Below are 61,542 nucleotides of genomic sequence, written 5' to 3'. Positions count from 1 at the left end.
GAAATTGTTTTCTTCACATACTCCACATGTCAGGAGGCTGGGGTCAGAGTGCAGGGTCATGATATGGCACCCAAGGAGCAGAGAGGGTTAAGGACCTTGCTCAGTGGGCAGCTGACAGGATTGACCCCCAACTACTGATCAGTAAGCAAGAACATTAACCGCTAAGCCCACCACTGCCCCAGTGGTGGTGGAGTGAGAGGGGTATAGTGTGAGAGATGAGAGAGAAGAGCGCAAGCGAGAGAGCGAGCGAAGAGAGAGAGAGAGAGAGAGTGTGTGTGTGTGTGTGTGTGTGTGTGTGTGTGTTGTGTGTGTGTGTGTGTGTGTGTGTGTGTGTGTGTGTGTGTGGTGTGTGTGTGTGTGTGAGTGAGTGAGTGAGTGAGTGAGTGAGTGAGTGAGTGAGTGAGTGAGTGAGTTTTCATAGCATCTACTACTTCTTACCCACTGTTTTCTAACTACTACAAATATAGACTTCTGAACACCGCCAATAAAAGCTAATAACAGAATACAGCAATTTTTGGGAAATTGCCGTTCCCGAGTTTGGCCACACGAGGGCAGGTCATGTCCCATCCGGCACAACACACGACGCCGGCCTAAAACAGAAGTAGGTTGTAGATATGTACTACTACTACTGATTCTAGTAATGACCTCAATCGAAGTAATTAAATACGTAATGAAGGGTTGTCTATATAGCTGACCTCATTTTCCTACACAGTGAGTTAAAAGGCGCACACCATCAGAATCCCAGTTCATAATTGTGTTTGATTGGCCAAGTAGAATAAAGGTCCGTTTCTTTTTGAGCTTATTGGACATATCACATTGTGTAACTATCCTCATTGGCACTACTTAATTGCTCATAGTTATTTGACGAATGCAACTGCTGTGACATATTTTGCCAATCTTAAATTCAGCTGTTATTCTGGAGGTGCAGTTTTGGTTGATGCATCACATTTAGGTTCAAAACACAGTGCGTATGGGAAAAGAGAAGGCCAGTGATTAGACAGTGTGAAGGCTGACTTTGTATTCCTACTTGTGTTGATGTGTGTTTATGTTAGTTCTCTTGCACAACTGTCGAAGTGCATATGCTTTCCTTGTGAGTGACACTTTTTAAGAATGAGATAAGGGTTTGAGACAATGTAGCTAATTTCAACATTCGAGAGTCTATTATATTGTGCATTGCGAGAGCTGATAAAGCACGGCCTGAGAGTTGTGTTTGCATTCCTTTCTGTGGTGCTTGTAAGTTAGTGAAGTACTTGTGTGGTAGAATGGGACTGGGTTCAAAGTGAACATAGACATTGGTGCTGATCCGCTGAATGCTGGGCCTACTAATAAAGGCTTGTGCTGCTATGTGTGACCTGTAGTTGCAGTGGGTAGGACTGTAGTATATACGGGCCTCGAGTCCAGGACGTGCTCAAAAGGAACGTCTTGTGTTTGAAACAGTAATGTCAATGTTGTACAAACACAGACGGCTTTTCTAACCTCCTTACGCTGATGAGTGTTTTGGCTGTATGCTTTACTATGTATGTTGTACCCAAAGTTCCTGACTATTGTGTTGTACTACTACTACTACTACTTACTGCTACTAATGAAAACATTAATACTGATAATACTAATAATTTTTGCATCTGTGTGTGTATTTAGAGAGAGAGACAGAGGAGAATGGGGAAGAAGAAGACGTTAGCAGGTGAAAAGCAGTGCCTAGTGATTGTTTTCGGAAAAAGAGAGCCATTGTGGTGACTGTTGGTGTAAGGCCCGCCTCCTCGCCTGTTCTCAACTAGGTCCTGTCGAGTGTGGATAATAGGTGGGCGCTGCGCGAGAACTTTTATTGAGTTGACTTGACTTCGAGAGCAGCATCATGTCTGGCAGAGGCAAGGGTGGTAATTAATACTCTCTTTTTGCAAGTGGTACCCTCGTTCGTAATTTGAAACTAAAGACTTTAACGACACAACATCAACAACAAAAACACCTTTAACGAGGTGATAATTATCGCCACCGGGGGTTCGGTATGTCACCCCGTGTGGCCTCCTCGCCGTCGGCGGGGAGGCACTGGGTCAGACTACGTTACAGTGGAGAAGGAGAAGCGCCAGACAGGTCTGAAGTCGGAGTAAACCTTTTAAGGTAGTCAATGGATATCGACTACAGATGTATACTCTTTTATTGCAATGCCTAACAGAAAAGAGTATGAAATATGTTTTACCAAAGAAACAGGCACTTCAAACATTTTCTCAAATTTTAATAATAATACAGGAAGTGAATTCTGGAAAAAACTGGGAGATGACTACATCAGCTCCCAAGACATAAAGAGCCTTGTAGTAAAGTTTTGGACTGGAGAATCGCTGACTCGGATGTAGAACAATACCTCTTAAGGTTTGGTGAGATACTGAACCCTGTTGACAAGCCGCTGGACCAGTTCGGGATATGGTATGGAGTCAGGAGAATATAAAATAAAACTCAAGAAAAACCACGACGAAGTATATTCCAGATACCAAATTCATTTCCATGGGACCATACAATGGAACGATTACATACCCCGGCCAACAAAGCGATGTTTTATATGTAACGATTCCGACCATCAGGCAAAGGACTGTGAGAAAACAAAGTGCTGGAAATGCGGAGCTTTGGCCACAAAGGAAAGAGTTGTAGAAATACACCAAGTATGTAATTTATGTAATGAAACTGGCATATATATTTTCAATGCCCAAAATTCTTACAGCTATAAACTAAGACTGCCGAAAAATCAAAAGACATGACCAGAATGCACACAAAACGCACATAACACAGAAACCAAACAAACGATAAAGAGGATAACAACTGGAAGAAAATAAACTACACACAAGTGAGGACGACTCGACATCTGGGAGTGACTCAAGCAGCACCGATACCAGCGACAGCGAAGACAGCGAGGACTCTGAGAGCAGCGCGAATCTCTGACCCGGAAGGGAGACGGAAGACACGGAGTACCTGCTGGAAGCAGCGGAGCATCTCCGCCCAGTCTTTCGTCTGTGGAGAGACGGCAAGCATCGGAGTTTCCTGCGCTATCAGCTGTAGAAGTCGGCGAGACTCGGAGCGGTCAACCCCGGAGGAGGTCTACAAGCCCCAGAGGAGCCTACGGCTCAGAGGGAGAGACCGGAGCGACCCAGATCACTTTCACCTGCAGGAAGCCTACAGGGCCGAGAGAGTCATCAAATCCAGCTGGTGAAAGTGGAACAACTCAGACAATCGCCGACAACACAGGTGACATGCGGACACTCCCACGCTGGCGAAAGGTAAAAACACTTTAGACTATCCATATAAACGCCAAAGGCGAAAGAGGAATTCTCCTGGAAATGTTGACAATGCAAAAAAGGTTAAGGAATGATGTATATCGCCTACTTTTCTTCCCTTTTTTTGACACAATGTCTTTGATTTTAACTTCAATTCCTATATCATTTAAAAAGAAATGTGATATATGTCTGCAGGAATTAAGGTTAAATGATGGGATAATGTTGAGAAATGTGGACTAATGGACATGCAATAATATCTAGTGGAGAAGATTCTTATCTTAATTCTATGGTTTTTTCAAATTTAACTGTTGCCACATGTAATGTTAGAGGGATTCAGGCAAAAATAATCAAGTAAAAAAGTTAAATATATTGAGTGGTGAACATGTTGATATTTTATGTATACAAGAGACCAGATTAAGCAGTTTGCAGACGTACAGGACGCCTCAAAGTCTATGGATCAAAGGTCCTTCAATCTTTTCAATAGGCGAAAGTAAAGCTGATGGTATTGCGACCTTATTTTATAACAATAAATTAAAAAATTAAGAGTCGTGAAATAATTCCTGTCGATTAATGTTTATAGATGTTTTATTGCACAAAAAAAATTAGAGTAATAAATGTATACACAGCACAGGATACTGTTGGTAAAATCCGGCTTTTTAAAAAGCTTAAAATGCTCCTGTGCGTCGGTTTCTATACCATTGTATGCGGTGATTTTAATACAATCAAGATGATAAATGATAAATTTCTTCCCAAATATGTAAAATTTAGGAGAGAAGGTGGTGTCCTTAAAATCTATAATGAATGAACAGCATTTCACCGACATATTTAGGAAATTATATCAGAGAAAGTGGACTTTACAAGGTTGATAAAACATGTAAAACTAGGATTGACAGGATATATATTAATAATAATTTGAGGCAAAATTTCTACACAACAAAACTCTTGTTGAGTCGACCACTTGACAGTTATATGTGGCATGAGACTTAAAAATGAAGAAAGAAGAAACTATTGGAAATTAAACACACAAATCTGAAAAGTCCTTTATTGATTATAGAATTAAAGGAAGAAATTAATAGGATAAAACTTTAGATATCCTCACGACCAATTATGTGATTTGTGGGAAGTTTTTAAGATCCAGATTAAAAAATTTCTTAAATACAAATGTCTATGTTTTAATAAAAGAAAAAAGAGAAGTACAATACCAATAGACACAATATATAACCTAAAACTGAAAAATACAAGAGATGAAAGTGAGGAAAACAACTTAAAGGATTTGAAAAAAGAGATAGAAACTTTAAATAATGAGTTTTTACTGAACATTCAAGTCCGAGCAGGAATAATTTCGATGAACTTCTAAATCAACAAAAGCAATTTCACTATTTAATACAGGAAAGAAGCCCAATATATCGAAGCCATTAAAACAGCTAATGGAACTATAGTAAAAAATCCTAAAGACGTCAAGATGCTGTCGGATCCTTGTTCAAACATGTAAACTCAATTGAAATAGATAATTAAACTCCTAAAAACCTTTTTGAATGTAAAAATAGTGTTGACGCCTTCCAAGAGCTTAGGTGAGAAATAAAAGAGGCTGAGGTTGTTGATGCCATTAACAATTAATCTAAAAAGTCTCCAGGGAAAGATGGTCTCCCGTCTGATTTTTATCATGCATGCGCCATAGATTTGGCTAAATTATTAACGCAAAAGCTTTAATGATGGGATCGCTAGAGGTTACATGCATGACTCGTTCTATGAAGGCATTTTATCCTTGTTGTATAAAAAGGGTGAAATGTGTGATATCAACAAACTGGAGACATCTCACCCTAATGAATGTCGATTATAAGATTTTTGCAAAGACCATTATGAACAGGATGAGTGACTATTTGGATGTAATAATAGCTACAACAAACATGTGCAATAAAGGGAAGATTATGTGGGACAACTTGAACACATTAAGAGAACTAGTTTTTGATAAAAATGGTGACAGTTTTTACATTGTGGCTTTGGACCAAAGAAAGCATTTGATTATATCTCAAGAGACTATTGTGGGAGATTTTAAACCTGTATCAATTCCCTGAAAATTTCATAAACATGATTAAATGCCTTTATGTTAAATCGACGGTTGAAGTAAATGTTAACGGTTCTTTGACTGAACCATTTGAAGTTATGCGGGGTGTAAAGCAAGGGTGCCCTCTGAGTGCAGCCCTATATATTTTATCTATAAACGCACTTGTACAAAAATCCAAGATGATCATAGACTTAAAGGTCTTAAATAGGAAAGAACAGAGTCGTGATCTCTGCTTATGCTGATGACATAACTGTATTTGTGAAATCTAAACAAGAACTAGACATCATCTTTGAATATTTTAGCGAGTATGAGCAAGTCTCTGGAGCCTCCTTAAATAAAGCTAAAACGGAATGTGTCTGGATTGGAAATGAAAAAAACAAATTTCCCATAGATGTCCAGAAGTTCAGCAATTAAGGTTTTAGGTATATATATAGATAATAATGGCTGTGTCGACCATAACTGGTCAAAAAAAGAAGAAATAATACAAGATGAAATTGATAAATGGAAATCATGTAATCTAAGTTATAAAAACTAGAATAAAATTATTATAAAACTTTCTATTATCAAAAATACTGTTTTTTATCATGCATCTTACCTCCGACAGAAGTTTGGGTAAAAAGACTTCATAAAATATGCTGTAATTTCATATGGGATACGACTCGTGAGGTTACAAAACGTGAGCTCCTTTTTAAGAGAAGGGAACTGGGAGGCTTGGGGCTGTCGATATATCCTTAAAAACTAAAATAGCAGTGTGCAAAATCATCGCGAGTGGTATTGCCAGCAAACCGAATGGATAGGGAACATCTCTAACTGGAAATCTAAAAAGGTCCATCGAGGAAAGGTATTCCGTATTCATAAACTGATGTTTTCGACTTCACTAACAATTTAAAGATCTAAACATCGATTGGGTGAAAGACTCGAGCAAAGAAATATATTTTAATTGTTGATCGAGTTTATAGTAACCCTGTGGCTTTCAGGAATTTGGAGGAAGACCAAAACAAAGAATGTCTCCAAATTTACAGAATAAAATCCTATCTGAACACCTGAGAGATACAACTTGGTTAGTCGCTGTAGAAGGCTCCCAGTAAGAGCGGTTGTAAAATGGAGCTGTTTTGTAAAAACAGTAAATGCCCGATGCCTAATTGTAATGAAGAGGAAACACTCGAACATTTCCTGTTAGAGTGTTATCGCGCTAAAGAAACATGGCTAAATTAAAAATCATTGGTCTCAATATAGAAATAAATATGAACTCAATTTTCTATGGCATTTTTAAAGAAAATTGTAGCAAGACTCAGCATGACTTCATTTGTTCATATATGTTTGACTAAATCTAAACTCTGGAAAACAAGGTCCAGAAGACTATAAATCAAACGTTTATATCCAGTGATGTTGTATTCAAGGACATTCAAAAGAGCTAAGAAGACTTAAAAGCAGCACATCTTGGTTTAAAGACTCTTCAGTGTGGGACAATATTGCGTGTATTGTACTTGACTATGTAAGTTTTTCTCTCCCTTTCTTTCTGAATATGACTTGTGTAAGATTGTAAATTTTGTATAATTTCAATAAAACGCATTAAAAAAAAAAAAAAAAAGCAAGGGTGGTAAAGGACTCGGCAAAGGAGGCGCAAAGCGTCACGTAAGGTGCTTCGCGATAACATCCATGGGATCACCAAGGCCAGCTATTCGCCGTCTGGCTCGCCGTGGTGGTGTAAAGCGTATTTCTGGTCTGATCTATGAAGAGACTCGCGGCGTGCTGAAAGTGTTCCTGGAGAACGTGATCCGCGACGCCGTCACCTACACCGAGCATGCCACGAGAAAGACCGTGACCGCCATGGATGTGGTGTACGCCCTGAAACGCCAGGGACGCACCCTGTACGGCTTCGGCGGTTAAACGCTCTAACACCGAACGACGTGAACACACGCTCTTTAAGAGCCACCCACATGTCTAGAAAAAGAGCTGTTCCGTGTGGGGGGGGAAAGGGCTTTTTCTTTCATGAAACATAAGGTATCAAACGCTGTACAGAGGTAGCGTAAGTGGTAGATCTATTTGTATTTTTGTAATAAAACTATATATATATATATGTGCACAGTATCAATATTATAAACTGTTTGATAATACGATTTAGAAAATGATTTTAGTATAAACTTACTTCTATATCTCTCTCTGTCTCATACACGCGCATACATGCATATATAATATAAAACGATTTTTCTCAAGCCAATTGTTTTTTCATAGGCACGTTGTCCTGAAAGTACAAGGGCGGGAAGGGAAACAAAAGCGTATCGGAGGAAGCATGGGGGAGGGAGAAACAGAGTGCAGTAGGAAGGCGCCATGCAGGAGGAGGTATCGAATTTGTGTCCAATCAAAAAAAAGGTGTGTTGTCTGGGCGTCATTAGCATGTGGGTCTGTAAATAGAGCGGGCGCGAGGCGGGCGCTAGTCATTTACTGTCGTATATGAGGAGCAGCATTATGCCCGATCCAGCCAAGACCGCCGCCCAAGAAGGGATCAAAGAAAGCCGTGACCAAGACGGCCGGCAAAGGAGGCAAGAAGCGCAGAAAGTCAGGAAGGAGAGCTACGCCATCTACGTGTACAAGGTCCTGAAGCAGGTGCATCTACACCGCATCTCATCCAAGGCCATGGGCATCATGAATTCTTTCGTGAATGATATTTTGAGCGCATTGCCGGTGAGTCTTCTCGTCTGGCTCATTATAACAAGCGCTCCACCATTACCTCCAGGGAGATCCAGACCGCCGTGCGCCTGTTGCTCCCGGGGAGCTGGCCAAGCACGCCGTGTCCGAAGGCACAAAGGCCGTGACCAAGTACACCAGCCCAAGTTAAAGCGCGTTAACGCCGTCTTCATCAACCAACGGCTCTTTTAAGAGCCACCACTTTCATTACAAGAGTAATTTCCTCTCTTTCGCTTTCTCTCTCGCTGTGTGTGAAAGAGAGGGGAGGGGGAGTTCTGAAGCGCTGCACTCCCGCGGATGTTCAGGCTTTTGGGTAATTCCAGCAGTCTGCTAAATGCAGAGATGAGTAAATCTAAACGGTTATAGCACGGTTTCGGGGGTTGTATAATCTGAGCAATGCAAAATGGACTTTGTGCTGCTAAAGTTATCGTATTAAGATTGTAGCAACAGGAAGTAGTTGAAAAGGTTTTCTAATAGCACATAATCATTCTAAATCACGGGTGCCAAAACTTTTTCTTGTGAAGGCCAAAAATCAAACTTGATTGAGGGCTGTGGGGCAAAAGTAGTTGCATTATACCAAACTGTATTATATTAAATTAAAGTGCCATGGTTCTCATTTATCATTTCATAATATTTACAAATAAATCAATAATAGAAAACGTTAGTCTGTATCTGCTTCACTAATGCAGTTTTATTTTCAGAGTTCTATAGTTCAATGAAACTTATAGTATAATTAAAATAGAACCAATCCCATTTATAATACATGTTCAATACCTACTGCCTGCAATATCAGTGACCTCTAATGAGACACATGAAGCTGGACCTTATTTTTTCAAAAGTTTTTCCAAATTGGGATGCAGTGGACTTACTGTCAAAGTCAAGATATTATGGAGGTGAGAGTCAGTTACTTTACATCTCAGTTACACTTGTTAGGTCATCAGACTGAAAGTCTGTTCACAGTGGTAGGTACTGCCAAACAGAGACAGCATCACTTGTGCCTGTTTGCACATCTTTGGGAACCTGTTTGCTGGGACACATTTGTAGAAGTCTGTCAAGGGAAGGGACCTGAACTTGTGTTTGAGTTCTGAATCACACTGAAGCTCAATTGGTTCCATCTGAAGATCATCACTGACTGTGTCCACACTGATGGTGAAAGGTTGAACAAACACTCAAAGTCAGATGCAGTGTGTCTGAAGTCCTCAAAGCGACTGTCAAACTCCTGGATAAGGTTGCTGAGAACAGCATCATACTCAGGTACCTTCTCTTTCATCATGCCTGCCTCTCTAAAACAGGAAAAATTGGCTAAATTTCCTGGATGTGGAGATGAGCGAGAGAGGAACAGTGTGAAGAAGGGAGTGAAAGAAGAGAGAGGGAGGCAAATAGAATAAATAACTGACAAAACGAGGAAATTAATCCATGATAATTAAGAGAACTTTGGACACAAAATTTATCAGCTTGATTAACAAAAAAACCAAAGCTGACACCACTGGATATAAATGCTAACTAAATATAAGTATTAATAATAACAATAACTGCACATAAAAATTATGGTGCATATTATAATTGTGAATGTTACCTGCTGAGAGATGTCTTCTGAGCAGCAGTACTTTTTGTTTGTAGGCTCTGAGTGATAAAAAGCTGGGTGATAATCTGGTCTTTCCCTGGAGCTGAACATTTAAAACATTGAGCAGCTCTGTGACGTCCACCAGGAAAGCCAGGTCAGAAAGCCATTTCTTATCCATGGGCTCTTGAATACTACCAATCTTGTTTCCTGAAAAGCTCCGATCTCATCACGCAGATCAAAAAATCTCTGAAAACTTTTCCTCTGCTCAGCCATCTAACCTCCTGGTGGTACAACACATCACCATATTGTGCATCCATCTCATCCAACAGTACCTTGAACTGCAGGTGAGAGAGCACCTTGGAGCGTATATCATTCACAATTTTGACGACGTCACGCATCACATCCACAAGCCCGATGGATTGGGCACATAGCTGTTCTTGATGTAAAATACAGGAAATCTGATAGCTGGCCCGTGTGGCACTTTCTTGAGCTGATGAAGGACGTAGCAGTGCGCTCTGCTCAGATCGAAGTTTAGCAAGCAGCTCGTTAGCCTCCTGTTTTATGCCTCGCCACTGTCCTTTGAGAAAGCTGAAGAAGGTTTGTTTCATAATGACGGATTTGTGTACTCTTTCAAAACAGCAACTGACTGCTTGCAAACTAGACACAGTGCCTTTGAGTTGATTTCAGTAAATAAAAAGTCAACTTGCCAAATCTTTTAAATTTCCTCTGTCTGTGTGCCAGTGCCTGGATCTCTCCATTATTACCTGTTTGTTGACTGTCGCAATGAACGCTGGCCTTGAAGATGCATATACATTAAATAAAATTCTAATTCTTATTCTCTACATTTAATTTCAATTTACATTTTTTGTAGCTCAAAAATAATAATAAAAAAATGTTAAATTAGAAATGAAGATCAGCATCAATTAACCCCCCCCCCTTCTCACACATGGCATGGCGGGCAAATCAAGTCACCACGGGCCAACTTTGGCCCACAGCCCGTAGTTTGGGCATCTCTGTTCTAACTGTTGTAGTAGCACATAGTCATTTGAACTAATGTGACATTAGCACAAAGTCATTCAAAAGAGTGTTCTAGTAGCACAATAGACATTGAAAAGAATGTTCTAGCAGCATGGAATACAACACACACACACACACACACACACACACACACACACGGCTATAGCGGAGCTATAGTCACGCGCGCTGTGCTTTACACGGCCCCAAACGCGCTCTGCTTCGATACTACACACACCATCGACAGCTGCAAAGACATCAGGCTCGTTCCCAAGGCTCCTCTTTAACTCGGCCCAGAACGCATACGACGGCCGTGCCTACTTTTCGCCGGTTTTACAACCACATCGCACCAAATGCGCAGCCCGCCGGCTTGAGTACAACGCGCGCCGCGCCTTTTCATGTGCGCTGCGCGAGACTGTTGCTCTCTAGCCGGCCAGGCCGGGCCAGGGGGAAACGAGAAAGCCCGTCCTCGCTCAGCGTGTGCTTCAACGTTTTGAATCTCGTCTTGCGAGTGGGATTTTCACCGAGAAATGCCACGAGAAAACACATCTGAGCGCGCGCGCGTCCGTGCATTCATTCAGCGGCGCCCCGAGTTGAGTCTACAACGCTCTCATATCTGTTTTAAGACCAGCCCCCGGCCCCGGGAGGAGGATCATCTGTGTTACACACTAACGTACAGCGTACGACTCGTGTATTCTACGCAGTTACAAGAGAGATGGCAGAAGTCGCACCCGCTCCCGCCGCCGCGCCGGCCAAAGCGCCCAAGAAGAAAGCAGCTTCGAGAGCAAAAAAAGCCGGCCCTAGCGTCGGCGAACTGATCGTCAAAAGCCGTTTCCTCGTCTAAGGAGAGGAGCGGCGTGTCTCTCGCTGCGCTGAAGAAAGCGCTGGCTGCTGGCGGATACGATGTGGAGAAGAACAACGGCTCTTTTAAGAGCCACCCATATTTTCCTTTAAAGAGCAACATTTTCAGTCAAGCTTTATGTAATCAAAGCAATACACGTTAGAAACATACAATAGTATGGATACGCATATCTACTACATATCATGTACACATAGCCACACGCTGATACTGATTAGAGTACAGTAGAATAGAATCCTGATCGTGATTCCTAAACGTCATTCCTGATCTCCAAAACGATCACAGAATATTGTAGGATAACGTATTGATACATAATAAATGTTAATGATAAGAATAAATAAATTCAGTATATAGTTGTTAGTTCGTGCTTTTGTATGAATATTCCTCTTCATTCGCGAGCGCGAATTTCATTCGCGCTCTCTCTCTCTCACACACACAACACACACACACACCAACACACACAAACAAACAGGGTTGGGAGGGGTGACGCTGGAATTCGACGGCCTGTTTTTGATTGGCTAATCTGCTATTGCGTTCTTAGCGAATAAGAGAGTGGCCGTTTGTCTATATCACGGAGAGCTCGGGTGTAACGTTTATTTCGGAGTTGTTAGAACAGATTTGAGTATCAAGATGAGTGGCAGAGGAAAAACCGGCGGAAAGGCTAGAGCTAAGGCCAAGACTCGTTCATCCAGGGCTGGACTTCAGTTTCCCGTGGGACGTGTGCACAGGCTTCTGCGTAAAGGCAAACTATGCCGAGCGCGTCGGTGCCGCGCTCCGGTCTACCTAGCCGCAGTGTGGAGTATCTGACCGCTGAGATCCTGGAGTTGGCTGGTAAACGCCGCCCGTGACAACAAGAAGACCCGTATCATTCCCGCCACTTGCAGCTCGCCGTGCGTAACGACGAGGAGCTGAACAAAACTGCTCGGCGGAGTGACCATCGCTCAGGGTGGTGTGCTGCCCAATATTCAGGCTGTGCTTCTGCCTAAAAAGACCGAGAAGGCCGTCAAGACTAAGTAAACTCGTCCACTGCTGCTTTGTCAGTACCAAAGGCTCTTTAAGAGCCACCATCTCTGCTTCAAAAGTGCAATTTTACACCCGTTTTTCTACTGAAAGTGTGCACTAGAAAGTCAGCACGTTTGAAATGAAAACAGATGCGTTACACTTTGCTAATAATTATGTGATAACGTTAAGTAGTAGTAGTAATAATAGTGGTAGTTAGCGTGTTGTCTAAATGAAATCTGAGGAGTGAAATTGTGCACTTTTAAGACAGCATATTTATAAATAAAAGGACGATAATTTGTAGTCATGATTTAATACCATATTTAAGTAATGACTATGAGAAACAATAGCAGTTAGCGTGCTGTGTTAAATGAGTCTGAGGAGTGAAAATGTTTGGACGGCGTTGTGTGTGTTTCTAATGAACAAAGCATTTGTATTAGAGAGCGCGCCAATAGAATAGAATAGTGGCGGACGTCTTGGTTTCGAACGGGGCAGAGAAGACGGTCCAATAGTCAACAGGTGACGTAAAACGTTCTATCGAATAGCAGACGAGCGCGTTCGAGACGCCCAATCAGCGCAGGGCGGCGTTATGGCTTAAAAAGGCCGCGTTCGCGTGCGCAGTTTATTCTGTTTTTCTATCCGCGAAGTGCAGAGTTTGACGCTATGGCAAGAACCAAGCAGACCGCCCGTAAGTCCACCGGTGGCAAGGCGCCAAGGAAGCAGCTCGCTACTAAGGCTGCCCGCAAGAGCGCGCCGGCTACCGGCGGCGTGAAGAAGCCTCACCGTTACAGCCGGCACCGTGGCTCTGAGGGAGATCCGCCGTTATCAGAAGTCTACTGAGCTGCTCATCCGCAAGCTGCCCTTCCAGCGCCTGGTGAGAGAAATCGCTCAGGACTTCAAGACCGACTTGCGTTTCCAGAGCTCGGCCGTCATGGCCCTGCAGGAAGCGAGCGAGGCATACCTGGTCGGTCTGTTCGAGGACACCAACCTGTGCGCTATCCACGCCAAGAGAGTGACCATCATGCCAAGGATATTCAGCTGGCCCGCCGTATTCGCGGAGAACGCGCTTAAACCACAACTCCGTCTAATAAACACAAAGGCTCTTTTAAGAGCCACTTCCTCGTCTCAGAAAACAGAAATTTTTCTTTCTTCGGCAGTTTCATTATTAGAACGTGGTACAGAGATAAAATGACACTTTTTTTTAAATATATATATATATATATATGCATGTTTGTGTATATATATGTTTAAATTGTTTAAATAAAATCAAGGTTTATAAAAACAAGGTTTTATATTAAATATAGTGCTATGAATATAATGTTTGTTTATATAGATGAGCCGTTAATTGTGGTTATGTCCGAACAACACAATGCACAGTAATGAGCTGTGTCTGTAAAATAGCCCAAACCTACCTTCAGTTTCAGGCGGCGTTGTGTATTGCGCTAGATGGAGCTTGACTGCCCTCGTGTGGCCAAACTCGGGAACGGCGATTTTCTAGAAGCGGATTTCTGGGCAAGAAATATTACATGATATTATTATTAATCTCTCTCTTCCCTTTTGTCCCGTCCATGATAATTATTGTTGTTATTTAACATGTAGGACATGAGCTCATGTTAAAATGAATAAATAGGGAATAAAATGGTAATAACCTTATATATTCTCGAGCGAAATAGACGAGGCACCTAGGGAACACATGAAGTACGTAGGAGCAGTGATGAGAATGAAATGACTAATAATATTAAGAAAGACACTTAATAATGTTAATATTAGCAATTAATTTGTGTAATTTATTATGATAACTATACTGCTATGTACATGATATAATGTTAATGTGTTAATATGTTTAAATGTGTGTTGTCCTTATACCGTGTCTAGGTCAGTCTCCCCGGCGCGCGCGCACAGACATATGTAGTCAAATCGGAGGAGCGAGCATAAGATCTGTTATGACGTCACGTTCAGAGTTCTGTAAGTTTCCTGATGGTATGCTTGACGGTTGTTCCCTTTATGACGCCGCGAATGTCGAGGTTTTTAAACGTTGTGGTATCTGAGCAGGCGTCTGTATTCATTTGAACGGAGTAGTATTTAATCATTGGTCTATCTAACCTTTTCATGTGCTTAGTTTCTTTGTTTGTTCATCTGTCGTGTTTAAGAATGACATTGAAATAATATATCCAGATATCTGTACAGCTGCTTTGTGACAATGTAAACTTAAAAAAAAAAAAAAAAACATTTCCATGTCTAGAGAATAGGGTATGTTCTTTAAAAAAATAAATCATAATGATGATGCTGTTAACATTTCAGAAGCTCCGTGTATTGTCCTTGATACGTGAAAACTAGACAATGCACAGTAATCACACTGATGAGCTGCGTCAGTGTAAAATAGCCAAAGCTACCTTCTGTTTCAGGCGGCGTTGTGCTGGATGGAGCTTGACTGCCCTCGTGTGTCCAAACTCAGGAACGGCAGTTTCCCTCAAGGGGTATTCTGTTCCAAGTTTGTGGTAGTTAGCCAAGAAATATTACGATTACTATTACTCTCTCTCTCCCCTTTTTAAACCCGTTCATGATAATTATTGTATACATTACCTTTATTTTTGTAATGTTCTTCCCTATTTGTGGATATTCTCGAGTGAAATAGACGAGGCCATGTAGTTACCTAGGAGCAGAGTCTAAAATATCTCTTTTGAAGAACCTCAAACTATTATCATTTGCTATACTATTGATCATTACGTTACATACATCTTATTCGTATATGGAAAGTACTTAATGAAGATAATATACTTTAGATTTTTTTATGTAACCATTCAAGTATTTGTTGAAATGCTTTTGTTACTGATAAATACATGTACATTTAAATTGATTTTGTTCTGTCTGTGATTTTGTAGATCTGGATGTTCAGCTGGTCTCAGATCAAGCATCCTCTGTACTGACTCCACTATCCCCAGCTTCATCCTATTCATTAGATTCCACAATTGTCCTGGAGTCCACACGAAAGAGTAGGAACCCAACAGGGTTAATGGAGCAGAATGAAGCAAGACAGGTAAGCTTTGAATAAATGCATTTAAAATCCTCAATACGTAATTGTTTATTATTGATACTTATCTGTAGAAGTGTTTTGTAAATGTATTCTCGACATAAAGGAAAGGCATTAAAAATCCTCTTAAATTTCCATGAGCATGTCATAACGATGTAAGATGTTTTGACAGAAAGTTGATTGTGTTCTGAGGGCAATCCAAAGGGTGAGGAAATCTTCAAGGAGTATGAAAAGACCAAAACACTAACATGTCTGCAACCAGGACGTTCACCATCTGTTTACGTGTGGCATATGTTAGAGCTACATGGGTAAGAATTGGAGGTCACTTCCCTCCCTTTATCATCACAACAGATTCATGTGGCACAGATAAAGAATGCTATTCTGTGTTGCTATAAAAGGAGAATTTATCCTTTAACTTCTTGCAAAACATACACACTTGCAAAGTAAATTGATTTATTTTGAAAGGATGATTCCATGGTCAAGTGTGAAGACCAATTATGCACTGGGAATTGTGACACTTTTTCCATACCTCCAAGATCCTTTCTCCAAACATGGATATGTAAGTTTTGTCTGAAAACCCAAACAGTGTGTTTTTATATTTTTCCCTTTTATAGTTTAAAGTTAAAATGATCTTGTTTTAGATGAGTGTTTATAGGTTGCTCAGCTTTGTATTTTCCACTTGTTTTTGTAATTTTATATAGTCATTGTGTGAACTTATTGTGTTGAGTAATTCATTCTTGAAGCCAAGAACGAGATGCCTCTGTTTGGGTCTTTTTTAAACAGGAACACTACTATGATCCTTTAGGGTAATACTGGCTTCATTGCATGCAGGATCAAGACAGTTCAAAACTAACACCTGTGCTGGCTCCGGTGTTATTCCAAGACTGTTCTTCAGGATGGTCCAAAAAACAGACAAGAATCTCTCTTAACTTGTCAACAGCGATTTGGTGAGGAGTGCAGGAGGCGATATCTACAATACGACATTTCACTGATGAGAAGATGAGCGACTTTCCAGTATTGACCGAAGATGGTCGGTGAGGATGCATCATCTTCAGTCCTGGATTTGTTCACTCGTTTCCTTGCTGTATCCGGATTGGTAAGAAAATATTTAGCTTTGGAAATAGTTTTGAAAAGGAAATGACCTTCTCTGTAGTTATTAAAGGAGTTCACTGGTACAGTTGAGAAAGGAGTTGTTCAGTGATCACCATAACAACAACAGGCCGGTGCAAACTGAGAAATTCAACGTTCTAATCTTTTATATCCCAATGTATGCATAAATAACACAGCAGATCTTAATTTTAGTATTTGACCTTTTATCCATTTATGTCCGTTATGTTTAAACCTGTATAAACCTTATTTAAAGATCGACCACTATTTCTCCATGATGTTTGGTGACGAAGTGTCCAAGAAGTTCCTGGCAAAGTGGTCAATATTCTTCAAGCCAAAACATCATTGCAGACTGCAAGACTCTTAAGAATATGGGCGAGCTGCTGTCAGGAACTGAACCTGAATCTGAGGACTACAATGGTCAGTATAAACTATTTGTGTATTTTTAAAATGTTCCAGTCTTTAAAAAAATAATTAAAGAGAGATCATTTAATTATTTTATGATGTCTTTACGATGGGACAGCGACATGTCCTCAATCCTTTTGCAGCTGCATCTGCTCCCTCTAACCTCAAGAGGCCAGAAAAAAAATATCCAAGATCAGTTCAGCTCAAGCAACCAGCCATCTTGTGAGCTTGTCTTAAGGTATGCAAAAGTAATATTTAAACATCAGATCTTAATTTTAAGGAGCTCTTGAGGTGTAGGTTATTCTGAGACCTGCATCTCATTTTGCTTACACCACCTGCAAACAAGATGTGACGGTGCTAGTGATAATGTAAAAAACATGCAAAGAGTTTTATTTTCATATTTATTTTATGTCCCTTTGCTGACCTTCAGGAAGGAGCCAGTGTGAATACCTTCATTGAGAGTGCTGACACAAGACAACCATTTCTCCTCTGCATCGGTGAGCGAAAGAAGGATATCCCAAAGTTCTACGTTATTATCGACCAAAAGGCGATCCCATGTAAGGCGCACACATCAGTGGCAGCTTTTGATGAACTGTTCAAAGCTCACTATGTCTTCAGTTTCTGATATGATGAAGCTCTTTGTGATTTCTACACATTTATCCAAACCACTATATATAACATCGATGTCGGAAGAGCAATGGAGAGCCTGCGTGTTAAAGAACTTCGAGCATGATTGCTGCAGCGAGATTAACCGCCTTGAAGATGTTCACATGTTTTGTATGTAAAGCACACCTTAGAACTTGTTTGGTTCTTCGTCAACATTTAAATTTTCAACATGGTTTATATCCTAAAAGTTACATTAAAATGTGGAGAGCCAGGTCGCCTGTTATCATTTTGTACTTATAGTGGCTTCCGAAAACACCTCAGCAAGGTACATAGTCACACTATGGATCAGGAGATTGATACTAATCAGGATCTTTCCACTCAGGGAGAATATAGGCGGAATGTTCAAATGATCGCCCAAGTTTACAAAGTTGGAGTTTACAAAGACATTAATGATGGGTCGTGTTTCCAAACCATGCACTGTTCCTCCCTATGGAGTTCGTCTAGTTTGGGCAGAAATTATAAGGCTTGTAATGTTCCTTTGGTGAAGGCTTAACTTTCAAAACTCACTTCTGCGTTGGCCGGTAATTGAACCCAGGGTCTCCCGTGTGGCAGGCAAGAATTCTACCACTGAACCACCAATGCTTAGTTTAAATAACTAAAGACAGAGTAAGCTGTTCAGGTAAGTATTGTGCTGCTTCAGCAATTTGGTTTCAGATTTGAAAAGGAGAATCCTAAGTCTCTTCCTTATTTCAGCAGCAGTCACACACTATATTTCCAGATACTGTATAATATTATAATATCTCCTCTCTGCTCAACACGCATGTAATACAGTCTACATACCGTAGAGAAGTGTTTTCAACCACTGTGCCGTGGCACACTAGTGTGTCGCGAGAGATCGTCAGGCGGTGCCGTGAGAAATTGTCCAATTTCACTTAGTCTTAAAATTTTATTTATTAATTATTATCTGCAAATAATAAGCCATGGTTGAGTGTCTGTGCTGTAATATAGTGACTGGCAGAGTAATATAATATTCGTCTAGGTGGCAGTAGGTAATTGCCTCCTACCTTCTTAGAGACAAGAGAATTAGTGACGCATGCGACAGGTGGTGGTGGCACTGATGGAGAAGTTTTTAAAAAGGAAAAATGCAAACTCCGAACTGGGCCCTGGACAAGACTGTGACCCAGGTGAAGGGCCTAGTATGAGTGGTGGTAAAAAGAAAGCAAAGATGGTGAGCTCGAGGCAATACAGCGAAAGCTATCTTTCGTTAATATTTACTTTCACCAGCGATGAGATGACCCCGACTCCATTATGCTGGGTGTGTGGCGAGAAGCTGTCCAATAGCGCCATGGTGCCAAGCAAGCTTAAACGCTATCTCCAAGTGAAACACCCGTCGCTTCAAAACAAGCCGATGGACTATTTTGTTTGCCTGCGTGAAACACCGAAACAGGCAACATTAATGAGAAAAACCACAAAGGTAAATTAGAAAGCCCTCAAAGCTAGTTGCTGAACTTGTAGCTAAATGAAAAAAGTCCCACACTGTGGCAGAGACGTTAATACTACCTGCCCGCAAAGACACTGTCAACGAGATGCTCGGCCCTGACGCGGTTAAAGACATATCTAAACTCCCGCTCTCAGATAACACAATCGCCAGACGTACTGATGACATGTCTACAGACATCGAAAGCCATGTTTTGGAAAAGATATGCATCAGTAGTAAATTTGTGTTGCAACTTGATGAGTCTACGGATATTCTCAGCTCTTGGCCAATGTGCGTTTTGTGGATGGAGATGCCATTAGAGAAAACTTCCTATTTTGTAAGGCACTGCCAGAAAAAACAACAGGAGAGGAAATTTTTTGGGTCAAATTGGAATATCTTGACCAGGGAGGACTTACGTGGGAAAATTGCACAAGTGTTTGCACTGATGAGCTGCAGCCCATGGTCGGGCACACCTAAGCAGAGTGAAGGAAAGAAACACAGATCTTATTGTTACACACTGTTTTCTGCACCGTGAGGCCTTAGTTGCAAAGACTATACCAGCAGAACTAGTTCCTGTGGTGGATGATGTTGTGCGCATAGGGAACTTTGTAAAGACACGACCAATTGAAAAGGTATATTTGCATCTTTGCGTGAGGAAATGTGAGCGGAGCATAAAGCCTTATTGCTCCATACGGAGGTCCGATGGTTGTAGCGTGACAAGTTGCTGGCCCTGTGTGTATGAGCTGCGGGAGGAACTTAAAGTGTTTCTGACAAATGAGAGGTCTGATTACTCAAATCTGTTTGCAAGTGATGAGTGGTGTGCAAAGCTGGCATACCTGCAGATATATTTCATCATCTGAATGAACCGAACACACGATTGCAAGGCCGAAATGAGAACCTGCTTACAACCATGGATAAAATAAATGGATTCCATTTAAAGGTGCACCTCTGGCAACAACATGTGCAAAGTGCCAACCTTGAGATGTTCCCACTCACAGAGGAACGGCAAGATCACCCTGCTGCACTGTGCGAGGTAATAGGTAAACATCTGAAAACTCTTGAGGAGAAGTTGTCATTTTATTTCTCTTCAGCCTCCATGAATGCCTTGACTGCTGTTGGAAAGGACATGACTTTACAGGAGCAGGAGGAACTAACTGAACTGAAACAAGATCGTGGTTTAAAGCTAAGATTTGCTGAACTTCTTTGGACAGTTTTTGGTTGACTGCTACAAGGAATTCCCCATTGCGGCCAACAAAGTTTTGACATTGCTCCCATTTCCACAACATATGTGTGTGAGCTGAGCTTTTCAAGCCTAATGCTATAAAAAACTAAAAACAGAGAGAGACTGAAAGCTGTTGAAGAGCTTCGTGTATGCCTTTCTTCAATTCCTGCCAGGATATCGCTTTGTGTTCATCTAAACAGGCCAGGTTTCACACTGAGTGAGTATAAATAAATTGAGAAACTATATTGTAATTATATATACTGTATTAGGCTACAGAGTGTCATTCTGTAACATTTTTGGTTGGTGGTGTGCTGCAAGATTTTCCAATGTAAAAAATGTCCCTTGGCTCAAAAAAGATTGAAAAACACTGTGTTACACTACACAATTTAAGAAGCTACACTTACTTCTGCTTTTCTACTTTTTATTTCTGCTTTCTACTTTTCAGTTTTGGAGCAACAACAACAGCAACAACAGCAACAACAACAACAACAAAAAAGTGTTGGAACAAAATAAATCTTATTTTCCATTCCAGGTTGCAGGTATTCGCGGGTGCAATGCAACACTGTTCCACACAAATAACTCTTTTGAATGGTTAAATGACTAAAATCAGAAAGCGCCACCAGCATATCTGACAAAGATGACTCATGAACCAATTCTTTAATCACTAGCTGAAAACGACGTATTGAATTTACAAAAAACGTCAAATAACAAATACAACATTCTACTTTCTCATGAATATGGTATAGTGCATTGCTTAATCAGCAGTTTTTCTTAGAAAGACAACATATTTAAATTGAATTAATTTAATGAAACCACACATCAAGCTGTCTTTTCTAACAGAACATTAAATTTAGCATTAGCTCCCAGTTCCAGAAAGTTCTAGCCAGACATTCAGGGGAAAGAATCAGAAAAAATGTAAAATAAAAAAAGTAGTGAAAGATGAAAGTGAAGGAAAAACGAGAGGTTTGTGTCTTAGTTGTTGAGTAATTAAAAACTAAAAAAAAGCTGTGAGATTCAGCGTTTGTCACAACGATGCCAAACGCTCTGCGTCTCCCGACTATTTCTTTGGGATTGTTCCCAAACTGAGAAATCAAGGTTCTTCAGTCATGCTTCCCCCACAATCAAGCTTTGGAGTTGACTCCATATTCACAACGACTATAGAGTCGACTCCAAAGCTTGATTCCTTTGAATCGACTCTATTCCCATTACCTGGTATCTACGAATTGACACCAGGTATTAGGAATCGCCCTGTTAATCATGATAATGATCCTATGTACTTAACACTGTGGGTTGTTCCCTAACCTTAATTCGAGATTTGTGCTGAATCGATTCTTGGAACAGACTCACTTAGTGTTGCAATCGATTTCAGAATATTAGCAAGGGTTTGAATCGTTATCATTTCCCTTGCTTCCATTTGTAGGAAGCTGCCTTAATCACGATGAACCCAGGGTACGCAGGCAGGACCGAGCTCCGGGACAACCTGGAGGCCGCTTCAGATCCGTCTCCATGATTGTGCCCGACCACGCCGTCATCGCAGAGGGTGTGCTCGGGTGCCGTCATTCATTACATTATGTAATGAACGCAATAACGGATGTATTCTGGCGTGTTACAGAACCGTTTCACGTTGTCTTTTTTGCTGTAGGTGGACTTGTGAGCTGAGGGCTTCAAGTCCAGTGAGACTCTGGCGAAGAGGTCTCTGATGCGAGAGAACCCACACCTGAGTGAGAACATGGTGTTGATTAGAGTGCTACGATACTCCAACCTGCCCAAGTTACTCAAGGATGACGCAGAACTTAAAATAAAATAATTGATAAATAGTAAAGAACGCCAAAGCTTACATATGGAGTATCAAAGGTCATTATCACAGGATCACTGGAATCAGGCACTAGGAGGAAATTCCAGGACAAATTAGGAAATACAATTAACTGACATTTGCAAATTCTTTGCAACTAAAAAGCTGTAATTATATAACTTTTTTTTTAAAGCATTTAAAGTATATAACATTAGCACCTTGTAATGTTATACCAGATGAAAGTAAAGAATCCTGGAACATCTGAACATCCATAATCTGAAAATCTTGAACCTAGTGTCAATCGAGTCAATCCAATCCTTCTTGTGTGCGTTTAGCGGTATTCCGTCGGACCTCTTTCCTGGTGTGGGTGTCCCCGAGCATGACTACGGCGCGCTTCAGTCGAACATCGAGGCAGCTCTATGCGCCCGCTCCCTGCAGCCCGTCTCCAGCATGACCGCCAAGGTGATCCAGCTGTACGAGACCATGCTGGTGCACCAGGGCGTCTTGCTGGTGGGCCCTACAAGAGGCGGTAAGACCACAGCGTACCGTACCCTCGCTGACGCACTGCGCACCCTCCACGAGACAGAGGGCTGCGAGGTGAATCTCTTATACAAGCCCATCGAGACCGACGTGCTCAACCCGCAGTCAGTGAGCATGGACGAGCTGTATGGTGAAGACGACCCTCTCACACTGGAGTGGAGTGCCATCAAACCGTCCCTCGGCAATGACATCGCTGACACGCACAAGTGGGTGGTGAGTGATGTACCTGTGGACGTGCCTGTGGATTGAGAAAATTACCCCGTGTTGGACATCAACAAGACGCTCTGTCTGGCTAACGGTGAAAGGATCAAGCTCACACCTTCTACACCACATGTTATTCGAGGTGTTACCCATCAGACACAGGTAGCATCGATCCTAAAAAACCATCACAAACAAGCACAAGCATGTCATTTCCAAGAAGATTTTTTTTTTTTTTTTACGTTAAACGCGTTCCTGATGGAAAGGTCACACACAAAAGTATCTTTAGACTTCACTCTTTCACACGCCTATAATGAGCGATAAACGCATTCGAAGCATGTTATAAAGCCTCCGTAATGCATTACGCATAGTATTTAAATAAATGTTATTATAATAACATGCACTACACTACATTATGAATTCTTAACGTATTGTTAACATGTCTTTACTGTGAGCGGGATGATGACCAGACGCAGGCAGGCTCCCGGGTACTCATATCCGTAGATGTACTGATACAGAGCCATTCTGGCCACGCACTTATCCAGATCCACGTCCCAGTATTAGCACAGCTGCTTCTGCCACTCAAAGTTACTGCTCGAGTCCACCTACGTGAACACATACACAAAGACATGTGATATATACACAATCTCATTGTATACGAATTGGGCATTCTCCCTGAGGATATAGCGTGGATAGTTTATAATGAGTGCGTTACTGTATAAACCTGGGAACTGATCTGCATATGCACTGCTGTTAGAGCTGCAGTTATTTTTAAAAGATTTATTAACAGCTTCTGACCAATCAGATCTGACGACACCCATGATTCCCTTCGCTCTGAAGAGAAGGTTGTAGCCGTCTGTACCCTTTCATTGACGAGCTCCGTGATGATGTCTCTGGGCGTGGACATCCACAGTAATGAGAGCTGTGATGATGCTCTGATGTATTTTGGGTAAGTTACCCAAGAGTAGCCAACACATTCAGCCTCTGTATAAACACACACACACACACACACAGACAGAGTAATACCCGTACATTACCACATATTACACCATTCACCATTATGTCATGTAATCAGAGAAGGAAATCTGAACTACAGTTCCCAGCAGCCACTGCATCACAGTCACATGACCACCTGCACCTGGATCACATCCTGGTAAGCACTTGTGTATTTAGCCAGTTTTCACTGCACTCTTTGTCTCACGTTTGTCTTTCTTTACCTTGTCCCTGGTGCTGTGTTTTTCTTTGGTTTATGTTTAGTCTTTGCCACAGTGATTTGCCCCAATGTCAGTGTCTTTGTATTTTTGTTTAGTTCTTTATTAAACTTGAAAAATCTGCACTTGCATCCGTTTCAACCTCCATATCGTCACACAAAAAATATAAATATATATAATATATATTATAAATGTGTGTGGGGGTATAATTAATAGAGAGAAGGAATTCTTCTCAGGGGGGAGGGGAGTAATCAATAGGAAGAAGGATCTGAGAGGGAACATGGACAAAATTATGGAACTTTTTCCTGGTTCGGCCCTAAATTTGGGCCAGATTAAATTTCATCTGTACAAGTGGACAATAGGATGGGGAACATAGATCCAGTACCTTTAAACCCAGTTAGAACTTCTATTCCAACGATTAAAACCATTTTTTATCTTGAAATCTAGGAGCTTACCCAAACAATAAACTCTAATCACCTAATTTTTAACCAATAAAAAACTCCTTTTCTAATGTTGAAACTTAGGGGCCAACCCTAACCCTGAACTTAACCATCAGAAACAAATAATATGTTCTCTAAACTGATCCTCCAACCCCCAATAGTTAACCTCACCTAGAACGTCTTACATTTAGACAGATTTTTTTTTAAAGTCTTTAATTTATTTATTCATTTTCATATGGTTCATTTACATGTGATTCATTACGTTGATTCATTTTCATGAGATTCATGAAATTATTTTTTTTTTAAAGTGGCAGAATTCATTTTTACACAATATATAGATTTAAAAATGATATAATTAATTTTTCCATTTTTTATACAACTGATATTTTCTCATAGAATGTTAAATACATATAGAGAAATATATGCAGAATGAAGGACAAGGTTTTGTGCCTGTGCCACCTCCCACACCAATGAGTGTTGGGTGGAGTCATCGCCTAACCTAACCCTGCCTGAGCCTTTTTATTAAAGGTGTTAATTTAGTTTGATGTGGTTTTTGTTATTGTGAATGTGAATTTATCCGTTATATGTAGGCTAGCTAACTGCGTAGTTAACTAACGTTAGTCAGCTGACAAGAAAAATATCAGACTTTTTCCTCATTCCTGCCTGTCCAAAACCCTGCCTCCTCTACATCAGATGCCCACGATGTTGAGACCAACTCGACAGTGAAAGTTCTCAAGTGACATTTGAGTCTCCCAGCCGGTTTCAATCGGTGTGCAATCTTTTACAGATGATGACAGCCAAGCGCAGCGAGTTGAGTCTTCTCCAGTCTCTGCAGCTCTCATCCCGACAAGGACAGTTTAAATCAGCTTGGCTACAAGACTTCGCCTGGTTACGTTATGACAAAGGGAAAATGTACTGCACCTTTTGTGCTAAAGCAGGACAAGATATTGCTGGTAAAACAGAGTTCATTACCAGTTCGAGTCATTTTAAAAAAGAAACCGTAAAGAAGCATGGAGAGAGTACAAAACATGAGACCGCCAGGGATTGTGTCATTGCTAGGTCTGCCCTCGTGCCACCCCAATCGTGAAAGCAGTGCAACGTGCTAGTGATAAAGTCACTGAAAAAGAGATGAGGGAATTGAAAATAAAATTCAATGCAGCCTACATGACTCTGAGCTGAATAAGTAGGAATTGAATAAAAAAGTGGAAAAAAAGAAACAAATGACTGCACATTTAAGTATTTACGATAATATGATTCAAGATGGGGGGCAGCACTGCTACTGTTGGGCCCTTGAGCAAGGCCCTTAACCCTCTCTACTCCAGGGGCGCTGTATAATGGCTGACCTGTGCTCTGACCCCAACTTCCTAACAACCTGGGATATGCAAAGGAAAGAATTTCACTGTGCTGTAATGTATATGTGATCAATAAAGACTCATTATATTATTATTATTATTATTATTATTATATGACCTACTGAACATTGCACATATTGCACACTGTGTCTACTACTTTTATCTACTATCCACAGTCCAAAGGCTGTGGAGCTAGAAGGCTACATGTGGGAATGACAAAAGATTTTTAAAAATAAAATAAAAAATGTATCAATACATGAAATTAGATTACACAATGTAGTTGAGGTTTACATGAATAAGCAGAAATGTAATCATGCTTATCTTTCCTATAGCACAAATGAAAAGCCCTCTCTAGAAGAGCAGATTTGTCAAATGAAACTTTTTCCTTCTTATCCACTGCTACGGTAAACGAAAGAGTAGATATTCAAATTACACTGCTAAATATGACTAGCGGTAGCTACGTGTAGTAGCGCAAAATAGTCCATCAAATGTATTAGCCGGTGTAGCCTATACACGAGTCCACTATTGGTCATATCACTATTGAGAACATGCCCCAAATTCATTGCTTTAGTAGAATTTAATGGTAAGTGAAATGATACTCATATTGTAATGTCCTTAGTATTGTTCAGTCTACAGGTCCTCGAACACTCTGTTAAATGAATAAATGTAATGTACTATGACGTAAATTTTGTTTTAAATCATTAATTCAGAAATTACACACAATGTTAAGTTGATGTAATTATCAACATTATTATGTCAACACAATCATCAAAAATAATGTGTACAACTTTAAAAATTTAATTAATTCAATAAATTAGAATTTTTATCTTGCAACCCCACATTAAATTTAGATTGTGGGGGTTTGTTTTGTATAGCTCCGCTTTTAGAAAATACACGATGGTTGAATGTGAACATAAATGAGCAGAATGTAAGCTTGTGAAATAAATTAAACTTTATTGATTGCACTTTTGAGAAATTGCATGACTTTGAATAAAAATGTACTGAAATAAATACTCTAAAACATTGATATACCCAAAGAAATGTTCAAAAAAAAAAAAGTTTTTACATACCTTCTAAATAGGTCCCTTTAGGAGGAAACGTTTTAAGACGGTGTTTTATAAGAAACGCGCGTATTACATGCCTTCTAAACCTAACCCTTTAGGATGTAAAATAAAAATTTCTACAGTCCTTCAAGGCTGTATGATGTCGTTGTTCTCTTTTACTGAAAGAAAGGTCAAAAACATCGGTGTTATTCGTTGTGAAGACTGAAGTGACAATATGCCTGAAGAAAATGAAAATATGTATTACATATCCTACCTTCTAACCAGGTTAATTTAAGGGTGAAAAACCTTTTTTAAAGACGGTGTTTTAAAAGAGTCGTGCATTTTGTTTAAACTATAAACAAGATTTCAGAAAATGGTTCGCCAACGAGGATACTTACACAGAACTATCGCTAAATACATAAGCTTTCGTCTATGCTTTGACATCCCATGTCCCAGCAGTACATTTATGATCTCTGATGACCATGTGGTGTGCGGGGGTGGGTGTGAGAGAGAGAGACACAGGTGTTCTTTTGGGGTTTTGCTGACCAGAATTCTTACAAATGTGTTTGTTAATGAATTAAAGGGAGTCGTGTGTCTCAGTGTTTAAAATAATGGTTAAGACGTTGTGGTTAAAACACAGAAGAAACTCTGCAACTATCTGTTACAATGTCTGCTCCGAGAAATGCTAATACCCTTAGAAGATTGCTGTGTATTCACCAACAAGAGGACCTGTTGAAACGAGAGAGGACCTGACTTTTGCTCAAAAAAAAATAAAAAAACCAAGAGGATAGATTGACAAATTATTAATGAAGGTAATGTAAAGACGTTGTTGTTTAACCTGAGCAGGGCGTCAACAGCTCCAAAGATCGTGTCTTAAGTCCGAGTTTAGTTAGGAGGTAGAAAAAACATTTAAAGATGATGTTTTAAAAGAAACAAGTGTTTCATCCTTAATGGTAAAAAAAGAAAATGGTTGTACTCCATATGAAAAAAACGTGGAGACACACTGAGTACACTTCTGTTCCACAGTCTATAAGGATCCCAAAACTTCATGTAGTGTGGAAAAATATATACACCCTCTGTGACCCTGTTACTTAAGGTTTAAACATTATTATTTTGTGATGGCAGCAAGACAAAATGGTTGTGCATTTTGTATGTGGTGATTTTAGAATTAGGCCCCAAATGTCAAATATGTTTTGTGTATGGCTTCGTCAGGCAAAGATCACGATGGTATGGAAAGAGTATACAAGAGTAATTGGGGTGATCTAATGCTTAGGACTTGTACAGTACTTCAACTCGGGAACGTCCCACCATGGCGTTCAGAGAGGCGTTATCTAAGGTACACGTATATATAATATAGATCAGATCTATATTAGAAGGCGGTGTGGTATAACGTGAATCAGCAATAAAGTTCTCAGCTTGAGTTGTTTTGTTTGCGTGTAAAGTATACAGACAGAGGATATTTCACTGAGGTTATGTTAATGAAAAGGCTGTGCCTATTGTACAGGATTGTTGTGATTGTCGTGCAGCTCTTGTAAGATGTGTAAGGAAATTTGTGAAATACAAACACAAAGAAGTGGTTGCTTCGGATTAAGAAGAAAAAAACCTGCCAAATTGATACGAGTGCAATATAAACAAATGTTTGTGATGCCTGTGAAAGTCTTTCAAAAGTGAATCTGTAGGTAGTTTCCCTTCTGAAGACTGGAGCGAGTAAACAGTCCTCAGGCACTGCAGAGTTTTTGTGGAGTGTGTGTACATTTTTGGACCAAGTGGTGGTCCTCTCTCAGATTGTTTGCAGTTCCTCCGGTGTAAACTATAACACGTATAGTTTATAACAAGTATAGTTTACACACGTTAAAGACTTAACGATTCTTGCTATTCAGTAGACGTGTGCCAATAATCAATTCCTCAACGTATCACACTGTTTAACACGCACAACAAAAAAAAATAAAAATCAATGAGTGTTCTTTTTGTACAGGGAGCAGCAGGCGAGTCGTGTGGGTGGCAGGTGCGTTGTGCGTTAGCAGAGGGCTTGAGTGTGTAGATGGATCCAAAATGGTGGCTGAGTTTTATGTATTATTAGGGAGCTCATCATGGTCAGGTTGTCCGGATTGGACAGGAGGACATTTCAGCAGGTGAGGACGCTACGCTGAAGGTGATCCGTGTACAGGAGCAGTAAGGAGGGATAGATGTTGCAGAGGGATAGATTCCGCCAGTTCTTATCGATGGAGGAATTCGAGGACGCTGCACGAGCTGCTCTGTAGAAGTGCTCGTCTCTTTGACCTGATTTTCCTGCATTGTAGGGAGCCGTGGTGGATGTGATGGTGTATTTGGAAGTACAAGATTGAGATTTTCCTGGTTCAGAAGCTGTATGTCCAATATCTGACTAGGTTAGACTCGCCAGGTAGAGCGTAGGGGTTCGGAATGAGGGCTTGGTTTTTCTTCAGGCTCCCTCTCTTCTTCCTGAGGTTCGGCTCGGACTTCTCCTCAGGACTGATGGGTACTGGACCATAATGGTGGGTTTCTGGCGGAGGTCTTGGTGTGTATGAGGCTCGGTGGCCATGATGGTGCGAGCACTGTGCATTCTCTGAGGGAGTTTGGGGCCGGGCTTGCCGTGCTTCTTCTTCCAGCGCTTCAGCTGCGTGCGTTGCTCACGTTCCACGTCCTGTGCCGATACCTGCAACTCCAGAACCTACAGCAAAAATCAGTCACAAAAATGAACTGGAATAGAATGTCATTCTACTGTACTTAATGTGTTAGAATGGGCTTCATTACAACGTCATGTAAAAGACGATGATAAATATTATATGAATGCTAATTTTGTAGAAATACGAAGGTGATGATGGATAAAACATGCTTGATCACCATGGCATGGACTCGCATAGTTACAGTAATGACAGGAAATGTTACAGTAGTGAGAGACCCATCATCATCATCCTCTCCTCCTTCTCTCTGTTGTGTTACCTGGAGCACGAAGAAGCCCTCCTGCATGTATCTAGGCTCAATCGCTCTGAGGACCTCCATGGTCTCATACTGACCCGGACAGGCCTTGAGCTTATCCCGAGTACCCAGCATGGACGTCAACACCACCAAACCCACACAGAATATCATTTTCACTCCTACACAAAGAAAGAATGAGAGAGAGAATCAACACAGAAAGAAAAGAAGGACAAGTGTGTGTTTGTGTCTGACCGTCACACAGGAACATGTCCCACACTCTGAGGACCGAGGCCAGGGCAGAGTTCTGGAGAAGGCGCACATGAACCACTCCATCATGTAGAGCACCGGCTCGATCTTGTGCTTGTCCAGGTGCCGATACGCCACAGAACACACTCGCTTCACAGCGCATGCAGGATCTCTCCGTCCAGCTGAACCGCCTCCTGCACACATAACGGTTCACAATAAGCGATATAACTTGCTGTTAATAACACAAAACAACTGTTCTCCTATACAGAGAAGCCCTGTTTCTAATAATACATTGTGCAAACAAAACACGTAAAATTACAAAGCAAAACTACAGCTCACACTAAAACATATAAACACACACACACACAATAATATAGAACATTAAACCTTAAAGAAAAACACTAAGCAAAACTGCCTCATGAACACAGCAACACATACACACAAACACAAGATGGCGGTGTTGAGTCAGCGGATCAGGGTGGGGTTTGTAGCTCCGATATATAATTTCTAACAGAGCTTATGATCTGTGTGGCGTTACAAAACTAAATTACAGAGTGCGAATGTTTCCTCTACAACTTCAGACTGAACTGAACTACATTCGCTTCAGTCAGATTTCAGTTTTTCACTTTTTCACGCCTGCAATCCACGGATACAACAACTATAGCCGTTTTAAAAACGTGCATTCAGTCCGGTTTCTCGTTTCTACTGTACTTCTATATTCCAATTTATTTAACTAGGCCTGTAAAAGAAAAAAAAACCCAAACACATGGCAAATGGTACTTCTCAGCTTAATTTGATTGGTGAACAAATACAGTGGTCTCAGTTGATCCTAAATGTTTCTTTCCCAACAAAATAGAAGGTTTAACAATAAAAAATGTAATTTCTCAGGAAGTTATTCAGTGAAGTAACAATGAACTATTTTGGCCCTTCAAAGCTATTCAGTGATGAATGTAGCCACCCTTCTTTTCAATAACCGCCATGAGCCTTCCATCCATTGAATGTCAGTTTCTTGATCTGTTCATGATCCATTTTAGCTGAATGGAGCATTGTCCTGCATAAAGATCATGGTCTTCTTGAACGTTGCTGACTTCTTCCTGTACCATTGTTGAAGAAAGGATCTTCTACAAACTGGCAGTAGATTTGGGAGTTCATTTTCAGTCCATCTTTAACCAGACGGAAAAGGTCCATCTGCTCCATCTATAGTCACTCTTATTTCATTGGTCCATGAACCTATAAGGAACGGTCTTCAGGTATTTCTTGGCCCAGTCATGATGCTTCAGCTTGTAAGTCTTATGCAGTGGCGGTTGTATTTCAGCCTTCCTTACTGTAGCCATGTCTCTGAGCACTTGCCACCTTGTATTTCTGGACACTCGTGGAAGGTTGCAGTTCTGAAACATGGTGGCAGTGCTGGCTAATGGGTTCTCTCACGTTTTATTCTTCTTAGTCTTTTGCAGTCAACTAGCGCCTTTTCTCTCCGTGGTTTTTTGCCCCCTGTCGAGTATTCATCACAAAGCATTTCTTGGGAGGTCACACCTCAATAATTTTGGGATCGTCAGTGTGCTGTAGCCCCCTGATAGGCATTTTACAATTTCTGACCTTTTTTTTTGACCCATTTTCCTGAATTGGAGAAGCTAATAATTATGCAAACCTTATATAGGATGTTAATCACTTTAAGGTGTAGTGTTTATATGTGGTGTTTCCCAACAGGTTATTTGTAGACCTTGATTTTGTTTGATAACGAGCTTTGCTTTCATTGGTTGGCTTAAAGGAGGGCGGGGTCACGAGTACTCTACTTTTTCCCCTTCTTCGCACTCTTTTTGATTATACTGTTCTATCTGCTTTTCATGCACAAGTATGTCCCTGTACTATAAGGGGAAAAAGTGCATGTGCAAAGAGATGTACTACAAATATAATCTAGAATATAAACTTACACACATTTTTAACCAGACAACACCACAGGCTGTCAAAATGGCTGACGTGGCCAGTTTTATCCATGTGGGCAGAAGGATAGACTGTTATCGTAACCATAGTGCAAAGTGTGAATGAGCGAGCAAAAAAAACACTGATAAGACCGATTTGAAAACTTTCCAGGCTGATATTCTAATGAGCACGCTTGACCTTTGTTGATGTGAAACTCTCAGCCTGCTATGGTACTATTTGATGATATCTTTTCCATGTGACGACACTGAAGAAATGACACTGTGCTACAATGTAAAGTAGTGAGTGTACAGCTTGTGGAACAGTGTAAATTTGCTGTCCCCTCAAAATAACTCAACACACAGACATTAATGTCTAAACCGCTGGCAACAAAAGTGAGTACACCCCTAAGTGAAAATGTCATTTTACAGTTCAACAAACTCTCCTCCAGCCCCCCAGTGCTGAGCCGCCCACAGAAGACAACGTGGTGTAACCTGTGATACATCTCCCAGCCTGAAGAGGAGCACTGCTCAATGCATACATGCTCTCAGTGGGGGGAGGGGAGGGACATCTGCTTTGTGACCAAGTCAAACTTTCTGTGAATATTTAACTGTTTGTCCTCATTCTCACTAATACGACTGTTTACAATATTATTCATATGAAGTTGGAAACTGTGCAGAGGTTTAATGTGTTTCTAACTGAAAGTACAAACTCTGAGACAAACTATTCATGCATTAGTGCTGCTCCAGCTTTTTAGTGTCCATCACACTTTTGTGTGAAAGCATCGCTGTGTGCACTATTAATCCAGAGTCTGTGATTAGATTATCCACATCATGTTCAAATAAATATTCTATAGTAAACGCTTTAGAGCAGGGAAGCCTTACTGTGGTCCTGTAAGATTACAGTCCAGTACAGTTTGGGGATTTTCCTGAATCACACCCGATTTAAGTCCTCGGGTCATTAGGTAGGAGTGTTAGATGAGAAATCATCACACTGTGCATGATCACAGGAATTCAGGACCAGAGCCAGGCTCCCCTGATTTATAAATTAATTGTTGATGACCTTAAATTAATTCCCAGTGAAGATTTATCATCTTTTTACAAGCATCCTTTTCACATTTAAGAAAAATAGAAATCACAGTGATTTGTACATTTGTGCTCTGCATTTCTTTCAGAGCCGTGGGACTGAAATTGTTGTGTATATAGGCAGTGTTTTTTGTGCTCTGAAATTGACCGGACTTTTGAGAAGATAGCTGCTCATGGTTTAATTCACTTTTAAAAGGGACTGACAATATGAAGTGAGCATACGTGTATAAAAAGGTGGTTGTGTTGAAGAAACCTTGTTGACCAATCTTTGCTAACTTGCTCTGTGTGTGTGTGTTACTGGTACAACAGTGGTAGCAGATTTTCAGAGCCGAGCTTACAGTAACGAAGACGCTGAAGTGTACTTGTTGGAAGATGTGGAAACTCAAGTCTTACATGTTAGCACAAACATGTCTTTTTCCTTTATTAGGGAATTTGTACTTTTGGACATTTTTGAAAGATATCATGCTTGTGAAATGTGCTTTGCGTGTTATTCATGTTCAAACTGGTTGTACTGGGCTTAGATTTGTGTCTTTTGAATCATTTACGCTCTATGGCACCTTTTTACGGTTTTGCTGTATGGGCTGTGTTCCAATTGATCTGTGTTTGATCATTTCCTCCCTTCGCTCAAACATTGTGTTTGAGAAGGCCTTCATAGTTGAACGGTTGTTTTCCTCAGCTTTGGATTTAGCTGTAGGGCCCAGAGGTTTTTGGAGTTTGAAGAGGAGGCGATAAAAGATTTGGAACACAGCCCTGTTTCCTTTCCGAGGTTCCCCGGCTTTTTCCGTCACCCGTCACCTCCTAACCGAGCTCAATTCTGCTGCAGTTTTTAGCCACAAGCTGCTGGTGCTTGACTTCTGAGGCCTTATCCTGTAAGCGGCCGCACTATGGCAAAAAGGAGAGTTCAGTATGCTGACTGTATGAGCTTCAGTTGAATGTGTATGTGGTCGAACTCTTGGTAGGACAGTCCAGTATATTACAGACGAACACAGACGAAAACATCCACAACACTTCTACTAAATATTGTTGAATGTCCGCTCGTATGCAACTCTCCAACAGTGTCACGTCCTATCGAGAGTTTCAGTCGATGTTTTAATCTAACCCAATGGGATTTTTTTTACTCTGGTGTAATTTTCTTGACCACTTTAACGCAGCATCTCTGGTCTTACTTTTGTCAAAAATGTAGAACAACAGAGACGAGGCAATGACGACGTGATCTCGTTCCTTCGTGTGTTTTTGCCTCAGATTCTGGCGACTGTTCAGACTCGGTTTGTAGCGAAATTTCAAATCCACAAATGCCTTGAACAACGTACATTTTCAACAATCCGTTTAAATCGACTGGTCCATTTCCGCTGCACGGTGGATTTGAAGGATGCACTGTGATCAGTGTGGCGACGTCTGGGAATCGAGTTCTGAAAAGGCCACGAGTTGGAGGTTACATTTAGTTTCTAAGGACATCTGGGCTCTTGGTGTCTTTTGGATAGGAACTGCAAAACTTTTTCTATAAGGGTGAAAACAGATGCATGCTTAGATTCTTTATCTGTAGACAGTTTATCTTGCTTACTACATTGACATATGAAGTTTGGATGGGTTCTGTAGAAAGAGATTAACATGAAGGGGGAAAAAAACAATAAAAAAAAGACTGAAAATGAATTTGTCCTGGATTGTTTTATTTATTATTTTCCATTGGGATGTCAAAAGCTTCTTCAACTGGCCACAAGTGTAACAAAGTCAGGTACATTGTCAAGTATTGCCCCAAAATACCTCTATGGTAGATAGATGTGCTCACTGATCACTTGTACATGTGCTCATTCATACAATTATCCAATCAGCCAATCATATGGCAACACCACAGTGTACAACATCAAGCAGGATCAGATGAAGAGCTTCAGTCAATATTCACATCAAACACCAGAATGTAATCCAGTGATTTTATCCGTGGCATGGTTGTAGATTCTAAATGGTCTTGTCTGAGTACTCCAGAAACTTCGGCTCTCCTAGGATTTCCACACCACACACACACACACACACACTTGTGTGAAAAAACATCCGGTAAGTGGCAGTTCTCGGGGTGGAAACACCTTGTTGACGAAAGGAGAATGGCCAGACTGGGTCAAGTTAATAGGACGGCCATGGTAACATCAAATAAGCTCTCTTTACATACATGGTGAGCAGAAAAGCATCTCAGGATGCACAGCATGCCAAACCTTGAGAACAGTAGAAAACCTCATTGATCCAAGATCCATTTTTAAGTATTAAAGATTTATAAAATGTGACACTAGGTTACTTCTCTATAGTTAAAAAATTGCAAACAGGAATGTGTGTGTGTGTGTGTGCCCGCTTCATACTCATCCACTCCCTACTTGTGCCTGAGTGTATTCATGAGTAAAGACAGTGTGTGCTCTTAAATGTATGTATGTGTGTGGTGTGCGCGTGTGTATTTAGACAGCAGTGTGAAGTGGTGTACCACTATGTGAGGAGGGAGAAGTATGCTCTGAGGATGAGGAGATGGAGCAGGATGACGTGGCCTCTCTCTGGAGCTCCTCCACGTTCTTCATGCAAAAACAATAACTCTCTCAGATTCTGATGGAGCGGCATCTACATAATCAACAAAGCACACAAACATCAGTTTCGTTCTGGGACCCGATTTTCTAAATCATTCCATTCGCTTTCTATTTATTTATGTATCATTATTAAAAGATCAGTCATCAAGCCGGTGTAACCTTAATCTTTATCGCTAGCTGCTCCTGAAGTGTTTTGGAAATCGTTTCAGCCACGTCATGTTCACTCACCATCCACTTTATTAGGAACACCTGTACGTTCATGTAGTTTTCTAACCAGCCAATCATGAAATATACAGGAATATAGAGGAATCACAAGAAAACTACATTTCAACACACTTAAAAAAAAATAATCTCACAATGTTGGACTTGAGTTTGTAATGCAGTGAGCACAACCAAGGAGTGCATTTAAAAAGAAAACTACAATGTTGTTGAAGACTGAAACCTGTACCTACAAACTAGAACAGAAAATGGAACCACTGAAGAGTCAACAGTGTCAGAGATCCTCGTGTGTCCAGTTCCACTGTGTACGGCACTTTTTATGCTTACCGACCCATTACTCCAGTTGTGTTTTTTTTAGCTTTGTGCTGATAGAAATGGTTTTGTTTTTTTAAAGCAAACTTGGTGTTAAAACCCAGAAACATCTAGTAATAAAAAGTGACATTCATCATGTGTCTGAAGTGACACTGTTCAGTTATACAAGTAACTAGGTATTTTGGTATATATTGGAAGCACTATTTTTGAGCATTTTCCAACCTGTGGTCTCATGCGTGGGTTCCAACGCACATAATAACCCACCCAGAGCTCCAGATGTGTGAGACTGGCCAGTGGATACAGCACCTGGTTTTTACAGTCCACATAGAACGGGTTAGTGAAGTCCTCCGGCTGACTGTTAACGTAGGACCACAGTGACTGTTTTACCCTGTACGTCCTAAAACAAAAGAGAGAGAGAGACAGAGAGAGAAGTCATAAGACACTTAGACAAATTCATTTCCATCAGAAAAATCAGACAGGCTGGAAAGCCTGCCCATTAGTGGAGAAATGTGGAGCGTACCTTTTCCATTCTCTCCTGCTCACTGCTGTAGAGGAATGTACCAAACAGGCAGCTGTAGGGGCGATCCAGGATGGGGATGAGAAAAAGCTCTTTGAACTCGGTGTATAGTAAGATGCTTAAATGTGGATCTGCACAATAACGCCTGAACAGATAATCAGTCTTTGTTCAGTACGGAAATTATATTTAATTCTTACAATTAGAGTCCTCTTCAAAAGTATTGGAACATCAAGGCCAATTCACTTGCTTTTGCTGTATACTGAAGACATTTGGGTTTGAGATAAAAGACGAATATGAGACGATAGATCAGAACTTCAGCTTTCATTTCCTCATATTTACATCTAGACGTGTTACACAGCTTAAAATAGGCAGCTTTTTGAAGCCATCTTTATTTAAGTACCTATTCAAATTAACTGTCAAAAATACTGGAACGAGTGACTGTGTTTTTCTTGCTGGCCAGGTGTACCTCGTTAAATGGACTTAAACAATGAATAGCTCTGAATGTCTTCTCTTGGTTTGAGCCCTGGGTTTCACCTGTGGAGACAGCATTTGTTGTTAAAAAGAATAAACCGACATGAAGACCAGAGAGCTGTCTATGGGAGAAAAGCAAGCCATTTTGAAGCTGCGAAAAGAGGAAAAAAACGGTCTGAACCATTGCACAAACATGGGGGATAGCCAAAGAACAATTTGGAATGTCCTGGAAAAGAGAGTTAGTTCTCATTATGATCTCTTACTTTATAACTTAAAATAAAACAATAGTTCCCTCACAAGCCTCTCTTTTTTCCCCTAACTCTTGAAATGAATAAGACTTGCAATGTTACTGAGAAACTGGAAAGTGCAATGTCCTCTCTGCCGTTGACACTGGAGACTACTTCCATAAACTTCCATAAATAGATAACTTATAAATCTTAACTAGATCACAATGATCATACGTCTTTTTCTTTAAGTGACATGTTTATAATATGTTTACGATTAAGCTTAGAATATGTATTGCGTACGCCATACTAGACCCTGTCAATGAGCTGTTACTATAGGAACGAGAACGAGCACATCACTATAAAGCTGTAATTTCCCTTGCAGCTGGAATCAGAATCTTGCTGTTCCAGAGAATGTCTCCAACGCCTTCTGACCAATCAGATTGGAGAATTCAACAGTGTTGTGGTGTAAAGCATCAGTAGCTGACCTGTCTCATCATCTGCCACACACAGTCGATGAACTGCACAAAGAGAGGGGATCGTTCCGAGTTGGCGTGATTCTCATCTCCAAGGCGACACGCTGAGAAACACACAGAGAGAGAAAGATGGGGTAAATATACATGCGTTCACGCACCCACACACAGCCACGCCCTCACTGCTCATACGCACCGAGGTCAGCTTGTGTCCGAAGCTGATCCACTCCTTCTCGATCAGTACCTGGAACTTGTGTCCGAAGCTGAATCTAACTGATATCTGATATTAAATTATTGTGAATTATCTATATTTTACTCGTGTACACACAGTTTGTGAGATTATGCTACAGGAACAGTCAAAATACACCATGGCCTTGAATGTTTTGGCCCCGTCGTAAACACTGAACAATCACAACTACTCTGTTGAGAGCGAGAAATGACCTCACAGAGTGCTGCGTGTTGACGTCCATTTTATATAGTTACTGTTTCTGATAGAAAATCGATCTCCCTCACGCTCTCAATACTGCACTGTAACAGTGTGGGACAGAGACCCGAACAGCAAGGTGAAAATGATCTCTCTGCAAAACATGCGTAAAAGTCGTTTAAACAGATTACACAGGGTCTCTTTCTCCTGCAATGGGTATGTCAACTTCAGACCAGAACTATATACCCACCCAGCTACCAACACGCACACACACGCGCGCGCGCACACACACTAATTCAGCCACTTAAAAACAGCAAGGACTTTATAAACAATTAAAAATAGACTATAATATGAACATTTTAACAAATTAATAATAGCGCAAAAAACACAGCAGTTAAAAACATGTAAATACCCTCCTTTATCAAAAGTCTGCTCTTGCGCCCACACTCTCGCTCTGATGCCAGCTGGAGCCGCCTCTTCATGGTCCCCTCGACCTCCATCTCTGCAGCTTTAGCCGTGAAGAGGTTTCTATGAACTGCAGCTTTGGAATAAAGCAACACATATCGTACAGTCATTATGAATCTTAAGCATTAATTACACTTATACCACGGTCAGTGTGAATACTGGATTCTGATTGGCTGAAGGTGTGCATTATACAGTGAGGAAAAAAGTATTTGTTCCCCTGCTGATTTTGTACGTTTGCCCACTGACAAGAAATGATCAGTCTATAATTTAATGGTAGTTGTATTTGAACAGTGAGAGACAGAATAACAAAAAAATCCAGAAAAACACATGTCAAAAATAAAAAATAAAAGACACCTGGGAGCCAGAAATCTTTCTGATTGAGAGGGGGTCAAATACTTTACCTCATTAAAATGCAAATTAATTTATAACATTTTTGACGTGCGTTTTCTGGATTTTTTGTTGTTATTCTGTCTCTCACTGTTCAAATAAATCTACCATTAAAGTTATAGACGGATCATTTCTTTGTCAGTGGGCAAACGTACAGAATCAGCAGGGGATCAAATACTTTTTTCCCCTCACTGTAACTGTTTATTGCACAGGTAATTCCAGCCAGTTTGATCACCGTGATCATTCCTAAATCTTATCACACTACTTTATCTCTGTGTCTGATTTACTTCAGACAAAATTCCAGATCTAACCACCTAACTTATGGAAATTAAAGTTTATTTTAAACTACTTTTTTCTTTCCAGTTTCATTTTTATTGAACATTTCTCCTGAACAGTCTACATGTCAACTGAACATCACCTTTTCTCTTCTCCTCCCCCCCTTCCCAAGGAAAACAAATTGAGCAACACACAGCAGTAAACATTCACAGTTTTTCTTCTTTTTTCACTAACAAAAGAAAACAAAGTTAAAAATGCAGAAAACCCGCCCCCGCCTATCATGGATACCCAATAACTGTCGCTGGTTATAAAGATATTGTAAAATCCAACAACAGGCACAAAAATTAAGTGGGAAGTGTCTAACTCATAAAGTATACAATAAAGGGATGCCCTTTATAAAAAAACTTGTCCGTACAACCATCATCCTATGTTATTTTCTCGAGTTTCAGAAAAAACATCACGCCCTTTAGCCGCTGGGAGATAGATGGGTATTTAGCAGACTTCCACTGCAACAGTAGGGAACGTCTTGCTATAAGGGATGTGAAAGCAAAAACATCCTTTTGTATCAAGCTCAATGGAACTGAGGCATCAGGAATCCCAAATACAGCAATCAATGGACAAGGATTTAAATCTACCCTGAGAATAGTGGACATGATGGTAAAAAAACAGTCCAAAAAACCATGGAGATCAGGGCAGAAGAAAAACCTATGGCCAAGATGACAGGGAGAGCCATGGCATTAATACACTTGTCCTCTACGTCCGGATACATCACAGAAAGTCTCGACTTGGACAGATGGACTCTGTGTAAACTTTGAACTGGATGAGTCCAAGACGAGCACAGGAAGTGGTAGACTGTACCCTCCCTATAGCACGTTCCCACACCCCTCACTTATCTGTACTCCTAACTCCGTTTCCCACGCATTCCTAACTTTGTTACACGACTCACTACCTAACGCCAGAATGAAATCATTAAATCCTAGAAATCATTCCTCTCTGATGTGGATTGTTTGAAAACAAGCTTCCCAAGCCTGTTCAGGAGGCGCAGAGGGGAAATCAGGAAAACATCTAGAAACGAAATTCTGAATTTGAAAATACCGAAAAAAATGAGTCACAGGGAGGTCATAAGAGTATGCCAGATTGGCAAAGCTATCGAAACACACTTCGTGATACAGATTTCTAACTTGTTCATACCCTTGTCATCCCACACTGAGAATGTGGAGTCAAACACGATGGAGGAAATAGTGGTTGTTGACTAAAGGACACAAAGAGGATGCACCTACAAATTTAAAGCGCCGTCTAAATTGATACCAAGTCCTAAGTCCTAAGTGTTGAGGACAACTAGATTATCAGTATATAGGGAGAGTTTTGTAGGTAAAGAGGAGTAAAGTAAAGCAGGTGAAGAGGATTCCCTACACGACAATAGTTCCAATTTAGACCAAGAAGATCCAGGAGATTTAACCCAGTAGCAGAGTTTATGGATGTGCGCAGCCCAGTAATAGAATTGAAATTGGGTAATGCAAGTCCTCCACTAAGTCTACATTTCTGCAATAATTTACTAACCCTTGGTGGCTTCCCTCCCCAAATAAAAGTACTAATTATCTTATCCAATGAATCGAAGAATGATTTTGGCAGAGAAAGAGGCACTTGCTGGAACAAGAAAAGAAACTTCGGTAATATATTCATTTTGACGACATTGATCCTGACAATTAGAGAAAGGGGTAAGTTACCCAAATCTGAATGTTAGATTTAACCTTTGAGATAAGGGGGAGTGAAGTTAGCTGATGAAAGATTAGATAGAGAACGTGTCACGTTGATACCTAGGTATTTAAACCTTACTGACTAAATCGAACGGTAAATCTGACTGTTGGAGAGAAAAGAGAAAATGCAGCGTATGACAGGAAAACAGTCGGTTTATCCAAATTTAATTTATAACCAGAGACAAACACCGAAGGATTCCAGAACAGCCAAGACAGCAGGCATAGAGGCAACAGGATCGGTTACATACAATAACAAATCATCAGCATATAGCGACAATTTGTATTCTACACCGTATAGAACTATTCTTTAAACAAGGGAGAAGATCTTAATGCGATAGACAGAGGTTCGATAGCGACAGCAAAAAGCAGAGGGGATAAAGGACAACCTTGACGAGATCGTTTGTCTGAACCCTGGCATTAGGGGTTGAGTAAAGGAGGCTAATCAAGAAATAAACTCATCCCAAATCCGAACTTCCTCAAGACTGCAAACAAATACTCCCACTCAACCTATCAAATGCTTTTTTCAGCATCTAATGAAATCACAATCTCAGGAAAGCACTGCCGAATGCTTTGAATAAATTATATTAAAGAGCGTACGGGTATTGAAAACATCTGACGTCCCTTATAAAACCCTTCTGCTCTTCACATATAATATAAGGGATAATGTCCTCTAAACGAGATGCCATTACTTTCACCAACACCTTTACATCTGCATTAAGCAGAGACAGCGGCCTATAAGAACCACAGGAGGTTGGATCCTTACCCTCCTAAGAAGCAGAGCTATCGTGGCTTGTGTCAGAGTCAGAGGCAAAGACACATTCCAAGGATTCGTGTGAACACAGATAAAAGCAATGGAGCTAATTTTCCGATAAACATTTTAAAAAATTCAACTGGAAACCCGTCCGGGCAGGAGCTTTGTTAGATTGCATAGTTTTAACTGAATTCAAATTTCTTGAAGAGAGTGGGGAGTCCAGTTGCATGGCAGTATTCGAATCACTAACAGGGTTACAAAGGTCTTGAAGAAATGCATTCACTTTAGTATCGTCTGCAGGAAATTCAGATTTATAAGGTGAAGAGTAAAACCATTTAAAAGTAGCATTAATTTCCATGGGCTCTGTAGTGACGATATTATGAGTTTTTAACACTAGGTATGAGACGGGAAGCGGCCTGTCGCCGTAGCTGACGTGCCAGTAAACGACTCGGCTCGTCGCCATGTTCATAATATGAACCAGGAGTACGTAACAACAAGCGTTCCGCCTCTTTAGTCGAAATAAGATTGAATTCTGCCTGTAAGTCGATTCGCTGTTTAAGAAGTTCTGGAGAGGGTTCAACGCACATCTTTGATCGAGACTACTGATCGCAGATGTAAGTTCATTAACCCTAGCAGTGCGCTTTTAATTACAGAGAGTGGAGTAAGAAATAATCTGCCCTCTGATATAGGATTTAAGTGTCTCCCATAACAATGAAAGAGGTGGAGTCATTCTGACTGAAGAAAAGAAAGTCATCCATAGAAGTAGAAATGAACTCACAGAATTCACTGTCTGCTAAAAGAAGAAAATTAAATCTCCAAGGCGGTGGGCTACGTTTAAATAGAAAGATGAATATCTAATTCATGATCGCATGGTCAGAAATTACAATACCCAAGTAGTCAGAAGAAACTACACAAGAATCAAGAGTGCTGTCTATAAAAAATAATCAATCCTCGAATAGGATTTCAATAGGATAGCACCTGGGAGAAGAAAGAAAACTTTTTAAGAGCAGAGTTACGGGATCTCCAGGATCAACGAGACCGTTCTGACCCATAAAATCGGAAAATGTTTTAGACATAGCAGATTGATTCAGAGTACGGGGATTAGACCGATCAAAGTTTTGGTGAATTACACAGTTTAAATCTCCACGAAAAATCTACAGGTGAGTATTTAAAAAGGAGATTGCTCAACAATCTATTAGCAAATTCCACATCATCAAAGTTTGGAGCGTGTACATTTACCAACAACACCTGTCTTTGCATCAGAGTACCAGCAACTATAATATATCTACCATTCACATCAGCAACAACGTTAGTGGAGGAAAACTGTGACCTTTTGTCAATTAAAATAGCGACCCCTCTTGCTTTCGAATTAAAGTTCGAGTGGAAGACTTGACTCACCAAGGGCAGAGTAACCTTTGATGATCTTAATACTTTAAGACGTAGGTGCGTCTCCTGTAAAAATACTATATTGAAGTTTAAATGTTTCAAATGTATAAAATCCTTAGATGTCTTGACAGGATTACCCATACCTCTGACGTTCCAACTAATAAATCTTAAAGGCGTGCCTGTCCCAGCTATGCTGGGATCATATGACTACTAACCATTTAAATAAAGTAAACCAGAGAAATATAAATAGCCAATTAGAGCCGAAGTGGGACCTCCCAAAGTTTATTTTAAACTTCTAATCAAAGTTTGCACTTCTAAACCAATGACAGCTTTAACGTTATTAATTGTGGAAAGACCATGGTATAGGCGGGTAATCCATGGCTAGGTGTGCATTAAACGATTTGAACGAGTGGTTCTTTTCCTCCACATCATGCATTAAAATCGTTTAATGCACATCTAGCGTGGATTACCCCTTACATATCATCTGAGAGAGACAGCTAATTCTGTATGTAAACAGATATACTTACCAATCACGACCTCTCCGAGTTGGAGAGCGGACAGTGAAGTCTTTCCATTGACTCCCCTCCAATTGAGATTCTTGCCAGGGAGTTAGCAATCACCCTCTTAAATATGCGCCAGGTGCAGTCACGCACATACACCCCGTCAATAAGCGCCAACCAGTTTACCTGAAACCGATTTAAAAAATAATATACACTAGTATAAAAACAAATAATTAATAAGCATGTATTGCCTCGTCAACTGTGTCAGTGCTTCTCACTACTCCTGCAGTTACCCTGCCCTGTGTGTTTCCATCTCTACTAAAGAGTAGGTCATAACTGTTCCTCATATCAAAGTGGTGTTCAGTGTGTGCTTTGAGTACGAGTGTGTCACCTTGAGAAAACAGAAATGCTCTCAGTAGCTGTGTAATTGTGCAAGTAGTTGTTAACAAAAAGGAAAAAAACTCTCACCAGATTTTGCTTGTAATCTGGGCTCTGTTGCATCCTTTGCTCCAGACTACGCAGTTGAGGAAGGTCTTGCAGGGGCAGTAAATCTTCATCAATATCCAAAGGCTGCACCTGGACCTCCTGTTAGTGCACACACACACACACACACACAGGAGCCACTGCTTCTTTTTATTTGTGCACTGAAAGTGAAAGAGGCGGAACAGACACCTCGGTGATATTGACGATAAAGACAGGGTTAGACGGAAGATTCTCCAACTCAACGGAGCTGCTCAGAACCCTGGCAGGGCTCACTGACTGATTCTGAAAATCCACATTCACCCTGAGAGAGACACACACACACAGTGAGTGAGAGAGACACAGAGAGAGAGACCTGTAACAGAACAGCACTAATGTACAGAACATCATCTAAACATCACACTGTCTAGGGGATGTGGTCACAGACTACTCTCACTTAAAATGTAACCATGACTCATCTGATGATGCCCGCTGCAGAGTGTGTGTGTACCGTGTATATCTGAGGTGTGAGATACACTACCCCCTGCCCAAGTCTCCACCTCTCCAGCGGGTTAAACGTTGAGAGAGAGGAGGAAGTCTCTGCTGCGTGAGGAGGAGAGACAGAGAGACCTCTGGGAGAACGCCAGAACCTCTCATTGACGAGCGGTAGAACTCTACATAGGCCCTGATACACACAGACCCACAATACATATTTATAGAAAATCACAATTAACACACACACACACACACACACACACACACACACACACACACACACAGTGGTGTCACACACACCTGGAGCTGTCAAAGGAGATGGATTTGATTTAACCACAGTGTCTGAAGAGAGACTGGAGCTGTTTATAGTAGAGGAATGCAAATGGAGGGAGATTACACACCTGAGAGAGAGAGAGAGAGGGAGAGAGAGAGAGAAATATTATTAATAATAATAATAATAATAATAATAATAATAATCCCCTAGTTAAATGGAAGCTGACTGAATACCACTATGGTGGTCCTGGGGTCGTTCCATAGAGTTCCCTGGAGGAAGCAGTTCGGATAAAATGTGCCTGCAATCGCCACCTGAACAACGGAAACATCACTGATACTTAATAATAATTATTATTTATTTTCTGCAGGAGTAAGTTACACTTCTTGGACTTTGTCGTCATGGTGACAATTTTAAACTCTGCATTTGCAATTTTACTTTGGATGCTTGTGCTTCTAAGGCTGCGAATTATGACTAATATTTATATTTACTGTACATCAGGGTGCCCACACTTTTTTGACTTGCGAGCTACTTTTAACATGACCAGTCAAAGAGATCTACCTACACTAAAAATGCTAAACATATTATTTATACACTGCGTATACTTTATATATATATATAATATATATATATATATATATATATATATATATATATTATATACACACACACACATACATACAATATATGTTCATGTACCTTGCATAACTGCATGAACCCTTATGGCACGATACAATTCAGTACATTTTTGGTCATTACCTTACTCTGACGACGTGCACTGAATAGAATCAGCCAGGGTTGCATAGTCGGACAGTAGCTGCTGGTAGCCAGCCTCAAGCAGGCCTCCAAATGATGATCAGTCATTGTGGAACGGTATTTGGACTTAATGATCTTCATGAGGGAAAAGGCTGACTCACATAAATAAGTAGAGCCAAATAATGCAGTCAAGGAGGTGGCACATTTCCTCATGTTTGGGTAATTTTCCCCTCTGAGTAAGTCAAGAAGAATGTCCATGACCCTGGACTTCAGCTGAATGTCAGTCTGTAGTTTCAAAAAATCTCATCCTCCACTTCAGACGAGTTCAGGTGAAACAGCGCTGCAATTTTCGATGCGAGTGAATCAACCTCAACATTGTCCCTAAACGGGTAGCACATGAATGTGGCGAATGCCTCCAATAAAGCAAAGTCTTGAAAGCATCTGTCAAACTCTGACCGACAGCTGTCAATCTGCTCGTGTAGCGTGCAATGTAAACTGCGCACAAGCCTCCCGCTGCGTCTCCAGATCTGACGCGAGGTTTGGAAGTTCCCAAAAAAAATGGTGCTGCAGCTTTGAAAACAGAAGTTGCATTTCCGTTTAAAGGCATTAACTGCCTTTAATTTGTTCTCTTTCCTTGCAGCTCCAAATTAAGTTGGTCAGATCGGTTAAAAATGCTCGGTTAAAAAAAGTCCAGCAACCACTGATCATCATTGACCTGGGTGTATTCTGCATGTTTAACAGCAAAAAGAAACTCGCTTATCTCCGGACAGAGCTCTCGAAATCTCTGCAGAATTTACCCCTACTAAGCCGTCTCACGTCAGTGTGTAGCAGGAGCTGATTGGTCGTAGTCTGCCTTCTCCAGATGCGCACGGACAGCCGTCTTTGAAGTGAACTAGCACGTATAGAACAGGCGATCTTTGTTTCAACATCCATGATCTCTTTCACGTTTAGCATTCTTGTGCATAAGGCTTGTTGGTGTATTATGCAGTTGTTGGCTCAAATTTAGCCTATTACCCAAAAACATTTAAAACTCAACTTAAAAGCCAATAAATACTCACATCTACCTCTGAGACCAGTTGGAGATGGAAAAAAATACACCAGCCGTGAGTGAGAAGAAGCAAGGGTCCAGCTTTATTGTTCATTCCACCACACGAGATCCACACCGATGAGAATTCTCAGAAGTGATCCCCCTAACCTGAGCTTAAGCTCCAGTATTTATACTGTATTTACACACTAGATAACCCATATGTTTCCAGAAAAGGCCTATTTCACTTACACATAGAATCAGAACCCAGGCATTTCTAATAACCAGAAAATAAAAAACCCAGCGTTTTGAATTACATAGAGAATCAGAAACCAGGATTTCATTTACCTAGGTGGTCAGAAACCAGGATTCTCAATTACCTAGGTAAATAAAATGACGTAGACAAGACGATAAACAACCGGGAGGGACCTTGGTCTTATCGTTATCTCGGGGGGAGGGGGGGGGGGGGTAGTTTGACCCAGCCACTTATAACTGGCTCCTCATGGTTCTTTCTTAAAATTAAGGCCTTCCTTGCGAGGCAAGAACCCTCACCATTTGAAGTCATGAGTAAGTTTACATTTTCCTGTATTTCTAGTTTATAATTTATTTTCATATTTGCACTAATTTCTTATTTTATATATATTTATACTACTTGAAAAGCGGTTTACTGTACTTCCAACTTCTTAATATCATTACAGTTCTACTGTCCTGCATATCCTACTATTCTGTCTTTTTATAGTTTCTCTATTACTATAAGATATTATTAAAGTTATTCATGTGTGTGTATGAGAGCGAGAGAGTGTGTGTGTATGTTGTGTCTACTTGCCCGCCTTGACTGTACGAGCGTGTGTGTGTGTGTATTAGCACTCCTCAGCTCAGCTCGTATACTCTTTTTGGCTTTTTTTTGACTACTGCTCTTAAAGATCTTTAAAGTGTAATTCCAATCCGTCAATGTCCGCCTAATCCCGCTTCTATGTGTCTAGGTGCCCGTTTTTTTTTCTTCTTCCCTTTTGTGGATGCTAGGTCTCCCTTATGTTTATTATGACATTTTTTATCCACAACACAGTGGTAGTTAAAGAAGTCAGGAAAGCATCGTCTTCCCTGCACTTGGCAATGAATCCATTTGCACTGCTCAACCATTGACTGATATCAATTTGCACATGGAGCTGGGTTTTGTCAATGAAGTCTTTAAAAGACTGAAAATGTCCTCTCCCACGATTTCGCTTGCTAGCCTTTAGCACTGGCGCGTGATAGCACACGTGTGGTGAGAGAAAAGACGAGATCTCAGACTGGCTGCCCTGTACGTCAACTAACTACGTCAACTAGCGATCTACCTGCACTTTCTTTGCGATCGACCAGTCGATCGCGATTGACATATTGGGCACCCCTGCTGTATATATTTTGACCTGAGAAAAAAGCCTCTTTATACACATATGCTGTTAAACTACACTGCTCTACCGTGTGTGTGTGTGTGTGTGTGTGTGTGTTTACCTGCACTATGAATTTCTGTGCGTGCGTGCTGGTGTAGTCAGAGGGAAAAAGTTTCGCTGATGTGCATGTTGAATTGTGACACTCAATTCTTTAGATCCTCAAACAACTCGGCCACCTCTAATACACACACACCAGAAATGATAGTTAGGGATCTGTGTCGAGAAGTGTGTGTATAGATGTGTGCGAGTGAGTGAGTGAGTGAGTGAGTGAGAGTCATAACCTCTTGTATCCGTTTGATCTGAATGCAGTTCTCTTTGCCCACTCCAGTTCATCCTAAAACACACACACACACACACACACACACACACACATCAGTACCACTTTATTTATTTCTATAATCCAACACGTTATAATTCAACATAACTGTCACGATCTCCTGCCTCCCATACGCTGTGTACCGGTTTAATCTATTTCCTTATTTGGTCAGTGCTTTCTGTTCTTATTTCGATGTCCTCTCTCTGACTGGTTCCTATTCCTAAATGTGCACTCTATCTGTACACTACACACTTGACCATCTAACACCTGGATATTTGAAGAGCACACACACACACACACACACACACACACACACACACACACACACAACCTGCGTGAAGTTGGACCCCCCACCAACACAAAACATCGGCAGAAGAATTTGTGCTGGTGTGTGCCGTAAAATTTTCGTTTGTGCTGCTTCAGTTCTGGAGATATTAAAAGAATATTTATAGGTCATTGGGGTCACTCGAACCCCCCACATGCTCCAAATTCACCCCAAATGGTCTCAAATAATAATAATAATAATAATAATAATTCAAAAAGAAGAGAACTATAGCGCCTTAACCCACACTGCGCATGCGCGAAGCCGGATGACTCAGCCATTAAACTAGTAAAAGAGCTCTAATTAGCCAGTGAAGCTAAATGTCGTTCTGCCACGTCCACTTATAAAAGTAAATCATGCAGTATTTCTCAGACTGGGCAGTTATGACAGAGTGAATTCATCGTTTTTAAATAGAATCAAAAAAAACATCGACCTATTTGCTAATCACATTTCGAATAGCTTGCTCATTAATTACACTGCGCATGCGTGGACTGGACTGCCTCCTCAAAAGCTAGCACCGCTAGTATATTGTATAATATTAACATTAATACTGAACCAGAGTGAATAAAAAACAGTTTTAAAATGTTATTTCTCACTTCTCCTCCTCTTGTTCTCTTCTCCGTGCGGGTGTGAGTTATCTTTAGTCGGTTCCACGGTGATTCGGTCATTAGTGAACCGAGCTCCGAGAGTGAATCAGTGCGCCGTCACCGCTGCTTCATACTGATACACCTGAAACACAGGTGTTAACACCGTTAACTACACACAGAACAGAACGGGTTCGGTTACACAGAACCGAATAAACTCTTTCGTTTGGGTCCAAACGGGCCAGAACTAACACTAACACCGCTTTCTGCTCCTACCTTCGACTTCTCGCGATCGTGGTGACGTCACCAACGTAACGGACGTTGACGTAAATTTGAATCTTTGAGGAGAAAATAAAATAAAATAAACCCAAAATATTATTTCAAAAAGCTTCATTATTCTCTTCTTCTTAAACACGATAGAGGATAAGATATACAAATACATTTTAAAAAACAGCTTTATCATTATTTTAAATCAAATCCACTTTAAAAGTGCTCCTAATTACATTTTAATTAAAAATATACTTCATCTTACTCTTATTTAATTAATTTTTTTAAATTAATATTTATTCATCGATGATGTAGACGTTTTGAGGTTTCATGTTCTTTGTGCTTTATTATCATAAATATACACTTTGTTTAAACTTTGAGTTTGGACACAAATGTAAACATTCCTCATGAATCCAGAACATTCATGTTTATATTTAGAAAGTAATAATTAAACAGCTGAATAAAATGATCAGATTAATCACTTGCAACATTTAGGATATGAATTTCTTGTATTGAGAGAGGTTTTTAATTATACACAGATATAAATAGATGTTGTTTATTTGTAGTTTTCATATTTGACTCAGTACATTACACTACATTTATTTAATCAACTATTTATCAAGTTTTTTAAAAAAAATATTTAAACTGAATGATTGTTCAAGATCAATAAAAATCTTCAAATAATCTATCAACACCATCAATAACATTCATCAGTAAATAAAAATCTACATTTATCCAGCTGATCTATTGGCTGGTTTATTGAAAGTTTTACAGCTTCGGCAGGTAAAGAAGCCGTGGCTTTAATCTGATCTTCTGATTTCTAATGATAATTAAATGGACAAAATACAGAATTAAAGAATATCTTTATTTAAATTCAAAATCACGAATCATTTAAAAATATGGACTAGAAGTCATTTCTACAAGTGTTCATACAGACAGAAAGAACAGAGATGAAACGGATTTAACAGATACAGGACAATTAGGACAAGGAAAGTGAGAGAGAACTAGAATTATCATTTTTTTTATTATTTTAAAAAAAATTACAACTGTGTTCAAGATCACAGCAAAAAGACAGTAGAGGAAACAAAGGGAAAAAATATTTCACATTTCCTGTTTAAATTCAACAGTAAAATCTCATGAATGAAGACATCGTGACTTTTTGAACCGGTCGTTACATTTTGAGTCAAAACAGAGCAGGTAGTGATGAAGAAGCTGCCTCGAAAGATCATTTCTGTTCCTCGAAGAGTAAAAAAAAAAAAAAACACATTAATCCTAAATGCATGAAAAAAAACTATGTACATTTTATGTCTAATTACAGTGAACCCTACGGAGAGTGAAGCTCACAGAGGCGAAGTGTTCACGCTACAGCAAATTTCACGGTTGACGCTAAACTCGCTCACTTAGAAGGTGCGTTTCTCTGTCCCGGGATATTCCTAGCACTGTGTGAAAGCTCCTGAGAGTCCAGCATGGAGACGTGTGTGTATGTTGATGTGTACACAGTACCAATGGTCAGGATGTACTGTTGTGTCTGAGTTTCTCGTTCTCCTGAAAAACACACGGTGCGCGCGCACACACACACACACACACACACACACACACACACACCACACACTGAATTGTAAAGCAAAACATTGGAATATATATCTTAATCACATCTCATAGTGCTTTTATAGAGTCTGAATCAGTTTGACTGATTCATTTCGAGTTGATTCAGAGTCGAATCACTTTCTAGTGAGAATCAAATACTCATCTCAGTCTAGTCGTTTGGAAGTGTGCGACTCTCACTAGAAAATTATTCGACTCCGAATCGTCTCGAAACGAATCAAAACCTTTTCAGACTGGACAAATGGACTAATAGAAGAGAAGAGCAACAGGAAAGAGGACAGCCTTCCTGCTGAAAGCAAACCGGATCAGAATCTTACATTAGATTATTTTCTATATTTTTATTTTAAATCAGTTGTGTTGTTTTTCTTCTTTCTGCACTCGATTGAGGAAACACAGCAATGATAAATAAATAAAAAATTTATCTGTCCAGCTTCCTCCTCTTCGTCCCCCAGAATGACGTGTGGGTGACGGATTGACGGATTTAAAAAAAGATGTCTGGGCAAACTGTGACCTCCTAGAGTTAAAAGTGAGCATCCAAGGAAATTTTATGTGTTAACTGCACTACATTCTGCAGTCACAGCACCAGAAAAAATATGTCCATCTACTGTACATGTTAACACACAAAAAAAGCTTTTGAGTTTAGTTACCCTGTCTTACTGTACAAGGCACCTGCAAAAATAAAGCAAGTAAATAAAAGTTCATCTATCATTTCACTTCCACTAATCAGTCTTTTGACCAGTCTAAAAATAAAAAGACTAAAAAGAAACAGACTTAGCAAGAAGAACTGAAGATATGTGGATGATGATGTCTCAGTTCCACCGCAGCTTCAACAGCCCTGGATCTTCTCCTTTAAAGCTTGGAGAAGGGCACGTCTTTCGGACTCTTCTTTTCCAGGGCTGCCTGCGCTGACTTCATAAGATCCTGTGTCTGCAACATGTTCATGTTCCAAGTAGCCTGGAGACGCAGAGGAGATATCTCAGATTTCAAACCGCTCTACTTTGTGTTTGTGGCCATACTGTGTGTGCATGGGTCTACCTTGAGGCTAAAAATGCTTTTCATGTCTTAAGCAGGTTTTACCATGTAGTCTAGGCTCTCAGTCACACTGTGGTCTCAGGAGTAGAGGAGGTTGATTTTGGTTCCTTGGACAGCGACGCGGACTCCGGCCTGCAATCTCACCTGCTATTTCCAGAGCTCCAGCAATCATGGACTATCAGGGAACACACGACTGCAGAGATGAAGAACAGAACACACACTTGCCTTCATTTATACTAAACAATTAAGCTACATGAAAAAAATACACGGTACAACCCAGTCACATTCTTCTGTTATCATTCCATATCTTCCATGTGTCAGTCCAGAATTTCACCTTTTTGTGATCACAGAGATTAACGCAAAATCAAGAAACTCCACAATATTCAGAGGAGCTTCCACTTTTTCAAAGTCACTGCAAATTGGGACAAAACATGTCATGACACGTCATCACCACAACAGGCCTTCAGCACAGGTTACTCTACTTCCTGAAAAAGTGCAGACCCGGATACAAGTTACGTTCACATTCATGGGACAATTCACATTCACAGTTCCATTGTAACTGAACTCGGACCACCTTCTACAGGTAGTCTCGGGTTCGGTACCGCAGTGCATTTCCCAGTCCACATTACGACGGTCACATTACCAACTTTTCATGCAAACTGCTCTGGTTGGACTAAACATCCAGTGGGAAAGCCCACTAGAAGAGCTACACTGCAGAATTTTTCTGTCTAAAAATGAACAAATTTCAGGGTTTTGTAGCTCTTCTTTGATAAATGACAAGATGGTAATATCATAAAATAGTTCATCATAAAACTTTGTATTAAAACCAGACATCTGATGCTCACTGTGGTTTATTTAATCTTCAACAAACTGCAAATGTAAATAATTGTTCAGAGTGTGCCCCCTTGTGGTCAACTCTTTCATAGGGGCATGTACGAGTCAGAACAATCAGCCCATTCTTATCTTCTCATCACTTACTATCTCTATATATGATCATATGGACAAAAATAGCTTGTTTACAGATCTTGGTGTAAACATGTAAGCAAGCAATGTATGGCAAGTTAATGTTCCTCATACCTTCACCTGAAACCAGGCATCCTGTGTGCACAGACGAATATCACAGGCTGTGATTAGATCCACTCCTGCGAAAGAAGAAATCAGATCCACAAAAAAAAAAAACTTAGTAATTCAGTCTCCTGCAGCTAAAAGCCCAGTAAAAGATAACTCTTGATGGTTAAAGCTTTGCAGGAAAAGTGACAGCAAACAATATGGATGGAACTTCCCAGAGTTGTGGTGAGTGTATGAGATGATGGTACTTAACACTCCCAACAGACCTGCTTCCACACAAACACCATGCACTGCCACCACCACGGGCTTTGGGCACTGCAGACACATCAAACACAAAGTTCAGTTTATATACCACAATGTATTACTCTAATAGGTTATTGATTGTACAAATACTACATGCATGTAGAACCCCTACATGCTTTGTGTTTAATTTATGTAAGGAATAAAACATACGGTTATAGGAAAACAGTCAACGATCCAGTGAAGTGGAGTGACCGTTATCACAAGTCGGGTAGCACCTACTAATAACCGATTACTACTGAATGAAAATATAAAACATCAGTGGAAAAATGAAGTTCACTTTATTACAAAAATAAACAGTACTGACCGTACCATGAAAATGCACTGCACTTTTTCTAATGAAATATATATATATATATATATATATATATATATATATATATATATATATAATATATATATATATATATATATATATATAGCATCAGACTTTTAATCTGAGGGTCCAGGTTGAAGTCCCTGTTTGGGTGTTGTAGTACCCTCCATATCTTCTGAGAGGACCAGTGAAACCATCTAAGGTGCCTCTTTCAGCATGTTTTGTTCAGCAAGCAAAAATGGGCAAAACTAAGGGTAAACATTCAGCAGGTAGTCAAGTTACTAATGGTTACTAGCGAGAGTGTTGCTACCTAAGCTTTGTTACCTTTTAGCATGAAGTTGACAAAGACATGGGTGGTCATCATAGAGATTGGAGTCCATATAACAGCATCCTTATTAGACTGCGCAGAAAATCATGGGTCTGTGTGAAAAAGAGCACATTGAATGACTTGACATGATTTGAACCTTCTGATCTGGAGTCAGACACATTCCGTTGTGCCACGAGGTCCCAGCTCGAAGCTATAGCGCACCATGGTGCAACGCATACTTGTTCATCTTTGTGGCGCTCAAGACGCATTGGAACTCGGGACAGGTGGTGGGCTGTGACTGTTGCGACTAGTGTCTGACATCTGGGCAAGAGCTCTTTCAGAGGACAAGGCACGAGCCCTTTAAAGGGATAACCTGCCTGGTTTCCCTTCCCTGACATTAAGGAGATTTTCAAGATCAAATGGTAGATCTCACCCCAGTGCGTGAGAGTGAAGCGTGGACAATTATACCTGAAGCGCAAATCAGGGACTCAACTGCCTATGCGATAGAACCATGGTTCAGCCTTCTTCTGGGTAACTTCACACATTACCATTGTACGAGGCCTTTGTGTCATTATACGTGTCAGACGATGGGCAATCAGTGGCAAAGGTGGCGTAAACCTGCTTTTTGCGAGGCTACAGAGCCAAGATTACACGTCAGTTGTGGTGTGGAATAACGTGTTTGTTAGAAATTTTGGTCTCCTTGTGCAGAAAAGCCAAGTTTAATTAAAAATGCTGATGCTTCTACTTGTTCTCATACCATGACACAAAGGCCATTCCTTGAACCAAGACAAGCCTCCAGAGGAGCCTTACGAATAAGAGTTATGTGTGGTAACGATTTCCAAGCGACATGCTGGTCAAAAGTGTGCTAGATGTAAACAAAAATACGAACAAGGTCGTTAAACAGAAAGCACTGGGTTAAGTTGATCTCAACTTAGAAAACTGGCCAACATAATAGAGGGGACCAAAGTTCAACATTCTCTTGGTTAACGTCACATTTTACAGGTTTCACAAGAACCTTGTTCTTTGTATGTCTCAGACTGCAGGCAGTCAGTGGGAAAGAAGTATGAAGGACAGAGCCGGTTTGAACCCTGTTGGTTTGTATCCTTGAATGGTGGTGCTGAGCTGTGTTAATAGTTTGTAGAAAGCCATGAGAACCAGATGGGATGGGCCTTTCCAAGCCAAGGGCGAGCACCATTTATGTCTGTGAGAACCGTTGAACTAGAGAGTCCACAGGCCTGACCTACAAGCTCGAGGGTAAAGTGCGCTCCTCTCTCTCCTCGAGCCCAGATAGCTCAGTCGGTGTAGAGCGTCAGACTTTTAATCTGAGGGTCCAGGGTTCAAGTCCCTGTTGGGTGTTGTAGTACCCTCCATATCTTCTGAGAGACCAGTGAAACCATCTAAGGTGCCTCTTTCCAGCATGTTTTGTTCAGCAAGCAAAATGGGCAAACTAAGGGTAACATTCAGCAGGTAGTCAAAGTTACTAATGGTTACTAGGTGAGAGTGTTGCTACCTAAGCTTTGTTACTTTTAGCATGAAGTTGACAAAGACATGGGTGGTCATCATAGAGATTGGAGTACATAACAGCATCCTTATTAGACTGCGCAGAAAATCATGGGTCTGTGTGAAAAAGAGCACACTGAATGACCCCGACATGATTTGAACCTTTGATCTGGAGTCAGACGCACTACCGTTGCGCCACGAGGTCCCAGCTCGAAGCCTATAGCGCATCATGGTGCAAGCATACTTGCTCATCGGCGTGGCGATCAAGACGCATGGGAACTGGGAGACAGGTGGTGGGCTTGGGACTGTTGCGACTAGTGTCTGACATCTGGGCAAGAGCTCTTTCAGAGGACAAGGCACGAGCCCTTTAAAGGCAAACCTGGCTGGTTTCCCTTCCTGGACATTAAGGGAGATTTTCAAGATCAAATGGTAGATCTCACCCCAGTGCATGAATGACCCCGACGTGATTTGAACACGCAACCTTCTGATCTGGAGTCAGACACGCTACCGTTGCTCGCTCGCTCGCTCTATCTATTTAATATAAATATAAAAAATATATATATATAAAAAATATATATATAAAAAATATATAATATATTATAATAAATATAATAATATACAATCATATATACACACACACACACACACACACACAAACACACTATGAATAAATATTAAAGTAAATAAAAAGATGTACAGTTTTCACAATAAAGTGAGAACTCCCCTACATTTTGTAAATATTTGATGATATCTTTTCATGTGACGAAACACTGAAGAAATGACACTTTGCTACAGTGTAAAGTAGTGAGTGTACAGCTTGTGTAACAGTGTAAATTTGCTGCCCCCTCAAAATAACTCAACACACATTAATGTCTAAACCGCTGGCAACAAAAGTGAGTACACCCCCAAGTAAAAATGTCCAAATCGGGCCCAATTAGCCATCCCTCCCCGGTGTCATGTGACTTGTTAGTGTACAAGTCTCAGGTGTGAATGGGAGCAGGTGTGTAAAATTGTTCACTTGATCTACACTTGATCGTGTAGAAGCATTCTCAAAATGGATAGAGGCTTATCTGTTAATCAAGTCTACATCCACAGTACCATTCAGTGCTTAAGACAAACCTTTAGCCAACACAGGATACCAGAAGTAGTGATGTCAGACCATAGCAGTTTTTTTTTTTTTTTTTTACCAGTGCTGAATTCCAAGGTTTATGGAAAGAAACGGAATTAAACCACAAGCACAGCACCCTACCATGCATCTTCCAGTGGTCTGGCTGAAAGGCGCCGTTCAAACATTCAAAACCCTGATGAAAAGAGTGCTGGAGAGTCCATTGAAAAAGCTAGGCAAAGTGCTGTTCAGTTACCGAACGACGCCACAGTCGACCACTGGCAAATCAGCCGCTAATCAGCTGTGTGGAAGGAAACTGGTCTACACAGGGTCTCATTGAGATACAAATAATTGAGAAAAAATGGTACCATGAACAACATGCAAAGGAAAGATATCTCGTGGTGGGTGACCCAGTGTATACTAGGAACTTCAGCTCTGGACCCTACTTTTATTCCAGAACAGTTCAGAAAAGACTGTCCTGTATGGTGCACAGTAGTAGCATTGGGAAGTGGGCAAGTAGTGCACTGACATATGGATCAGGTGAGAGATGTGCACAATGCAACATCCGTAGCACCAGAGTTGTAAGACACTTCACGGCCAGATGTTGCCATTCCAGCGCATCTACAAAAGACTCAGGTTCTTCATTCTCTGAGGAAAGTCAAAACAAACAAACTGGGAGGACCTTCTGAAGTGGCTGCATCAGAAACTTTCCTTGGGATGGAAAACCCCGAGTTGAGAAGGTCTACACGTACTAAATCTCCAAGCTATCTGAAAGATTATAATAGTGTAGTGGTGAGTTCCCCAAACGCAGGGCAAGAATGAACAGGAACTGAAACTGAATCTCAAGAGAAAGTGGGGCATGCAATAAGACAAGGCCCAAAACAAAGATGGTTAAAGAACAATAAAGTTATGGTTTGAATGGCCAAAACTGAAGTCCAAGCTATGTGCAGGACTAATAAACAGTTACTGGAAATGATTAGTTGCAGTTCTGCTGCACAAGGGGGTCAGATCAGATACTGAAGGCAAAAGGTTCACATATTTTTTGCCACTCCCAGATATGTAATATTGGATTATTTTCTGCAATAAATAAATGACCCAAGTATAACATGTGTCACGTTTGTTAAATGGGTTCTCTTTGTGTAGTTTTAGGACTTGTCTGAAAATCTTGTTATTTATGTAGAAATATAGAAAACTCTAAAGGGTTCACAAACTTTCAAGCACCACTGTAGCTGTGATGTGCAGCAAAAAGGTTGTTGAGCTTCACAAAATGGAAGTGTCTATAAGAAAATAGCACAAGCATCGAAAATGCTCATTTCCACCATCAGGACAATAATTAAGAAGTTCCAGTCAACTGGAAATGTTATGAATAAACTGGAATTGGACGCGTGTCTATATCGTCTCAACACACCGAAGAGGACGGTTCGAGTGGACAAACATCTCCAAGGATCACAGCTGGAGAATTGCAGGAGTTAGTTGTGTCTTGGGGTCAGAAAGTCTCCAAAACTACAATATTAAGTCACCTACATCACCACAAGTTGTTGGAAGGGTTTCAAGAAAAAAGCCTCTACTCTCATCCAAAAACACACTCAGGTGTCTTCAGTTGGCCAGACACTACTGGAACTTCAAATGAGGATGGGTTCTATGGTCAGATGAAACCAAAATAGAGCTTTTTGGTAATAAACACCAGAGGGGGTTTTGAAGCACACAGATAGGTAGCCATATGGAAAAGTACCTCATGCCCACGGTTAAAATATGGTGGTGGATCTTTAATGTTTTGGGAATGTTTTTCTGCCAGAGGACATGGAATATTGTTAGGATACATGGATATTAAATAAAAACCTGACTGCCTCTGACAGAAAGATTAAAATGTGCCGTGGTTGGATCTTCCAGCAGGACAGTGATCCAAAACATACATCAAAATCAACGCAAAAAACGGTTTACTGACCACAGAATCATCAAGTCATTTAACACTAATGATCAGTATAAAAATATTAACATGCATATCTGAGTCTGCTAAAAAATTAACTTCTACTTGCAGTCAATTTTGTAGTGTTTTAGGACATTAACACCCTTCCGTCCAAAAGAAAACCAAAAGGGGGTACAAACTTTTACACTCCACTGTATTTGGTTGAAATTGCGCTATAAGAACAACTGAACAGCAACGTTTCCATACAGGTTTTAGTGAAGAGTGTTTAAAATAGCAACTCGACTTGAAATGGATGATGTTTTATTAGGATGGCCTGTGGCCTAAATCCTGCACGACTGCGTATCTAGGTACACTACACACGGTCTGAACGAATGGAGTCTCTACCGCACCTAGTGCACTAGAGATTAGAGATTCCATACAAGGTGATTTGGGACGGAGCCAGTGCACAGAAACCGTTTCCCTGCGAGAGGCGCAGGTGGAGCTGGAGCTGTGTGACGGATTTGTGCACTGTGACTACAGAACTACCTCAAGTCTCACACAGAGAGCTGTTCAAGAGAAAAACACTCCTAAAGAACAAATCACTGCGCCAGCGAGACATCAACCCTTTAACTAGACGTTCATCCCAATCCCACACAAATACCGCGGAACTACTTAGGGCTGAGAGACAGTCAAAAAGCACTGAAAATAAAGTCACTCGGTAAACAGTTGCTCTCTGCGTCACCCAGACAGCGAGGCGGATAAACTACAAGTTCCCGAGAAGCGTCAGATTTACTAAACTAACTAGTTCACGTTTATCCGGCGCTAAATAAACTCCCACGAGGAGTTAACTCAGTTAGTACTTATACGGAAAACAGCCGCAGAGCTAACAAGCTAGCAGCTTAGTGAATAAATAGGCCAAACGCGTTCATCTACCCACCTACAGTCGGGTGGAAGTCTACAAGTTGCTCAGTGCTGCGTTTCTCTCCACTCCGTAGTTCTCCGTCATTAAATGCGGTTCAGAGACGGCTTCCATTACACCAATCACCAACCCTCAGTGAGTAACCCGCTCGCCATGTACAACCTGCTACCTTTAACAGACAGACGCGGTTAGTCACGCCCATGGACGCGCAGAGAGGATAATATGATTGGTTCGAACGTGCGGTGGTGGGTGGAGCACGAGAGAGCGCTCTACATAGAGTTAAATCTATTACTTCATCCCAATGAAATCCTCTTATACAGAGACTAAGGGTCCATAGAGTAGGATTCAGTCATTATCTACATCATTTAATTCACTTGAGTGACACCTGTTATAATAGTTTCACATAAAATCACAAATATTATAGCTATTAAAATGCAACTCATAAAATTTTTTTTGAAAATAAATATATATTTTGTAAATGTATAAAATAAAAACTTGTGTCCTATGTGGTGGTGTAGTGGCTAGCACAAGGACAGATTTAGTGATTTGTCGGATCCTAGACCAAATATAGGGATGGGGCCCTCATTTCAGTGTTTTAACATCAATATTTAAAATTTCAGCTTATGTTATTTAGCATTAACAGCAATAATCAGGCGTGTACGGGGCCTAAAAGTGGCCCTGGACTTTCTGGCCCCGAGTGGACCACCCACACCGGTCCACAATACGCCACTCATGAAGTAAGCATTATGATGGCATTTTAGAAAAAAAAACACAATTAATTAGCAAAAGTAAAAATAAAACTTTCTTAACTAAAGTTTATGCAGCGTTTTGGGGGCCCTTGCTAGCTCGGGGCCAAGGCCAAGGCTGCTGCACGTACGTTATCATGTTTGCTTGCACCTCCAGTTTTGGAGGTTCAATTCCTGCCTCTGCCTGCATCGTAGTGATCCATCGTGCTTCAGGGGTTTTCATCCGGGTACTCTGGTTTCCTCCCACAGTCCAAAGACATGCGTTGTAGGCCGAGATTGGTATCTCTAAAAAATGTGTGTGCAATTGTGCCCTGCAATGGGTTGGCACCCTGTCCTGGGTGTCCCCCCACCTTGTGCCCTGAGTCCCCTGTGAGTCTTGACTCTGTGTAGGAAAAATGGGTGGATCTATGTGTCCTGCTCTAAAAAAAAGAAAAAAAAAGAAAAAAAGAACCTGTTTGAATATTAGTACTTGCAAACAAGCTAAGTGTTGTGTGAAGTGTATTAAAGAAGACAGAAGCACTTGTGAATTTTAGACTTGACTGAAAATCACTTACACACAAACAAACAAAAAACCTCAAAAGTGTAAACTCTGGGTTTAAGTATCTGTCCAGTGAAGTATTTAGCAGAGCATTTATCTCCATATCAGGTGTGTTATACATTACACTGAGCAGACTGACCTATCATAACAATCAGCATATAGTCTCATATTCCATATTCTATTATATACTAGCAGTATTATTTACTGAAAGTCAAAAACTTTTGCTACTAAAACCATGCAGTAGAACTGCTCGATAGAAATAACATTGCTCATGTGACATCCTATAAATGTAAATATTATGTATATTACTTTGGCTAGTTGTTTTTTCTCCATATGGTTATAATGTTCCCAGACTAATACACACAGGTATTCACAGTATACATAAGATGGACTATACACCATAACAAAATGAGCAAAAAGTTCAAGTCATGCATAGATGTTTATAATCGAATCATTTTCTATATAGTCACAAATGACCAATAGTCTTCAGTAATT

At 40.6% G+C, this 61,542-nt stretch overlaps 2 protein-coding genes, 4 long non-coding RNA genes and 1 pseudogene across 9 annotated transcripts; 3 read left to right on the top strand and 4 right to left on the bottom strand.

Moving 5' to 3' along the window:
* The first annotated feature begins 2,002 nt into the window (after positions 1 to 2,002).
* Positions 2,003 to 8,164, top strand: LOC128632668 (histone H2B-like; annotated as a pseudogene).
* Positions 8,165 to 12,956: 4,792 nt separating this feature from the next.
* Positions 12,957 to 13,535, top strand: LOC108261414 (histone H3). The gene is given in 3 exon segments (XM_017462312.3): positions 12,957 to 13,237; positions 13,239 to 13,474; positions 13,477 to 13,535. Coding segments are annotated over 3 exon segments (405 nt in total). The 5' UTR covers positions 12,957 to 13,112; the 3' UTR covers positions 13,521 to 13,535.
* A 2,150-nt stretch (positions 13,536 to 15,685) lies between these two features.
* On the top strand, positions 15,686 to 16,326 carry LOC128632665 (uncharacterized). The gene is made up of 3 exons (XR_008396193.1): positions 15,686 to 15,788; positions 15,946 to 16,039; positions 16,264 to 16,326. It is a non-coding gene; the product is annotated as an uncharacterized LOC128632665 (long non-coding RNA).
* A 12,972-nt stretch (positions 16,327 to 29,298) lies between these two features.
* On the bottom strand, positions 29,299 to 34,458 carry LOC128632666 (TBC1 domain family member 10A-like). The gene is made up of 4 exons (XM_053679391.1): positions 34,369 to 34,458; positions 30,063 to 30,250; positions 29,835 to 29,989; positions 29,299 to 29,562 (listed from the first exon to the last, which is right to left on the bottom strand). Coding segments are annotated over exons 1-4 (594 nt in total). The 5' UTR covers positions 34,371 to 34,458; the 3' UTR covers positions 29,299 to 29,313.
* Positions 34,459 to 34,483: 25 nt separating this feature from the next.
* Positions 34,484 to 37,007, bottom strand: LOC128632667 (uncharacterized). 3 transcript variants are annotated; one of them, XR_008396194.1, is made up of 4 exons: positions 36,671 to 37,007; positions 36,373 to 36,547; positions 35,523 to 35,653; positions 34,484 to 34,556 (listed from the first exon to the last, which is right to left on the bottom strand). It is a non-coding gene; the product is annotated as an uncharacterized LOC128632667 (long non-coding RNA). The 3 variants fall into 3 exon arrangements; XR_008396195.1 differs by lacking the exon at positions 34,484 to 34,556 and adding an exon at positions 34,777 to 35,262; XR_008396196.1 differs by lacking the exons at positions 34,484 to 34,556; positions 35,523 to 35,653 and adding an exon at positions 35,706 to 35,888.
* A 6,874-nt stretch (positions 37,008 to 43,881) lies between these two features.
* LOC128632663 (uncharacterized) lies at positions 43,882 to 44,783 on the bottom strand. The gene is made up of 3 exons (XR_008396190.1): positions 44,752 to 44,783; positions 44,250 to 44,565; positions 43,882 to 43,967 (listed from the first exon to the last, which is right to left on the bottom strand). It is a non-coding gene; the product is annotated as an uncharacterized LOC128632663 (long non-coding RNA).
* Positions 44,784 to 44,836: 53 nt separating this feature from the next.
* On the bottom strand, positions 44,837 to 48,544 carry LOC128632664 (uncharacterized). Of its 2 annotated transcripts, XR_008396191.1 has the most exons (4): positions 48,498 to 48,544; positions 48,278 to 48,394; positions 45,036 to 45,136; positions 44,837 to 44,925 (listed from the first exon to the last, which is right to left on the bottom strand). It is a non-coding gene; the product is annotated as an uncharacterized LOC128632664 (long non-coding RNA). The 2 variants fall into 2 exon arrangements; XR_008396192.1 differs by lacking the exons at positions 48,278 to 48,394; positions 48,498 to 48,544 and adding an exon at positions 45,243 to 45,266.
* Positions 48,545 to 61,542: the final 12,998 nt, after the last annotated feature.

This window comes from Ictalurus punctatus, unplaced genomic scaffold, assembly GCF_001660625.3.
Source record: "Ictalurus punctatus breed USDA103 unplaced genomic scaffold, Coco_2.0 tig00163705, whole genome shotgun sequence".
In the NCBI taxonomy this organism is placed as follows: Eukaryota; Metazoa; Chordata; class Actinopteri; order Siluriformes; family Ictaluridae; genus Ictalurus; species Ictalurus punctatus.
This window is presented reverse-complemented; position numbering and strand designations above follow the sequence as displayed.

Bases quoted from the DNA above. Each gene is read 5' to 3' on its own strand.
- LOC128632666 (XM_053679391.1), bottom strand. The intron at 29,990-30,062 runs GTCAGACACAAA...TTCTTTGTGTAG, and splicing joins GGACATGTTCCTGTGTGACG to GAGTGAAAATGATATTCTGT. The intron at 29,563-29,834 runs GTAACACAACAG...TTTTTGCTGTAG, and splicing joins AGGGCTTCTTCGTGCTCCAG to GTTCTGGAGTTGCAGGTATC.